Source organism: Bubalus bubalis, chromosome 6 (genome assembly GCF_019923935.1).
Source record: "Bubalus bubalis isolate 160015118507 breed Murrah chromosome 6, NDDB_SH_1, whole genome shotgun sequence".
NCBI lineage: Eukaryota > Metazoa > Chordata > Mammalia > Artiodactyla > Bovidae > Bubalus > Bubalus bubalis.
The window spans coordinates 57,088,406-57,160,494 of NC_059162.1; the positions used below are offsets into that span (position 1 = coordinate 57,088,406).

Here is a 72,089-nt window from a genome sequence, read left to right on the forward strand (position 1 = left end):
TCATATCCTTTGCCCATTCTGGTGCAATTGTTGAATTATTGATTTTTTCATTCTTTTTTTCCCCCTTTTTAATTGAATCTGAAAATACCTGCCTGCCTCTTAATTTGTCATAAACTTTCAGTGCCTTTAAATTGTTTTTTCACTATCTTAATTTTTTGTAATTAAAATTCAAATAATTGAAATCTTAGCATTGAGTATTTTAATATATGATTGTGATATATTTCATTTATTCAGCTTTTTAATTATTATTACTAATTTGTTGTTGTTAAGTTTCTAATGTCATATCTGACTCTTTGCGACTACATGGAATGCTGCACGCCAGGCTCCCTTATCCTTCACCATCTCCCAGTGCTTGCTCAAACTCATGTCCATTGAGTTGGTGATGCCATCCAACCATCACATCCTCTGTCATCCCCTTCTCCTCCCACCTTCAATCTTTCCCAGTGTCAGGGTCTTTTCGAATGAGTTGGCTCTTTGCATCAGGTGGCCAAAGTATTGGAGCTTCAGCTTTAGTGTCAGTCCTTCCAATGAATATTCAGGATTAATTTCTTTTAGGATGGACTGGTTTGATCTTCTTGCTGTCCAAGGATCTCTCAAGAGTCTTCTCCAACACCTCTGTTCAAAAGCATCAGTTCTTCAATGCTCAGCCTTCTTTATGGTCCAACTCTCACATCCATACATGACTACTGGAAAAACCATAGCTTTGACTAGATGGGTCTTTGTTGGCAAAGTGTAGTTATTGAATTTTATACATTGAATGCTCATGTTCCTATAGTTTTGGTTGTATCTTCCTATGAAAATAATTATTATTTTCAAATAATGACACTTTTGTTACTTTAAAATACACTTACTCATTATCTTGTCTTTTTGTGTTGGTTAGGGCCTCCAGTATAATATGGACTGGGAGTGATGCTAGCAGATATCTTGTTGCATTCCTGACTTTAATCTGAATGCTTCTAATGTTTTCTATAAATTATGATGCTTGGTATAGAATTGCCTAGATACTCGCTAAAGTTTCTTTTACATCCCAGTCTCCAAATTTTTGTTTTTAAAAATTATGAATAAGTATTAATAGTTGAATATATCAAATATGTTTTCTGCATTTATTGAGATACTTAGTATTTTTCTCCTTTAATTTGTTAATATGATGAATTGCATTGCTAAGTGTTTATTTTTTGTTATTATTAGTTTAAATTTATTATTATAGCTTTTTATTATGACTAGTTTGTTCGTTTCATTTGAAACAGATATAAAATTTAATTAATGATTCTTCTCAGTTGATGATACTTCATCATTTATCCATGAGTCCCCTACTGTATCATTTTATATATTTTTATTTTCATTATCTACAACTCGGTTCCATTTCTCCTGCCCCTCTTTTTACTTAATATATTTGTTATATGTCTTGGTATAATAAAGTATTATTTTGTGTGTGTATTTATGTATTAATTTATATAAATGATATTGGTTTATATAATAGGTAGCTATTGCTTTGTTTCAACTTTTTTTCACTCAACACTGTAAAAGATCTATTTTGTTGCTGTATATATATACATATTCTGTATTGTTTTTAAGTGTAATATAGTATATTGGTAATATATAGTATAATATTTCAGATTTCCCAGTAAACCATTTGCCTTTAGTTATCCATTCCCTCAGAGATAAGCACCTAAAGTAACTTTCTCAACTTTCTGCAACTATAAAATAGCACTGTGATAAATATCTTAGGTTGCTTTTTGGTTTGTATGCTGGTTTCTTTAATGGTTATACAGGGTATGTGATTGTTGGAACATGAGATAATTTATGTATTGAATTTATTAAATTCCATCGGATTTTTTTCCCATAATACTGCTTCAGTTATACTCCTGCTAGTAGAAAATAAGAAATCTTGTTTCTCTAGTTTCTTACCTACAATTGCTGTTGTCTGATTTTTATTAATTTGATGAATGTTAAGGTGTATATCAGTGTTTCAACTGGCATTTCTCTGATTCTGGTGTGTTTCTCAGATTTATATACTTATTTGCCACTGGGCTTCCTTTTAAATGATTTGCCTACTTATATACATTGCCTGTTTTTCTGTTGAGGTTTCCTGTTTTTTTCTTATCATTTGCAGCTTATAAATATCATATATTAATTCCTTATCATGTTTTAAACATTGAAAATGTCTTTTTTGATCTGTCAGCTGTCAGTTTTGCCCATGACATCTTTTGTGAGCAGAAGTTCTCCGTTTTTATGTATATAATCCCATTGAAAAAAACAGTTTGGTGCTTTTAGGTCTTGCTTAAAATGTCTTTTTAACCCTATAAATTATTCAGACATTGCCTTTTATTTTCTTCTATTAGCTTTTAAAATTTGCCTTTTACATTTGAGACTTTATTCCAGATTTGATTCCCCTGTGCATATTGCATGCTCCATATGTATGGCATAAATCAGGGAATTTTTTCTTTATTCTTCTGAATGTATTGAGCTATTTTTCCTAACACTATCTGGAATGTACTCAGTTTTTTCTCTATTGATTTATGGCACTACCTTTATCAGATCTCAATTTCCAGTTCTGAACTTTCTATTTTGTTACATTATGTATTTTTTTAATTTAAAAATATTTATTTGTTTTTGGCCACTTTGGATCTTCAGTACTGCATGCAGGCATTCTCTAGTTGCAGTGAGCAGGGGCTACTCTAGCTGCGGGGTGTGGGCTTCTCACTGTGGCGGCTTTCCTTGTTGAATACCATGGGCTCTATGGCACGTGGGCTTCAGTAATTGTGGCACATGGGCTCTGGAGCACAGGTTCAGTAGTTGTGGAACATGGGCTTAGTTGCCCCGCAGCATGTGGAATTTTTCCAGATAAGGGATCGAACCTGTGTCCCCTGTGTGGACAGGGGAATTCTTAACCCCTAGACCACCAGGAAAGTCCCTGTTTATTTGTTTCTGTGCAATTTCAATGCTACATTTATTACTATAACTTTGTGAATTGTTTTAATATCCAGGATGGAAATTCTTCCATTTTACTTTTTCAAAATTAGATTAGTTTTTCATGAACTTTTATTTCGTCTAATTTGGATGATGTGCTTGTTAAATCTAGAATTTTTATTGAAATCTGATTTAGTTATGTATTGCCATAAAATGAACTACTCCATAACTTAGTGGATAAAACAACAATAAATGGTTTTAAATAAATAAATCTCTTAGCTCTGTGAATCAGAAATGCAAAAGCAGCTTAGTTAAATGATTCTGGCTTGAGGTCTGTCATAAGATTGCCACCAAGATGTCAACAGGGGCCACAGTCATCTAAACATTTGGGTCTGGGGAATTCCTCTCCAAGTAGGTTCACTCATGTAGCTGTCAAGTTGATGCTTACAAGTTGGCAGCATCAGCTTCTTGTCACATCAGTCTTGTGATAGAGCTTCTTGAGTATGGTTACGACATGGAGGCTGATGTATGCTAGAGCAAGTAATCCAGGAGATAGCAAGGGAGACAGCAAACACAGGGCTGGATGAAGCACAAGCTGGAATCAAGATTGTCAGGAGAAATAACAACCTCAGATATGCAAATGATACCCCTCTAATATCAGAAAGTGAAGAGGAAATAAAGAGCCTCTTGATGAGGGTAAAAGAGGACAGTAAAAAAATCTGGCTTGAAACTCAACATCCAAAAAACTAAGACCATGGCATCTGGTCCCATCACTTCATGGCAAATAGAAGGGGGAAAAATTGGAAACAGTGACAGACTTTATTTTCTTGGGCTCCAAAATCACTGTGGATGGTGACTACAGTCATGAAATTAAAAGATGCATACTCCTTGGAAGGAAAGCTATGATAAACCTAGACAGCGTATTAAAGAGCAGAGACATCACTTTGCTGACAAAGGTCAGTCTAGTCAAAGCTATGGTTTTTCCAGTAGTCATGTACAGTTGTGAGTTGGACCATAAAGAAGGCTGCTGCTGCTGCTAAGTCACTTCAGTCATGTCTGACTCTGTGCGACCCCATAGACGGCAGCCCACCAGGCTCCCCTGTCCCTGGGATTCTCCAGGCAAGAACACTGGAGTGGGTTGCCATTTCCTTCTCCAATGCATGAAAGTGAAAAGTGAAAGTGAAGTCGCTCAGTCGTGTCCGACTCTTAGCGACCTCATGGACTGCAGCCTACCAGGCTCCTCCATCCATGGGATTTTCCAGACAAGAGTACTGGAGTGGGGTGCCATTGCCTTCTCCGAAAGAAGGCTGAGCACTGAAGAATTGATGCATTTGAGTTATGATGCTGGAGAAGATGCTTGAGAGTCCCTTGGACTGCAAGGAGATCAAACCAGTCAATCCTAAAGGTAATCAACTCTGAATATTTATTGGAAGGACTGATGCTGAAACTGAAGCTCCAGTACTTTGGCCCCTGATGCGAGGAGGTGACTCATTGGAAAAGACCTAGATGCTGGGAAAGATGGAAGGCAAAAGGAGAAGGAGGTGGCAAAGGATGATATGGTTAGACAGCATCACTGAATCAATGGACATGAATTTGAGCAAACTCTGGGAGATAGCAGAGGACAGAGGAGCCTGGCATGCCGCAGTCCATGGGGTCGAAAAGAGTTAGAGAGGATTTAGCAATTGAACAACAGCATGCAAAATAGACCCACCCTTCTCACAAGACTGTCCTAACCTCATCCCATTACAGAATCAGCTTGAAGTCCAGAATCTCATCTAAATTAGGTCCAGAGGTCATGAGGCTCCTTGGGTATATTTCTTAAGTACAGTCTTTTGAGTACAGTTTCTTTTGATTTGAAGATTTGTGGACTTAAGAGAGGGAGACAAGAATCATTGAGGATCAGTCTTAAAAGATGCTGCTGTTGCTGCTGCTAAGTTGCTTCAGTCGTGTCTGACTGTGTGCGACCCCATAGATGGCAGCCCACCAGGCTCCTCCATCCCTGGGATTCTCCAGGCAAGAACACTCAGTGGGTTGCCATTTCCTTCTCCAGTGCATGAAAGTGAAAAGAGAAAGTGAAGTCGCTTAGTCGTGTCAAACTCTTCGCGACCCCATGGACTACTCCATGCAGCCTACCAGGCTCCTCCGTCCATGGGATTCTCCAGGCAAGAGTACTGGAGTGGGTTGCCATTTCCTGCTTCAGCTTAAAGATGACTACCACAAAATTTCACTTAACATTTATTGTAAGATAGGTGTGTTGGAGACTAATTCCTTCTGTTTTTGTTTGAAAAAGTATTTATTCACTTTTATTTTTTTGTTTGGAATGAAAGAGACTTTAAATTCTATAATGTGTTACAATTTTCAAAAGTTTTACATATATGATTTTATATAATGTCTTAATAACCCCTTTTCAGCCCTCTACTCCTATATTGCCTCACCCCCTTCCCTCTCCCACTAATAACCACTAATTTGTTCTCTACATCTGTGAATTTGCTTCTTTTTTGTTTTATTCACTAGTTTGTTATATTTTTAAGATTCCACATATGAATATCATACAGTATTTGTTTTTGTTTGTCTGACTTATTTCATGTTAACATAATGCCCTCCAAGCCCATCCATGCTGCTGCAAATGGCAACATTTCATTCTTTTTTATGGCTTTGTAGTAGTCCATGGAATGTGTGTATGTATGCATCACATCTTTCTTCGTTCACCTGTTGATGAACACTTAGGTTGCTTTCATACTTTGGCAAATGTAAATAACACTGATGTGAATATTGGGGTGCATGTATCTTTTTAAATAAGTGCTTTTGTTTTTTTTGGATATATACCCAGGAGTAGAATTGCTGTGTCATACGATGGCTCTATTTTTAGTTTTTTGGGAAACCTCCATGTTTTTTTCCACAGTGTCTGCTCCAATTTACATTCCCACCAACAGTGTGTGAGTGTTCTCCTTTCTCCACATCCTTGTCAGCGTTTATTTGTGGGGTTTTTTTGACCATAGCCATGCTGATGAGTTTGGGGTGATGTCTTATTGTGGTTTTGATTTGCATTTTTGTGATGATTAGCAATGTTGAACATCTTTCCATGTGTTTATTGGCTATCTGCATTTTCTCCTTGGAAAAATGTTTATTCAGTTCTTCTGCCTATTTTTTAATTGAATTGTTTGTTTTTTTGTGTTGACTTGTGTGAGCTCTTTAAATCTGTTGAATATTGGACAGCTACTTGTACAAGAAGAAAATTAGAACATCTCTAACATACATATACAAAACAATATCCTTTGTTTTTGAAAAATAATTTTGCTGGACAAGGAATTCTGGGTTGGTGGTTTCTCTTTCAACACTTTTAAACGTATCACTCTACTCTCTTATTGCTTGCAGGGCTTCCGAAGAGAATTCTTATCCTATTACTTTATAGGTAAGATGTTGTTTATTTCCAGCTTGTTTCAAGATTTTTTTGTCTTTATTTCCTTCAGTTTGAATATGATATGCCTGTTGTTGTTCAGTCGCTCAGTCATGTCTGACTCTTTGTGACCCCATGGACTGCAGCATGCCAGGCTTCCCTGTCCTTCACCATCTCCTGGAGCTCAAACTCATGTCCATTCAGTTGGTGATGCCATCCAACTATCTCATTGTCTCTTGCCGCCTTCTTCTCCTGCCTTCAATCTTTCCCAGCATCAGGGTCTTTTCTGATGAATCTAATGAGGCATAATGATATGCCTAGGTGTATATTTTTTGAAATTTGTCACTCTTGATGTTGACTGAGTTTCCTTAATCTGTGGTTGATATTTGTCATTAATTTTGGATTGTCAAAATTAATTAGAATTGTCAGCCATTATTCATTTCTTTTCTTCTTTTCTCTTTCTCTTGCTCCTCCCATTGAATGTATGTTGCACTTTTTATATTTGCCACATAGTTGTTGGATAGTCTATTCCATTTTTCCTCTTTGCTTTTTTCAATTTGGGTACTTTCTATTGACATATCTTCAAGCTTACTGATTCTTTCATTGGCCATGTCCAGTCTACTGATGAGTCCATCAAAGGCATTCTTTATTTCTGTTATGGGGTTTTTGATTTTAGCATTTAATTTTGATTCTTTTTTAGGGTTTACATGTCTCTGCTTACATCTTTCTTGTGTGTTGTATACTTTTTGTATTAGAGCCCTAGGATATTAATCATAGTTACTTTAAATTCTTGATCTGATGATTCTAAAGTTTCTGCTATATTTAAATCTGGGTCTAATGTTTTGTTTTATTTTTGTTGATTTCAGACTGTGTTTTTTGCCTTTATCATGCCTTGTAATTTTTGGTTGAAAGTCACAGATTATGTGTTGGGTGAAAGGAACTGAGGTAAATAGGCCTTTCATCTGAGGTTTTGTGCTATCTGACTAGTAGGGTGTGCTTACTAAGGGTGTAGCTTTAGGTGTCAGAGACAAAAATTTCCTCTAGTGTCTAGTTTTGTCTTCTTGAATGTTTTCAGCTTCCCTAGTAATTCTTTCTTTATTGGGTTTGAGATTTCCAGTTCTTTTATCTCTAACCTTCTGTTATTATACTGCAGCCTTATTAATGTCTTGGTAAGGTGTAGGGAAGGGAAAATACCTTATAGTCTTATAATTAGGTTTCATTCTTGTAGTGTGCTTGTTCTCTGAGCTGTGACCTTCACACATGTTTTATAGATTTTTTTCCTTTGGTAAGACAGAAACAACTAAATGGCTCTGGAGTTTGGTACTTCTCTTCCTCCATGTGGAAGGCTAGTTGGGGTTGGATTTGGGTATTTTCTTCTCCCCGTATGGTGGTATATGGGAGATTGGTGTTGAATATTTCTTGTCCTGAAAGTTGGTTGAAGTGAAGTGAAGTGAAGTTGCTCAGTCCTGTCCGACTCTTTGTGACCCCATGGACTGTAGCCTGCCAGGCTCCTCTGTCCATGGGATTTTTCCAGGCAATAGTCCTGGAGTGGATTGCCATTTCCTTCTCCAGGGGATCTTCCCAACCCAGGGATCGAACCTGGGTCTCCCGCATTGTAGATAGATGTTTTACTGTCTGAGCCATCAGGAAAGTTGGTTAGGCTCCTGTAAAACCTAAGCTGGATAGTTAGGTAACATTGTTTTCCTTGAGGACAGCTTTTTGTTAAGGAAAACAGAAATGCTCTGGGAAATTTCAAAATGATTCCTTTTCCTTCTCTCTCTGCGAAAAGTCTGAAGGAATTTTTCTCCAATTCTCAGTTTGAGAACATGGTGGGGCTCCTGGAGCAAAAATTCAGCAAAGTGTAGAGGTTCCTCAAAGGCCCCTTAGGGTTTTTAACTCTTAAACTTAGCCACACTGAGCCTCTGCCAGATCATCATTTATAGTTTGTATTTCTACTGGTACTGGCTTCAGTGAAGAAAAGAAAGTGAAGTCACTGAGTTGTGTCCAACTCTTTGTGACCCCATGGACTGTAGTCTGCCAGACTCCTCCATCCATGGGATTTCTCAGGCAAGAATACTGGAGTGTGTTGCCATTTCCTTCTCCAGGTGATCTTCCTGACCCAGGGATCGAACCTGGATCTCCCACATTGCAGGCAGACTCTTTACTGTCTGAGCCACCAGCGAAGTGGCAAAGTTCAACTCCTGGGTTTCTGTTTTAACTGTGATTCTCTGTGTTTGTCTGTCTTTCCCGTTTTAAAAATTTATTTATTTTTAATTGGAAGATAATTGCTTTACAATATTGTACTGGTTTCTGCTGTGTATCAACATGAATCAGTCATAGGTATACATGTATCCCTTCACTCTTGAATCTCCCTCCCACTTCCCACCCCATCCCACTCCTCTGGATTCTCACAGAGCACCAGATTTGAGCTCCCTGTGTTATACAGCAGATTTCCACTGGCTATCTAATTTTACACATGGTAATGTATATGTTTCAATGCTACTGTCTCAGTTTGTTCCACCCTCTTCTTCCCCCAGTGCCTCCACAAGTCTGTTCTCTATGTCTGCATCTGTATTGCTACCCTGCAGATAGTTTCATCAGTACCGTCTTTCTGGATTCCATATATATGCAATACTTCACTCTGTATCATAGGCTCTAGGTTCATTCACCTTATTAGAACTGAGTCAAATGCATTCCTTTTTATAGCTAAGTAATATTTCATTGTGTATACGTGTCTTTTCAATTAATGGAATAGCAGATAGTGATTAATTCTTTGATGGACCTAAGAGCAATTGTTGATTTTAGTTATTCAGCTTTTTTCTTGGGAGGATGGTAGTCAACTGCTGCTCTTGATTTTTATAATTGATCTTGTTTCTGATAACTTAACAGAATTCTCTTATTAGTTTTAATTATTTGTTAATTCTATTGAATTTTCTGTGTCACCTGAAAGTAATTACAGTTTTGTATCTTTATTCCCAATTGCATCTTCTATTTTTTTTTTTTTTTTAGCTGCATCATAGGAATCTTGCTTTCCTCCGTGACTGTTAAAGGTCTGTAAATAATTTCTCAGTACAGTGGCCAAGTAGATAGAATAAATTATTATTTGACCATTTAGATCTTCACAATCAATGAAAATTTTTTTCTAATTTATAGACTCTCCAGTGATGTGTTTTCCTTGGAATTTAGAGTTCTCCCTCTTTTGTGTCTAATTTCTCATCCATACTTGAAGATTTAACGTGCATGTGCTCAGTTGCTCATTTGTGTCTGACTCTTTGCAGCCCCATGCCCTGTATCCTCTGTCCATGGAATTTTCCAGTCAAGAATACTAGATCAGCTGCCATTTCCTGCTGCAGGGGATCTTCCTGACCTGAGGACCACACCTGCGTCTATTGTGTCTCCTGCATTGGTAGGTGGATTCTTTACCACTGTGCCACCTGGGAAGCCTGGAGATTTAATGGCCCCTTTAAAATTTTTTTTAATGATCAGGTTGGACATTACCATTCATAGAATCAAGTTAATAAAGTTTTCAAAGGTTTCAGTTTTAATGAAGAATGGTGGCTGAATGTATATTTTCATATGTGAAACGGATCTCCAGTCCAGGTTCAATGCATGAGACAGGGTGCTCAGGGCTGGTACACTGGGATGAGCCTGAGGGATGGGATGGGGAGGGAGGTGGGAGGGGGTTTCAGGATGGGGAACAAATATACACCTATGGCTGATTCATGTCAATGTATGGCAAAAACTACTACAATATTGTAAAGTAATTAGCCTCAAATTAAAATAAATTAATAAAAAAAAAGAATGGTAGTTGAATTATGCTTTTATATGTGTGTTGAAATAATATAGTTTTCCTTTTAAATCTATCAATGTGATAAATTACATTGATTTTCTAATAGTAAACCATCTTTGGATTCTTAGGATAAATTCAGCTTGGTCATAATATGTTATTTTTTTTACATATTAATGTGGATTTGGTTTGTCAGAGTAATTTTTTCCTGACTTTTCCAGTGTATCAAATAGCTTCCTCCTTTCAGATATTCAAAGTTTTTGAAATATTCTTATCTATAAACAAAGGATTTTCCTTTAATAAAACTGTTACTCTCTTTGTCTCTTTCTCCCTCAGGAAAAATATCTTACTAGTGCTATAGTAATGCTTTAATTTACATCTTATTAAATAGTTTATAAATTCCATTGACAGGATACAGTTAATTTCCTGAAATGCTGTGGGGAAATTAACAAGATGGTACCAGTCAGGCTTTCATTAATTTGTTTCACAAATATTTATTAAATGTATATTATGTGTCAAATACTATTCTAGATTCTGAGGATACAGCAGTCAAAACAAATCCCTGCCTTGATAGAGCATCTTGGTGATATCCTTAGGATTTAATTATGGTCTCAGAATATGAATGGGTCTTTAGTGATGTTCCACAATATATACAAAAGTAAATTATTCTTGTCTAATGATCGTTTCATGCCTAGGATCAAAGCTTTGATAGATGACTTTTAATCAATGATAAAAAACAAATTTGACCTCCTTACTGCTTTGGATCATAGCTCATTGAAAAATTATCTTATAGTCTTTTTTTTTATTATAGTTTTTGTTAATATGAAGTATTCATTCATAATAAAAATGAAACCTAAATAATTCTATCATAAAATTATTTCTATTGTGGATTCATAAATATTTTTCAAATGGCTTAGAAAAACTTTGGTTTTGTTAATATACCAAGTGAATTTATAGCACACTTTGAAAGTGTTTCTTAAAAAGCCAATAAGTAAGGTGTTCCCTAGTGGCCTAGAAGTTAGGATTTGGCACTCTCACTGGTGTTGCCTGGGTTCAGTTCCTATTTGGGGAAGTGAGATCCTGCAAGATGTATGGCATGGCCAAAAAAAGAAAAAAAGCCAGCAAGTAAAAATATGCATTTTATTTTATGGTTAGTTAATAAATGGATTTTTCTAAGATAGGAAATGGTATATTCATTTTGCTTTAAAGTGAAACTAATTAGAACTAATAAACTCAAGTATTTAGGAAATTTACAACTTTCATATGTTCACATATATTTCAAAGAGCTTTATAATAGACAATGTATAGTAAATTAAATCCTAAATAAATGTTTGCCAACTATGTATAACATTGAATCTCAGTTCTGATGCAATCCCTAGTTTAAACTATAGATAAAAATCATAGCTAATGCAAAAATTGCCAAACTGATTGCAGAAATCTTGGTACCCAGAGCAGGGACACTGTCTTCTGGCATAGGAATAAACTTGATTGCTTGTGCGATGTTAGAAACCTCTGAGGTGAGATTGGCTTCATTGATGGCTTGGACTGCAATATAGAAGTTGGTGCCATTTTCTATTCTAAAAAGTTCTGGTTTAAATTCAAAATTTTCTTCTGAGCCGGCCTCCTTAGGTTTTAGACTGGACGTATTCACTAAAGTAGCATTGTCAAAATCTTTTTGGGGATCCAGGAAACTCTTACTTATTCTTATAATGTAGCTGTTGGCTGGAAAACAAATAGGTATTTCGTGTACATTAGAATCACTACATGCGTTATTGCTACCACATTGTTTTACATTTAAGGGTCCATCAGAAGTGCACACTGGGTTTTTTGTTTGGTTATTCCATCTTCTTTATTTTAAGAACAAATATGTGAACAGTTTTTTATCTAGTTATCTAATCACAAAGAATTTAATTTAAAATTGTATAGTACTAAAAATGGATCTCAATTTTTTAAGAAATAGAAATATGAAGAACTGAGTCTACTTTTGATTTAGAACAAGGAACACAATAATGTTTGAGTAAAGACCTTATGTCTATGCTATTTTCCATTAAGCTGAGAGAGGGAGTTATAAGATGGGTGAGTAAGAGAGCAGATAAGTAGAGTAGAAACCAAGGATATGGACAAAGAGCAAAGGGAGGCAAAGAGTCTGGAATGTGTACTAATTAAACATGTTTAAGAGCCAGACAGACTTTGACTAGTACCTTAGTTTTACTACTTTCTAGCTGTAAGAAAGAAAAATTTATTTAATATTTCTTAGTTTTCTTAACTATAAAAAGAAAATCAATCATTCATTTCATCTAACATATATGGAGTGCTAGTGATGAAAATTATATGTGAGAATGCATGAAAAGTGTTTAGCACAATGTCTGGGACTTAATAAATGTTTGAAATATTAGTTATTATTACTGTTACTTTATCAAGAAAGGAAAGAAAGATAATACAAATATTTCATTTCAAAATGCTTTTAGAAATCCATCAGAGCCATAGATAAAGAAATATATTTTAACATTATGAAATGCCGTGAACAATAAACCATCGAATGTCTTCTTTTGAAGTGAAGACTTTATTTCATGAAGTGCTGAAGATGTTTTAAGTATGTGGTGAATAACTTAAATTTAGGGTTTTCTTTTTAATTCAGGACCTGTGCCTTAACGTCTGAGTCTTTTAATAAATACATCTTATCCATCTGATCTATTCTGCTACTCTTCACATCCTCTCTGCATTTAATTTTGGTGGGTCTATCCAACTATCCATCCATCCCTTACTTTAATTCAAATATTTCATTGTGAAATTTTGCTTTCTTGACTTTGAGCATATTGTTTGGTTCCTTTTCTCCCTGACATGAGTCCCTGGAATGTGCCTCCCTCTCCCCATCTATGCAATTTGTACTTATTCTTCAAGGCCCAACAGGAGGTCCAGTTTCTCCTTGAAGTCTTGATCATGTGTTTCATCACTTGTTGACCCTCTTCCATGAACTCTTACTGCATGGGAAGGAGCTTTCCAATTTTATGAAGGTTCAGTTTATCTTTTCAATGTGAATTACTTCTGGGCCCCCAAAGACACATGAAAAATGCTCAACATCACCAATCATTAGGAATGCTAATCAAACCTACCTTGCACCTGTCAGAATATGTATTAGTAAAAAAACAACAAAAAACAAATGTTGGCCAAAATGTAGAGAAAAGGGAACCCTTTTGCACTGTTGGTGGGAATGTAAATTGCTGCACCACTATGGAAAACAGTATAGAAGTTACTAAAAACATTAAAAGTAGAATGATCATATGATCCAGCAATTCTGCTTCTGGGTATTTTTTTCAAGAAAACAAAAACACTAATTCAAAAATATATATGCACTTCTATGTTCATTGCACCATTATTTGCAATAGCCAAGATATGGAGCAACCTAAGTTTCCATTGATAGGTGAATGGATATATATATATATATATTACTGGAGTGGGAAGCCTATGCCTTCTCCAGGGGATCTTCCCAACCCAGGAATTGAACTGGGGTCTCCTGCATTGCAGCTGAATTCTCTACCAGCTGAGCTACTACAGAAACCCTATATACACATACTTATACACAACGGAATATTAATCAGCCATAAAAAGAATGAGAGCTTGTATTACATGACAACATGGATGGACCTAGAGGGTATTATGCTAAGTGAATTAAGTCAGATAGAAAAGACAAATACCATGTGATTTCATTTATATGTGGAATCTAAAAAACAAAACAAAAGAACAAATATAACAAAATAGAAGTAGACTCATCAATACAGAGGACAAACAAGTATTTGCCAAATGGGAGGGGAGTGGCCGGAGTGAGTGAAATCTGTAAGGGAGATTAAGAGGTACAAACTTCCAGTTACAAAATAAATGAGTCATGGTGATGTAATGTACAGGATGGAGAATGTAGTCAATAATACTATGGTAACTTTGTATGGTGACAGATGGTAACTAGATTTAAAGTGGTGATCATTTTGTACTGTATAGATACATCAAATCACTATATTATGTATTCAGAACTAAAATAGTGTTGTAGATCAATTGTACTTTAATAAAAATATTACTTTTTGGCCAAAAATGTTTATTCAGTTGATGCCCAAAATGACAAAATTAGAGGATCATGAAATATTAGAATTATATCTACTTGTTTTAGTAATTCTAGGTCATCTAGTCTGATTTGCATATATGACAGATATGGAAATTGGGTCCCAGTAAATTTAAGTTTTTCGTTCAAAATTATATAGGCTATTCATTTATTTTTTGAGATACTGCTACTACCTCCTTTTGTAATGCCTAAGGGTAAAATTTGATAGAACTACAGTATCTTCCTATTAGTTACAAGAAAAGAGGGAGATCAGATCTCACGTATTGTAGGCGTTTGAGGTTAAACACACTGAAGTGCTTTCTTTTTCAATGTGTGTATGAAATACTTTCTTCCTTCTTTTAGTTCCTGTAAGCAAATGGCAACCCACTCCAGTGTCCTTGCCTGGAGAATCCCAGGGACAGAGGAGCCCGGTGGGCTGCCGTCTCTGGGGTCGCACAGAGTCGGACACGACTGAAGCGACTTAGCAGTAGCAGCAGCAGTAGCAGCAAGCAGCATAAGGCATTTATTATGAATCCAGTCTTAATCTAAAGGCTTAATCTTAACTGAATTCAAGTTAGAACTAAACATATAGTCATATAATTTCATTTATGGCTTTTCAGTGAAAGTATATATATATATTTTCACCATAGTTTTAAGGGTCATATTGTATTTCAGAAGCTATCATGGTAAGAGTCTCAGTACTGAAGTACAAAGAGCTCTTTGTAGGTATTTTATGTTTCCTTTGGCTTCAGAATGATTTTTTTCATTGTGTAATAATAACAAAAAGAAATATAACTACAAAGGAAATGAAAGATTAGGAAGCATCATTTCTTTTGAGAGCATATAGTGAGGGGTGTATTATAATCCAAGTGAAGGAGCATTGAAAGTCACTTTTAAGCACTGGCAAGCTCTGAGTTAATTGTGTCTGTTGATATGCATATTACTTTCATTTTACCACCTTAAAGGGAAAATAACAAGATTGACTTTACCCCATGAGAATCTTCTAGTCTAGCACAATTCTGGAATATGATAGTCATTCAATATTTAATTCAGTTAAATTTAAAGCAAAGCTAAAAGTGATTTAGGCTTTTTGGAATGAGGGCAGTTTATTATGAGGAACTTTGAATGAATGAGATATTTTGGCCTTGAAATTTAATTCAAACTCCATAGCCAAATCTCTGCTCGTGATCCTCTCTCTGGGAGATCTTCACTTAAATTTGTTAACTTTCATTCTTCAAGACTAGGTCAGGGATAGTCTTCCCTGAAAAATTCTTTAATATACCTTGTGATCTTAACCTTCAACTATTAATAGAAGTGGCCATCCAATGGTGTATCTCATTATATTCTATAAAATTATCTTTTATTTTCAGGAACTATCTTCTCTACCTAACTGTTGAGAGTAGGGTTTATTTCTTAAGAACCTAATAGTGTTTGAAAATTCAATAAAAGGTCAATGAATGAATGAAATTGTGCAAGTACAGAAATACATAGAAAAAATTTTCTCTGTTAGGAAATCAGTCTTCTCAAAGAATTTCTAAGATAGTTCATGTTGTGAGAGGCAGTTTGGTACAACAGAGTCTGATGAGAGTGAGTTAGACTTCTAATTTATTAAATACAGAAATAATTTGGGCCAATCCATTATCTCTTGGGGCTTAAGTTCTCACATATGAAAACAGGTGACCAATAGTAGACAATCTATACATGTTATTTACAAACAGGACAGTAGAAAATTTTGAGCAAATGAAAGCCTGTGGGATTTCTTTTAGTATATAATATTTTAAAATATAATATCACACTTACCTTTTCCTTTATCTAGGACATTGCCAGGGGCTGTCCATGAGAGTTGAATGTGATCTTCTTTAAATTTTGCTTCAAGGTCTATAATTTTATTGGGTGGGAGCACAGAAGGGTGATTACCAGAAGGAGGAGCTCCTGATACAGTAAATGACCCTCCAGAGGTTAGTCTGCTAAAGTCTTCTATTTCAGCTTTTGCCAGGTCATCTTTGACTTCAGGTCTGGGTGGGTTCAGTATAATTTTACCTACCAAAAAAGCAATTTTGTAACTTTTCATATTGCCATATCTATTCTTGTAATCTCATTTGTGGCTGTAGAGGAGTTAATATTGAGTGATAGTAGCAGCTATTGAAAAAGTAATAACTTTTAGGGGAAAAAAAGCTTGTTTTATTGGTGTTATTTTAAAATTGATGAGGAGACATTATGAAATATTAGTACTATTGTTTAACCCATCTGTCTTTATTCTTGACTCTAAATTCTTTGAGGACAAGGATGGCCCCTTATTTATCTCTGTAGCTCTGAAAGTGAAAGTGAAGTTGTGCAGTCGTGTCTGACTCTTAGCGACCCCATGGACTGCAGCCTACCAGGCTCCTCTGTCCATGGGATTTTCCAGGCAGGAGTACTGGAGTGGGGTGCCATTGCCTTCTCCAAAACTATACTTTAGATGACTTCAATGTTCTATGACCTAGCTGGGCCAAAAATCAAGTTATATAAGTGAAATTAAGATCTGAAGGTTTTCGTTATGTACTCGATTATCATTGATTAGTTCGATATAATGCCTTTGCTTACTGATATCCAAGAGCATGGGCATTTTATAAAATGAATTACAACATTTAGATTACTTTTGAATTTGGAAAAGCCTAATGTTGATGAAAAGTATAGAGTTCACCTTTAAGGCACAGGAAGCTATAAACAAAAGACTCTACGCTAGAGAATCCTGGGAACAAGACTTCTGTTTGTCTTGAACTAACATTTTTGGCTTAAATATGAAGGCATTTGATAAATTTCACAATTTTTAAAACTCATCAGAATCTCTGTAGCTCTAGTATATAGCAAAAGCTTGCCACAGTAAATTTTTTTTTTCAGTGTAATTGAAATGAACTGAGGGAGATGTAAACGAAACTAGGTCCCTCATCATAAATATGGTTTTGAAACATAAAGTTGATTATATAACTCTATACTTAGGTTTTCCATGCTAAGTTGCTTCAGTCATGTCCAACTCTTTGCAACCTCATGGACTGTAGCCAGCCAGGCTTCTTTGTTCAGGGCGATTCTTCAGGCAAGAATACTGGAGTGGGTTGCCATTTCCTCCTCTGGGAGATCTTCCCAACCCAGGGATTGAACTCATGCCTCACATCTCCTGCATTGGCAGGTGGGTTCTTTACCACTAGTGCTGCCTCCATGGTACCTTTTAATTTGAATGCTTGTCACATATAATTTACCTAGATAAATGACATATTTCTATTTTAATGCCACTTACCATTTTCAATATAGCCTGGTATATACAGGGCTTTGTTCTGTGGTTGTCTTAAACTTAGCCTAGCCGTGTTGTTTCTTGCCTCGGCATGTACTTTTAAACTGTATCTACCATTTCCACGGTAATCTGTAAAATATCTTGAATAGATGCCATCATTCTTGACAGTATCAGCACCTTGATATTGAAGTATAATATTAGATATACCACAAAGTAAAAATGACAACATCAACTGTATATGAGCCCTAGTGATGGAAGCTATTTTGGGGGATAGTAGAGCACAATTTTTTAAATACATGAATCCAAGAATCAGGCCACTTGGGTTCAAAGTCTTGATTGGCCACTTGCCAACCTTTGACTTTGGAAAAGTCTAATTCATGGTAAACATTCAATTAATATTAGTTATTATTTTTTCATAAGAGAATCCTATCAAAATAAGGAAAATGTAACTAAACTGGAGAAAGCAAATGTAAAACACTGATACTAATGAAAACAGAGAAAAATTGTACTCTGTTATATGGGAAAAGTAAAATTATTCATAAAATTTAAAGAAGATAAATATGCTTATGTTCACGCCTAGACAAGATAACTAAGTGAAAGGTTAAAAAATTTTAAAAGCATTACAATTAAATTTAATTCACTTAAAGTACGTTTCTTTGGATATATAGGAACTCCTGACTTCTAAGACATGTGACTGTAGTAGGATTTTAAGTTCAGTGGAAGTTGATGCATATTCTTATTACCTGCACCATTGTCCCAGAGCTCCAATGTTACTTGATGTCCATCTTCAGTTTCTATAATGGCAGTTACATTGATTCCCAGTACAGGCAAAAACCCTTGACTGACTTGTGCATAAACAATCACTGGGCTAGGGTAATGTGCTGTATGTTGACTCATGTGAGCTGTTGCAGTTACTGGGGGTGTAGTAGGACTTCTTGCCCGAGTGGTCACTGTCACTGTTAGTATTTGAGGACTGGCATGATTATTTAGAAGGCTGTAAGTCCAAGTACCTGTCTGAAAAATTAAAAAAAAAAAACACATCTATTTTAGAGCTTTTGTAATATCTTCCCTCTCCTATATGAGATGTTGTCTTCATTTTTTCCTTAAAATTGGTTGATAAAGTATGGAGAAAATAAAAAATATTCTTACCTCTGCAATACCAGGTATTCGAAGACGAGCAGAATGAATATTTAGCTTATCTTCTTTGAAATCTGAGGTTTTATATTTCTTTCCTTTTGGATCCTGGAGAAGAATTTCTGGCTTTTTTATTGTCCACGTGACAACAAAGAAAGTGTCATTTCCAATTGTACTATCCACAGGCACTGTACCATTTACCCATTTCTTTTCTGTAATTGCCAAGGCTTTGCTTTCCAACTGTTAATGTAAATATAAACAACAAACACATGAGACTGATTTGTTATTACAGTTAATAAGATTTCAAAGTTTAGTCAGTTCAGAGAAATTCTAAATATACTTTTAAGATTTCAATTAAAATAACCGAGACTTATGTTGAATGTTTATATTGATTAAAAATAGAAGAATCAAAAGAAAAAGTGGCTGTAAGTATCACAAAAAGCAAATTCAGTAGGATGTTTTTCTTCTGGAACCTGAAATGTTTTCAGACAGATGAATTATTTATTAGAGAAAGAAGTTACTATTTAGGGTAATAAAAATTTGTTACAAGTGTGAAAAGGCAAAGAATTTTTTTAAGATACTGACCTGAATAGTCTGCAGAGTGATACTGCCACTTCTAGATGAAATTCTACTGAACGCATTAGTAAGGCCATTTATGTCTTTATTGGCATAAAACCGATGTCCTCCTAAAATGGAATTTTATTTCTTTTATAATACTAATTTTATTTTATTTGAAAAATTTTTACTGAAATATATTTGATTAACAAAATGTTAGTTTCAGGTATGTTGCAAAGTGACTCAGTTATACAAATACATTTATTCATTCTTTTTTTAGATTCTTTTTCCATATAGGACATTACAGAATATTGAGTAGAGTTCTCTATGCTATACAGTAGGTCTTTATTATCTATTTTATATACAGTGTTTATATGTCAATCCTAATTAGAAAGTGAAGAGGAACTAAAAAGCCTCTTGATGAAAGTGAAAGAGGAGAGTGAAAAAGTTGGCTTAAAGCTCAACATTCAGAAAATGAAGATCATGGCATCTGGCCCCATCACTTCATGGGAAATAGATGGGAAACAGTGGAAACAGTGTCAGACTTTATTTTTTGGGACTCCCAAATCACTGCAGATGGTGACTGCAGCCATGAAATTAAAAGGCGCTTACTCCTTGGAAGAAAAGTTATGACCAACCTAGATAGCATATTCAAAAGCAGAGACATTACTTTGCCAACAAAGGTCCGTCTAGTCAAGGCTATGGTTTTTCCTGTGGTCATGTATGGATGTGAGAGTTGGACTGTGAAGAAAGCTGAGCGCCGAAGAATTGATGCTTTTGAACTGTGGTGTTGGAGAAGACTCTTGAGAGTCCCTTGGACTGCAAGGAGATCCAACCAGTCCATTCTGAAGGAGAACAGCCCTGGGATTTCTTTGGAAGGAATGATGCTAAAGCTGAAACTCCAGTCCTTTGGCCACCTCATGTGAAGAGTTGACTCATGGGAAAAGACTCTGATGCTGTGAGGGATTGGGGGCAGGAGGAAAAGGGGACAACAGAGGATGAGATGGCTGGATGGCATCACCAACTCGAATGAGTCTGCGTGAACTCTGGGAGTTGGTGATGGACAGGGAGGCCTGGTGATTCATGGGGTTGAAAAGAGTCGGACACGACTGAGCAACTGAACTGAACCGAACTGAATCTCCCAATTTCTCTCTCCCCAGCTCCTTTTGCCCTTGGTAACTATAAATTTGTTTTCCACATCTGTGACTCTGTTTCTGTTTTGTAAATAAGTTAATTTTTACCATTTTTTTTAAAGATTCCACATATAAGTGATATCATAGATTTGTCTTTCTCTGTCTGACTTCACTCAGTTTGACAATCTCTAGGTCCATCCATGTTGCTGCAAATGGCAGTATTTAGTTCTCTTTTATGGCTGAGTCATATTCCATATGATTCTAATTTTAAGTGGGAAAATCGTATTTGGTATTATACTCTTATCAGTATACTATAAAATACATTTAAAATTTTCTTTTTAAACCTACAAAAGATGAATTTTCCAGACCTTTGGAACTTTTAGTGTATCAGTATCCTAGATGTAATCCTGCAATAACTAAACCTTGCTCAAAATATCTTAGAATAAAGAAAAAAACTGGCCAAATAATATTATTTTAAAATCAATCATTAGATTTAAGTGTTTGCCACATTAGTAAAGCTTATCTAAATCACCAAATAATGATATGAAAATTAAAGACAATTTTAAACTAGCTGCTTATTTTGTGGTTATATTAAGACATACCAAAACAATTAGTGAATGACAGTGTAGAATAAAGTAAAATTGATTAAAGAAAGTGAAAGTAAAGTGAAAGTGAAGTTGCTCAGTCGTGTCCCACTCTGCGACCCTGTGGACTGTAGCCCACCAGGCTCCTCCGTCCATGGGATTCTCCAGGCAAGAATACTGAAGTGGGTTGCTATTTCCTTCTCCAGGGGATCTTCCTGACCCAGGGATCGAACCCAGGTCTCCTGAATTTCAGGCAGACGCTTTAACCTCTTTGCCACCATGGAAGCCCTAAAATTGATTAAATGCAGATACTAAATGACACAAGAGTTAATGAAGAGAGAGATAACTTCGGTGTCAGGAGCTGGAAAAGAGTGTATTGCAGAGAACAAGATTTGGTATTCAGTTCTCTATGCTGTGCTGTGCTTAGTTGCTGGTTGTGTCCGACTCTCTAGTTGTGTCCAATTCTTTGAGACCCACGGACTGTAGCCTACCAGGCTGTCTGTCCTTGGGGATTCTCCAGGCAAGAATACTAGAGTGGGTTGCCAGCTCCTCCTCCCTGGATCTTCCCAGCCCAGGGATTGAATCTGGGTCTCCCTCATTGTAAGTGGATTCTTAACCATCTGAACCACCAGGGAAGCCCAAGAATAGTGGAGTAGGTAGCCTATCCCTTCTCCAAGGGATCTTCCTGACGCAGGAATCAAACCCAAGTCTCCTGCATTGCAGGTGGATTGTGGATTCTTTACCAGCTGAGCTACCAGGCAAGCCCAGTCTTACTATATTGCCTTGGGTAAATAATTTGTATTCTCTAGATTTTACATTTACTCCTCAATAAAATAGTGCTAGCTGAATCTCTACTGTAATATTGAGCAGGTAAGATACTGAATAAGAATTTTGGAACTGCAGTTGAGTAAGTCCAGTAACCATGAGAGCAAAGATTCATCTTGGTGGTAAAAAGTGATGAGAAATGAGTGAAGACAACACATATGGACTAATGTTAGAAGAAGCTAGTATAGGTAGAAACAGAGAGAAGTGAAATGGGGTGAGGAAAGATATTAATTTGAAGGATGAAGAGAAGGAAAGGACAGAGATGAATTTTTTAGGACAAGAAAAATTTGAGCAGTTTATAGTTTAAGGGGAAAGAGTCCCTGGAATGAAAGAAACTGAAAAGGTATTTTCTATTCAAACTCTATTCCAAAGGTTTACCTGTCATATCTGAGAGTGTCTCCAGTTCTTTGGCAGCAGAAGGTCCCAGGGCAATGGTGTGAATGATCACACCACTTTGTTTTACCTCCTCAATGCATAAGTGTATTTCATTATCTTCCCCATCAGTTAGTAGTATGATTTCAGAACCAGAAGTGCTCTGTTGACTCTGAATAATTGCCTAATGTTGAAAAATCAGACTATTGTTAATAATTAGAGAATATCTTATCTAAATACATATAAACTAAGAATAAACCTTTTCTTTAATTTTGGAAAAGTCTTTAGGCCTATACATCAGAGTAGGCCAAAGGAAACTTCCTATTGTCATTCTAGGTTGAGCTAGCTTGGAAATAAGTGTAATGTACAATGGTCTTGTAGGTTTCCAAAGGCAGAATGTTAACAGTGCTTTCACATATACTCAAGCTATCCAAGACAGAAAGAATATAACACTTAGAACACTAACACACAATAAATATTCAGTGAATGCTAACTATTATTATTATCTCAGGAGATACATGGGGTGGAGCCTGATGACCCAGGCAGTTTTGGTAATTTGCAGACTAGACAACATTTGTAAAGGCATGACTGAAGGCAGGTGTACAAAGTTAAATGATGTGACTTGTGTCTTTTTATGCATTTTAGTTGATAATTAAAGAATCTTAGGATTTCCTGGAAAAAACATTGACCTGTCACGAAGAAGGAAGTTCATGAATTTATCAAATACTGTAATTTTGGGAGGGTGGTATTTTCCTGATTTTTTACCAAGAGTAGTGGCTAACACAATTTACTCAGAGACATTGAGAGTAAATTCTAGCTCTTCCCTTTGATGAATTGAATAGGTAGTGTTTAGTCTCTCTATAGTATATGTATATATAAAATGTATGTATGCTGCTGCTGCTGCTGCTGCTAAGTCGCTTCAGTCGTGTCCGACTCTGTGTGACCCCAGAGACGGCAGCCCACCAGGCTCCCCCGTCCCTGGGATTCTCCAGGCAAGAACACTGGAGTGGGTTGCCATTTCCTTCTCCAATGCATGCAAGTGAAAAATGAAAGTGAAGTCGCTCAGTCATGTTCAACTCTTCGTGACCCCATGGACTGCAGCCCACCAGGCTCCTCCATCCATGGGATTCTCCAGGCAAGAGTACTGGAGTAGGGTGCCATTGCCTTCTCCGAAATATGAATATAATTAATATTTATAATAAAGTTCTGTAATGAGTTCAGTGTAATGATTACTTTTTTGAACTTTGGAGTAAGAAAGACCAGGTTTTGATCATGGTTTTGCCAATTACTGATTATATGACCTTGCGAAAGATATTTAATTACTCTGTACCTCAGTTTCTTTATGTGCAAAATAGGCATAATAATAGTGCCTGATTAAAAATTAATGGTAGCAATAAAGTAAGATTATGAATGAAAAGCATTTAACATAGGGACTAATGTAGTATATGCTCAATAAATTTCAGATATTATTGTTATGATTCTGTAAGTAAAAGCTTATATGATTTCATTATATAAGTAATTAAGAGGTTTTTATTTGTTTGAATGTAATTTGATATAATCTCTTCAGCAATAGTCTGTGGTCAAAATGTCATATGACACATATCAAAACATTAAGAAAAACTTATGAACCAATATGTGCAAACATTATAACACATTCCCAAGATATAGTGCAGTCATATTTTAGAATTGAATAAACATATATAAGAATTATAATTTTTAATAGCAATCCTTCCTTGAGTACTTGCTTATCATTTTTATTGAATTATAGTTGATTTACAATGTTATATTAGTTTCATATATACAACATAGTAATTTACTATTCTATGAATTATACTGTAAAGTCATTACAAAATAATGGCTATATTTCTCTGTGCTGTACAATATATCCTGCTGTGTATTTATTTTATATATAGTAATTTATATTTCTTAATACCATACTCTTATCTTGCACCTTCCCTTTTCTCTCCCCATTGGTTACCACTAGATTGTTCTCTATATCTGTGAGCCTGTTTTGCTATATACATGATGTTTGTATAATTTTTTTGGTCCTACATATAATTGATAATAGAGTTTTTGTCTTTCTCTGCTTGACTTATTTTATTAAGCATCATACCCTCTAGGTCCATCCACATTGTTACAAATGGCAGAATCTCATTATTTTTTTTTTATTGCTGAGTAATAGTCCACTGTATATGTGTATATATACATACATACACACTAAATCTTATTTATTCATTCATCTCTTGATAGACACTTGGTTTGCTGCTATATCTAGGCTATTGTAAATGATGCTGCTATGAACATTAGGGGAACACTTATTTATCTGACATATTTCTTGCAATTAAATAAGTACTGTTGCTTTTTTTCCTTCAAAGAAAAAGGAGTGCAAGAAGGCAAAGTAGTTGTCTGAAGAGGCTTTACAAAGAGCTGAGGAAAGAAGAGAAGTGAAAAGCAAAGGAGAAAGGAAAAATACACTCAACTGAATGCAGAGTTCCAGAGAATAGCAAGGAGAGCTAAGAAGGCCTTCTTAAATTAACAATGTAAAGAAATAGAGGAAAACAATAGACTGGAAAAGACTAGAGATCTTTTCAAGAAAATGGAGATATCAAGGGAACATTTCATGCAAGGATGGGTATAGTAAAGAACAGAGTGCTAAGGACCTAACCAAAGCATAAGAGATTAGGAAGAGGTGGCGAGAATACACAGAGGAACTATACAAAAAAGATATTAATGGCACTAATTACCTGATAGTATGGTAACTCACCTAGAGATGGACATCCTGGAGTGTGAAGTCAAGTGGGCTTAGGAAGCATTACTATGAACAAAGCTAGTGGAGGTGATAGAGGTACAACTGAACTATTTCAAATCCTAAAAGATGATGCTGTTAAAATGTTGCACTCAATACTTCAGCAAATTTGGAAAACTCAGCTGTAGCCACAGTACTGGAAAAGGTCAGTTTTCATTCCAATCCCAAAGAAAGGCAATGCCAAAGTATGTTTAAACTACTGAATAATTGTGCTCATTTCACATACTGGTAAAGTTATGCCAAAATCCTTCAAGTTGGCTTCAGTAGTATGTGAACCGAAAACTTTCAGATGTATAAACTGAATTTAGAAAAGGCAGAGGAATCAGAAGTCAAATTGCCAACATCCATGGATCATGAAAAAAAACAAAGGAATTAAAAAAAAATCTGCTTCATTGACTATGCTAAAGCCTTTGATTGACTGTGTGGATCACAACAACTGTGGAAAATTCTGAAAGAGATGGGAATACTAGACCACCTTACCTGCCTCCTGAGAAACCTGTATGCAGGTCAAGAAGCAACAGTTAGAACCATACATGGAACAACTGACTGGTTTCAAATTGGGAAAAGAGTGTGACAAGGCTGCTTATTTAACTTATATACAGAGTACATTATGCTAAATGCTGGGTTGAATTAATCACAAGCTAGAATCAAGATTGCTGGGAGAAATATCAACAACCTCTGATAAGCACATGATACCACTCAAATGGCAGAAAATGAAGAGGAACTAAAGACCCTCTTGATGTGAGTGGAAGAAGAGAGTGAAAAAACTGGCTCAAAACTCAGCATTCAAAAAACTAAGGTCGTGACATCTGGTCACATCACTTCATGGCAAATAGAAGGGAAAAAAGTGGAAACAGTGACAGATTTTATTTTCTTGGGTTCCAAAACCACTGCAGACAGCGACTGCAGCCTTGAAATTAAAAAAATGTTTGCTCCTTAGCAAAAGAGACACAGATGTAAAGAACAAACTTTTGGACTATGTGGGAGAAGACAAGGGTGGGATGATTTGAGAGAATAGCATTGAAACATGTATATTGCCATATGTAAAACAGATGACCAGTGCAAGTTTGATGCATGAAGCAGTGTACTCAAAGCCTCTGGGGCAACCCAGAGGGATGGGATGGGGAGGGAGGTGGGAGGAGTGTTCAGGATGGGGGGAACATGTGCACCTGTGGCTGATTCATGTCGATGTAGGCAGAAACCACCACAATATTGTAAAATAATTATCCTCCAATTTAAATAAATAAATTAATTAATAAAAAGATGCTTACTTCTTGAAAGGAAAGCTATGAAAAACCTAGACAACATATTTAAAAGCAAAGACATCACTTTGCTGACAAAAATCAGTCTAGTCAAAGTTATGGTTTTTCCAGTAGTCATGTACAGTTATGAGAGCTGGACCATAAAGAAGGCTGAATGCTGAAGAATTGATATTTCTGAATTGTGGTGCTGGAAAAGACTCCTGAGTGTCCCTTGGACTGCAAGGAGATCAAATTAGTCAATTCTAAAGGGAATCAACCCTGACTATTCATTGGAAGGACTGATGCTGAAGCTGAAGCTCCAGTACTTTGGCCATCTGGTGTGAAGAGCCAACTCATTGGAAAACACTTTGATGCTGGGAAAAATTGAAGGCAAAAGGAGAAGTGGGTGGCAGAGGATGAGATGGTTAGATAGCACCACTGACTCATGGACATGAATTTGAGCAAACTTTGGGAGATAATAGAGGACAGAGAAGCCTGGTGTGCTGCAGTCCATGTGGTCACAAAGAGTTGGATACAACTTAGTGACTGAACAAGAACAACAAGTATTACTTCTCATATTCCATTAATTGAGGAAACTGAGATTTTTTTGAGTTGAGTAACTCACCCAAAGTCATTTAGCTAGGGAATAATAGAATCACAGTCCCAGGTTTGTCTGGATCTGGAACTTGTGTATTTCTTAAACCTATATGCTTTACAGAAAATAAACATCATGAGGAAATCTAGGAGTTTGCGTTAACTAGTGGCCCAGATGAGAGTAATAATCTCTACTTTTTAGCTGAGGCAGTGAGAGGATCAGGGAAGGGAAACAGTTTTCTGTTTTTTTGACTGAAGGAATATAAATAGGCTTAAACAGAGGCTATCTTAGGTTGGAAGAGATTCAGATGAGTACTGGAGGCAGTTTAATATAATGCTCAAAAAGTTGCTCACAGCTTTTGATTTCACAATTTTTATTTCAATAAACTTCTACCTATGTGTTTTGAGTTTCATACTATACTTGAGCAACTACCTCTATTTTTGTGATTTTAAATGTCAATTTAATTGGATGAACTGGGGTTTTATTTATCCATAATATAAAAATATTAGTTATCTCCCTCTTCTAAAATCCCTTTAACAGCATTATTTTATCCTCATAGAAATTTGGACTATGGAGTGATTATGAGGACTTTTTCAATAAAATCATGATGATTATGTTTACACAGAATTTTTCTTCCCTTTAACCACTCCTCAGTGCAATGCAGTACCTCAGGAGTATGAACAATAGGCAATAGAATGTCTTTAAAAATTATTTAAATGAGAGTTCAAGATGGCAGAGTAGAAGGATGTGTGCTCATCTCCTCCTGTGAGAAAACCAAAATCTCAACTAGTTGTTGAACAGCCATCGACAGGAAGATGTTGGAACCCACCAAAAAAAAATACCCAACATCCCCCCTTGGCATAAGCCCTCTTGGAGATCACCATTAACCCTAGAGCCTGTAGACCCCAAGGCTGGGTTGCCTCAGGCCAAACAACTAACAGAGAGGGAGCACAACTCTACCCATCAGCAGATAATTGGGTTGAAATTTATTGAGCAAGGCCGTGCCCACCAGTGTAAGACCCAGTTTTTCCCACTGCCAGTCCCTCCCATCAGGAAGCTTACACAAGCCTCTTAGCCTCCTCCATCAGAATGCAAGACAGAAGAAGCAATAAGAACCACAATCCCACAGCTAGAACAAAAGTCACATTACAGAAAGTTAGTCAGGATGACAAAGCAAAAGGTTATATCCCAGATGAGGGGACAAGATAAAACCCCAGAAAAATACTAAATGTTGTGGAGATAGGCAACCTCCCAGAAAAATAATTCAGAATAATGATAGTGAAGATGATCCAGGATCTTGGGAACAATGGTGAAGATGCAAAAAATGTTTACCAAAGACCTATAAGAACTAAAGAACAAACAGAGATGAATAATCCACTAGAAGGAGTCAGTAGCAGAATAACTGAGGCAGAAGAACGGATAAATGACCTGGAGGACAGAATGGTGGAAATCACTCCCATAGAACAGAATATATAAAAAAGAATGAAAAAAAAAAGAAGATAGCCTAAGAGACCCCTGGGATAGCATTAAACACACCAACATTCACATTTTGAGGGTCCCAGAAGTAGAAGAGAGAGAGGAAGGACCTGAGAAAATATTTGAAGAGATAATAACTGAAACTTCCCTAACATGAGAATGGAAATAGTCAACCAAGTCCAGAAAGCACAGAGAGTCCCAGGCAGGATAAACCCAAGGAGGAACACACTGAAACACATAGTAATCAAATTGACAAAAATTAAAGACAAGGTAGAATATTTAAAACAACAAGGAAAAATGACCAATAACATACAAGAGAACTCCCATCAGGTTATCAGCTGATTTCTCAACAGTAACTTTACAAACCAGAAGGGAATGACATGATATATTTAAAGTGATGAAACGGAAGAATCTACATCCAAGAATATTCTACATAACAAGGCTGTCATTCAGATTTGATGGAGAAAACAAAAGCTTTCCAGATAAGCAAAAGTTGAGAATATTCAGTGCCACCAAACCAGGTTTACAACAAATGCTAAAGGAACTTGTAGGCAGGAAAGAAGACAAGGAAAAGACCTACAAAAAATAAACCCAAAACAATTAAGAAAATGGTAATAGGGCCATATGAAAGTGAAAGTGAAAGTCGCCCAGTCGTGTCCGACTCTTTGCAACCCCATGGACTATACAGTCCATGGAATTCTCTAGGCCAGAATACTGGAGTGGGTAGCCTTTCCCTTCTCCAGGGAATCTTCCCAACCCAGGGATCCAACCCAGGTCTCCTGCACCGCAGGCAGACTCTTTACCAGCTGAGCCACAAGGGAAGCCCGTACATATCCATAATTACCTTAAATGTAAATGGATTAAATGCATCAACTAAAAGATGTAGACTGGCTGGGCAGATAAAAACATGTGCATGTAGGTACTTCCACTTAGCACATCACTCTGCTTGACCCCCCCCAAACTGTATGTAATTACTTTATATTGTTAGATTAATCATGTCCCGATTATGGCCTGCAATTGTAATTATCTTTTATTTTTTGTCTGGCTATTGATTGTGAAAAGAGATAAACGTCTTTTACTATTGAAAAAAATTATTTAAATGAGAGACCTCTATGCTCACGACCCTTGTAAGATAGCTGGACAATATTAAAAGTAATAATAAATGCAAATGATACTTTTAAAAGCATTTTTATTTTACCTGAAATCCTGCTTTGAGCCCCTTACAAATTGCAGTTCCACCATTAGCTTCTTGAGGCAGATTTGCAGTGATATTTTTGTAAACATTATCATCAGTTATTTTTGTTAGATTATTTTGGATTTCAGCAACACTGTCAAATGTAACCATCCCAACCAAGGATCCCTTTTCAATAATTTGAATCAAGAATAATTCTGCTGCTTGATTCATTCGAAAGAGACGATCTTCCTGTAAGAAAAGAAAGTGAAAGTGAAAGTGAAGTCGCTCAGTTGTGTCCGACTCTTTGCGACCCCGTGGACTGTAGCCTACCAGGCTCTTCCTTCCATGGGATTCTCCAGGCAAGAGTACTGGAGTGGGTTGCCATTTCCTTCTCCAGGGTATCTTCCCGACCCAGGGATCAAACCTGGGTCTCCCGCATTGCAGGCAGGTGCTTTAACCTCTGAGCCACCAGGGAAGCCCCTATTTGTTTTAATATCCCTGACAAATTCTTATAATTTAAACTAAAGGGATTAAATAATTCCAGTGATCACTGAATCAATTATTGTGGCATGTCTGAACAATCCCCGAGTTTCCTCCAATCTTGACAGACTGGTGAAAAGAAAGCTTATGGCCAGAGAGCATGGTAATAATTTATTACTGTATTTTAGCATTTAACTTCATTATATTAAAAAGAAATATTAAAGAAAAACTTAAAAAGTCAGTCATGTCATACTTGGGAAAGCCCTGAAAATGTATACCGTCTTCTTTAACAATAAGGAAATAATTTAAAATGCACACAAAAGTGTTTGTTGCAGTGTAATTTTTGATAAGTTGAAAATCATCAAAATGTCCATTAATGAGGAGTTATTTGACTAAATTGTAGTTTGTGCATATTATACAATCATTAAAATATGTCTCATGGAATCATTTTTTCCCCTGGGGAGTGTTTAAGGTATAGTAAGTAAAAAATCATATTATGAAATATTATGCAAGATAATCACATTTTTGAGAAGGAAATACAAGTGCATAAACAGAAACAAAGAATTATGCTCAGTGGTGGAATCATGAGTGATTTTCATTTTTTCTTTTTGTTCAGTTATATTATTTCTTGTTTGTTAGAACTAAAAGTTAAAAGAATAAATGTCATCCATAATCCAATAACCTTAATATAAAAATTACTTTTATTTTAGTATATTATCTTCTAGTGCTTGTCCATACAAAATCATTGATTAAAATTTATTAGAATAATAAATTTTGGTTAGCTTAGTAAAACTAACCCTAAGATTAAATTATACATCTATTAGCTTAAATATCTTAATTTAAAAGAGCTAAAAAATACAAATCTTACTGAAGACATGCTTCCAGATTTATCAAGTACCAAACAAACTACTCGCTGTTTGGACTTGAGCAATGAAAATGTAGGTTGAGTTGGTGGATTCACTTCTGTCATGGGAGATGTATTCTGAAAGTCAGTAGAGTTCATGATTACATCCCATGTGCTTTTGCCATTGCACATTTTGTTTTGTAGGTTTGGAGCTTCCATATTGTGTGTTTTTTCTGTACAAAATTCAGTCACCTGGAAAAAAATCAATTGAAAGACAATTATACAGTAACTGATGCCTTACCTCCCTTTCCAAATATACAGCTGGCTGTGTTATACATCCTTAACAGATTTTATCTCCTGCTAATTAACAATTATTTCATAATCTAACATTCTCACATCTGTTTTGCATACTTTAGTGGAGAAAAAGCAAAGTAAAATCATATGCACTGGAAAATTATTTGGTAATTTTTTTAGTTATGGGTGTCTGACTCTTTGTGACCCCATGGACTATAGCCTGCCAGAATCCTCTGTCCATGGAATTCTCCAAGCAAGAATACTGGAGTGGGTAGCCATTCCCTTCTCCAGGGAATCTTTCTGACTCAGAGATCGAACCCAGGTCTTCTGCATTGCAGGCAGATTCTTCACCATCTGAGTTACCAGGGAAGCCCTTGGGGGATGATGGTGGCTGACATCATCTTAACTGCTTAAGTTAACTTCTTACTTTCCCTTCTAGACTCTTGGGGAATTCAAGCTTTAAAATAAGTTTAATGGAAAAACGGGTAGGATTTGTAGTAATTTCTAGCTGACCCCTAAGAGTAGGCTAAAGAAAATAGCCTTCTTTAATTGCCTAAGTATTTGCTATCTCTTTATAATTTATTGGAAAACTTGAAAACAAATATGTAACAATGTTACATTGTTACATTGTTACTCTGAATGTTATTGGCTCTGTGAACTCAGAAATAAATAAAATAATACTCCTGAAAAAGTAATGACAATGTGGGAAGAAAGAAAAGAAATGTGATGCCTCCTTAGGAAGCATCACTACGAACAAAGCTAGTGGAGGTGATAGAATTGCAGTTGAGCTGTTTCAAATCCTAAAAGATGATGCTGTGAAAAGTGCTGCATGCAATATGCCAGAAAATTTGGAAAACTCAACAGTGGCCACAGGACTGGAAAAAGTCAGTTTTCATTCCAATCCCAAAGAAAGGCAATGCCAAAGAATGCTCAAACTACCACACAATTGCACTCGTCTCCCACGCTAGTAAAGTAATGCTCAAAATTCTCCAAGCCAGGCTTCAGCAGTACGTGAACCATGAACTTCCAGATGTTCAAGCTGGTTTTAGAAAAGGCAGAGGAACCAGAGATCAAATTGCCAACATCTGCTGGATCATGGAAAAAGCAAGAGAGTTCCAGAAAAACATCTATTTCTGCTTTCTTGACTATGTCAAAGCCTTTGACTGTGTGGATCACAATAAACTGTGGAAAATTCTGAAAGAGATGGGAATACCAGGCCACCTGACCTGCCTCCTGAGAAATCTGTATGCAGATCAAGAAGCAACAGGTAGAACTGGACATGGAACAACAGACTGGTTCCAAATCGGGAAAGGAGTACGTCAAGGCTGTATATTGTCACCCTGCTTAATTATATGCATAGTACATCATGAGAAACGCTGGGCTGGATGAGACACAAGCTAGAATCAAGATTGCTAGGAGAAATATCAATAACCTCAGATACGCAGATGACACCGCCCTTATGGCAGAAAGTGAAGAAGAACTAAAGAGCCTCTTGATGAAAATGAAAGAGGAGAGTGAAAAAGCTGGCTTAAAACTCAACATTGAAAAAACTAAGATCATGGCATCTGTTCCCATCACTTCATGGCAAATAGATGGGAAAACAGTGGAAAGAATGGCTGACTTTTTTGGGGGGGCTCCCAAATCGCTACAGATGGTGATTGCAGCCATGAAATTAAAAGACACTAACTCCTTGGACCAACCTACCAGTCAATATCACAGTCAAATCTTGAAAATTAGCAATGGGTTGAGGAAAAAGCAATTATGTTGATGTCTTTGTCTTCTGTTCTTCCTTATTCTAATTACCAAGACTTAACTTTTGTGAACATTAATTTTCACGAATTCTTTTCAACTCTACTAAAGAGATGAATAATGATGGCACAGAATGAGTCTTTATGTACTTTATTATTATAAGTAATAAAGAAGGAAGACTATGCTTTGTTTAATTGACTAAGGAGTTATTTCCACTTAACCTATTAAAAAGTATCTCTACCCTTTAAAAAAAAAAAATAAAAGACACTAACTCCTTGGACCAACCTAGACAGCATATTAAAAAGCAGAGACATTACTTTGCTGACAAAGGTCTGTCTAGTCAAAGCTATGGTTTTTCCAGTAGTTATGTATATATGTGATAGTTGGACTATCAGAAAGCTGAGCACTGAAGAATTGATGCTTTTGAACTGTGGTGTTGGAGAAGGCTCTTGAGAGTCTCTTGGACTGCAAGGAGATCCAACCTATCCATCCTAAAGGAAATCAGTCCTGAATATTCATTGGAATGCTGAAGCAGAAACTTCAATACTTTGGCCACCTAATGTAAAGAACTGACTCATTTGAAAAGACCCTGTTGCTGGGAAAGATTGAAGGCAGGAGGAGAAGGGGATGACAGAGGATGAGATGGTTGGATGGCATCACAGACTCGATGGACATGAGTTTGAGTAAGCTCCGGGAGTTGGTGATGGACAGGGAAGCCTGATATGCTGCAGTGCATTGGGTCGCAAAGAGTCGGACGCGACTGAGCCACTGAACTGAACTGAACTGGTGAGTCATGTCCAGTAATTCTGCCAAATGATGTTCCATTACTATGCTGCTGCTGCTGCTAAGTCGCTTCAGTTGTGTCCGACTCTGCGCGACCCCAGAGACGGCAGCCCACCAGGCTCCCCCGTCCCTGGGATTCTCCAGGCAAGAACACTGGAGTGGGTTGCCATTTCCTTCTCCAATGCATGCAAGTGAAAAGTGAAAGTGAAGTCACTCAGTCGTGTCCGACTCTTAGCGACCCCATGGACTGCAGCCTTCCAGGCTCCTCCATCCATGGGATTTTCCAGGCAAGAGTACTGGAGTGGGGTGCCATTGCCTTCTCCGTCCATTACTATAGAACCTATTAAAATCCTCCAAGTTTTGAAAATTTAGCAAGTTGGAGAAACACTGGATAAACTAGTATAGCATTAGGAGAGAATTTGTCTTACAGTAAAGTCTCAGCTTTGTAAGTGTCATTTTGTTTTTTTTAAACGCCCTCCTTATATAAATCTCTGGCTATAAATTCAGGTTTAGAACTAAATTATTAAACCTGCATAACTTTTATTCAAGTTGTAAGAGTTTCTTTTCCTTCTCTTATGTTTCTGACCAATATTTCTTAGAAGGGGATATATTGGATGGAAGAAAAGTATAGTTTTCAGTCAAAGCAGTGATTTATAACCATCTTGATGTTATGAAATGCATATGAAACATGATTCCTTTTACTACTGTCACTGCCTTTATTTGTGACCTTCAGGTCTCTTGTCTGCCTGTTTTCATGTCCTTCCAATTGGTCTGCCTACCTCCACTATCTCACTCCCTTTTATTTTTCACAGACAGTAGAATTGTCCTGAAGGAATTAGCTGGTTACATTACAAGCCTGAGATTGATAAAATAAAAATCTGAACACCTTAGGTTTGTAGCTTCCAATTTTGTGTTTCAGTATCATTCCATGTTTCTTCCTTACCGTGTATATTTTGCTTATAGGACACTGAACTTTCTCCTGTTCTTTAGAGTATGCCAGAAACTTTTATAAGGTTCTCACTAATCCAAATGGAAAAAGAGAACAGGAAATTTGTGCAAATTATAGGAAGGTGCCCCTTTCTCAAGTTCTTTTTATTTCTATCCAGTAGTCATGTATGGATGTGAGAGTTGGACCATAAAGAAGGCTGCTGCTGCTGCCGCTGCTAAGTCGCTTCAGTCGTGTCTGACTCTGTGCGACTCCATAGACTGCAGCCCACCAGGCTCTGCCGTCCCTGGGATTCTCCAGGCAAGAACACTGGAGTGGGTTGCCATTTCCTTCTCCAATGCATGCAAGTGAAAAGTGAAAGTGAAGTCGTTCAGTCGTGTCCGACCCTCAGCGACCCCATGGACTGCAGCCTTCCAGGCTCCTCCGTCCATGGGATTTTCCAGGCAAGAATACTGGAGTGGGGTGCCATTATATACAGTATATTAAAAAGTAGAGCCATTACTTTGCCAAAAAAGGTCCATCTAGTCAAGGCTATGGTTTTTCCAGTAGTCATGTATGAATGTGAGAGTTGGACTATAAAGAAGGCTGAGTGCCAAAGAACTGATGCTTTTGAACTGTGGTGTTGGAGAACACTTGAGAGTCACTTGAACAGCAAGGAGATTAAAATGGTCAATCCTAAAGGAAACCAGCCCTGAATATTCATTGGAAGGACTGATGCTGATGCTGATGCTGAAGCTCCAGTACTTTGGCCACCTGTTACGAAGGACTGACTCACTGAAAAAGACCCTGATGCTGGGAAAGATTGAAGGCAGCAGGTGAAGGTGGCAACAGCAGATGAGATGGTTGGATGGCATCACTGAGTCAATGAACATGAGTTTGAGCAAAATCTGGGAGGTGGTGAAGGACAGGGAAGCCTGGCGTGCTGCAGTTCATGGGGTTGCAAAGAGTTGGGCACGTCTTAGTGACTGAACAACAACAATAACTTGAAAATTGTTCTAATAAATATTAAAATTTCAGTGACCATGCTGCAGATAATTTGGCAGTGCTCAACTTGTGCAGTCATGTGTGGCATCTGTGTATTTTTCCATCTTTGTTTTTGTAAACCTGTTTCTTTGCCTAGAATACACTTTCTCTTCCTGCTTTAGCAAGTTCATACTAATTTTTTTTCCAAATCCCAACTCAAAGCTCATTTCTTTTAGAATCCGTTTTCTGACCTCTAGTTGGAGACATTTTCTGTACTCCCACAATACTTGGTTTCTATTTCTTCCGACTTTGTATTCTTATTTATTTTTCTTATATCTACCAGCCTCACTAAATTGAGTTCCTCAAAAACAATTCTTTTTAATTATTTGTATATTTTTTCTGCTCCTAATACAGTGCTGGACATGAAATGGGAATAATGAAGTTTAAAGGAAGAAAATCATGGACTTGAATATTCATTATTTCAGAGTGTATTTCTCCTGGGTCTGAGCTTATGCCTTGGGTATAGTCATACAATGTATTTAGTCTATGTGATAATAATTAGAAGGTATGTATTTAGTCTATGTGATAATAATTATAAGGTTAGTGTTATGCACAAGATATTATAAATTAAAGTACAGTATTTATCTCTGAGCCATATCTTATATAAGTTGCCCTCCATATTTCAGCTACATGATTTTCCTTCTTCATTATTATTTATTTTATGATAGACCGCATCAGTTATTTCTTAATAGGCAGATGCTTTCGGAATTTATAATTTGGTACAGACAGTATATGTTCCAATTATCTTCTTGTGTCACATGATCTAATATCTATTTGGATGTTGAATTCTTTGGCTACCTTTGTGGATCTACTTGCAGCAGGTTAAAGTGAGGTTTCTAGACTCATGCTTCAGATATTCCCAGGAGGGAGCTTTATTAGGCTGGAAAACAATTTTTACTTAAAAATCTCACTGGATTCATTTAGGAGTTTTAGAAGAATTTATCAGGTCTATATTTTTACTCAAGTCTTTCATTATTAATTCCCTAGACTTCAAAGCAATTTTAAAGCTTATTGGAAATAATAGGCTTTTACAAACCTCTACCCATAAAGTCTATGTTACTAGTAATTTGGTATATGAAAATTTGCTTCTTTTAATTGTTAGTTTACTATCTACAGATAGTATTCTTTATTTTGATTTGATGTTTTTGAAAACTTTCATATGTTTCATATTTAAAAGTCTATTTTTAATGTTTGGAAACTTTCATTGAGTTAACTATAATATGCTTACATTAATTAAGCTGAATTTATCCAGGGAAAGAGATAATTTCCTATTATCCAAATATTTTATAATTTTAAAAAATTAAAAAATTTAAGTTTACTTTGTACTCACCTTGTGCTAAGCACTGTTGTCATACTTTATTTATATTAGCTCTTATAAAACTAACAACAGTAATACTGTAAAGTATTTTTAAATTCCCATTTAAAAAACTAGAGAATTAAATTTCAGATTAAGCAGTTGTTTGTTGTTCTGTAGAGACAGAGCCATTTATGTTTTCACAATATCATTTTGCCAAGCATAGTGTGCTTTAGTGTGAAGGTAATGGAAAGCAGAGACTGTCAGTACTTTCTGAAGCTACAGAATGATTTGCTTTGGAAACGTAGTATGAATAACACTTAGAGGAAATAATTAAGGTTGTAGTTCTAGACAATACAGAAGTCAAATGAGGGAAGGGATGCTATAAGAAATTCTGTGATACCAATGAGGAGGGTACAGTTTTACCTCTGAAGAAAAAAAGACAGGTTAGTAATAAAGTATGGGATAATTTCCAGATATATTCTGACAGGACTGGTGACACAAGACTGGATAAAATGACTGTTAGTTAACTGTCTTAGTAATTTTCCATACTTCTATTGGTATATATAATTTCACAGTAGAAAATTCAGCTTCCCTAATTAATTTTTTCCAAAGGCTTCCTTTGTAAGACTAGAAAAAGAAGGTACTTACAGAATGGAGACTTTGCATAAACATGATGGACTCCCTTGCAGTCTGGGATTTTTCTGGAAGGAATGTACATTTTGCCTCATACAGCCCTGTCTGTGAGTCACGTCTGCATGGCCTTGTTATACAGCTGCCTCCCTGGCATTTGACAATCACATTAGTACCAGTAATATGAGTTGAACATCTATGGTGAAAGAATTAGATTACATTTATATATGAAGACCAGAGAAATTATAAATAGATATTAACATCCTAAAATCATTCCCTCAGTGATAATTGCTATGGACCATGTACCAAATTCCATTTTGACAAAAGTAGGCACAGTGTCCTACCCCTATTCACCATCAGCTTCAACAAGAACAATAATGTTAATTCATATGTATTAATATTCACTGTTCATTAAAGTGATCAACGTATCTATTAGCTCCTTGTGACTTTGAGCTAAAGATGATAATTCCTCACAGGGATGTTGTGAACATTAATTGAGGTAAAAGATACAGAGGAGTTGCTTCCCATTGGGGAGGGGAGAGTCAACATTATGCTTAAAACCCTCTTTCCTACTCATGGTACACATATACATATATACTTGCACATGTGTGTGTGTGTGTGTGTGTGTGTATAAAGAGCCTCTTGATGAAATTGAAAGAGGAGAGTGAAAAAAGTTGGCTTAAAGCTCAACATTCAGAAAACTAAGATCATGGCATCTGGTCCCATCACTCCATGGCAAGTAGATGGGTAAACAATGGAAACAGTAAGAGACTTTATTTCTTTGGCGTCCAAAATCACTGCAGATGGTGACTGCAGCCACGAAATTAAAAGACACTTACTCCTTGGAAGAAAAGCTATGACCAACCTAGAGAACATATTCAAAAGCAGAGGTATTTCTTTACTGACAAAGGTCCATCTAATCAAAGCTATGGTTTTTCCAGTAGTCATGTATGGATGTGAGAGTTGGACTATAAAGAAAGCTGAGCTCTGAAGAGTTGATGCTTTTGAACTGTGGTGTTGGAGAAGACTCTTGAGAATCCCTTGGACTTGAAGGAGATCAAACCAGTTAATCCTAAAGGAAATCAATCCTGAATATTCATTGGAAGGACTGATGCTGAAGCTGAAACTCCTATACTTTGGCCACCTTATGCAAAGAACTGATTCATTTGAAAAGACCCTGATGCTGGGAAAGATTGAAGGCGGGAGGAGACGGGAACAACAGAGGATGAGATGGTTGGATGGCATCACCGACTTGATGGACATGAGTTTGAGTAAGCTCTGGGAGTTGGTGATTGACAGGGAATTCTGGCGTGATGCAGTCCATGGGGTTGCGAAGAGTTGGACACAACCGATCTGAACTGATATTGCTGTATATGTTGTGCTGTGCTTAGTCTTCAGTTGTGTCTGACTCTTTGCAACCCTGTGGCCTGTAGCCCACCAGGCTCTTCTGTCCATGAGTTTCTCCAGGCAAGACTACTGGAGTGGGTTGCCATGCCCTCCTCCAAGGGTTCTTCCCAACCCAGGGATTGAACTCGGTCTCCCGCATTGCAGGCAGATTCTTTACTATCTGAGCCACCAGGTAAGCCCAGGAATACTGGAGTGGGTAGCCTATCCCTTTTCCAGAGGGTCTTTCTGATCCAGGAATCGAACCGGAGTCTTATGCATTACAGGCAGATTCTTTACCAGCTGAGCTACCAGAGAAGCCCATATTGCTAAATAGATATATACATATATACATAGATGTATATATCATACATAAAAAACCATGTGTGGTTTTTGTGTTTACATTTTACATTTTATTGAGCTAGACTGAATTAAGAAATAAAAATAAACCTTGTATAGAAATGCTTGTGTGTTCAAACCTTTTGGTCTTTATAAGTAAGAGAATTGTCAAATCCCTGGCAGAGAATGAGGTGGAGTAGGGTATGGGTAAAAGATTCTAAAGAGTTCTTGTTTATCTGCAGGATTTATCCCATTCTGTGTTAATATTAAACTTCATTCCATTAATCCATTTAAATTAATTTATTTGTATTTCAAGGATTAAAAGAAATGATTAGTCATATTCTCCCAGAAGGTTAGCTCTAGAGTAAGCCTGAAAATTAAACTTACACTGCCTCCAACAAAGTGCCTGGCTCACAATGGGAACTCAGTGTTATTTTCAATACTTGTTTTTACTATATATCTTTGTGACTGATAAGGAACCTGATTTATTTTTCATTAACTTTTAAAAAGTAGTTGTTTGATAGATTCTTTGTTTAGTTTTTACTTTATGCCATGTACAAGGCTAGGAGATTAAAAAAATCAGTCCTCAAGGATCTTAAAGTCTAGTGGAGAAAATAAAATGATACAGAAAATTATTGCCCATTGTGAGAGAAGCACCCTCAAAGATTAAATGGCAACCCACTCCAGTATTCTTGCCTAGAAAATTCCATGGACAGAGGAGCCTGGTGGACTGCAGTCCATGGGGTCACAAAGAGACACGAATGAGTGCCTGAGCGCACACAGACACACACGCACACACACATACACACACACAGGTGAGAGCAGCCCGTGCATGTTGCTTTGGAAACAGTCTCAAGGATATCACAAATGGAGGGAGAGGAAAGACACTTGAGGGGAAGCATTTAAACTGAGACTGGAAGGACTAACAAGCATTATCTGAATACGGGAGGTGGTGCTGGGAGGGGTTGTTGCATGAGAAGAGGAGAGAGTGTTTCCTGGGTTGAAACCCTAGTCTGTGAAAGATTCTAGCAGCTTAGTAGACGTAAAGCGAACAATACAAAGGCATTTTTCTACCACACCTCTTTTCTCTAATATGTTTTTTTATTCCAAAGCAGTTTTCATTACACTAATTTCTGTTGTTCTTTAATACTCATTAACTATGCCATGTATTTGATAGTTTTAATTTAAATATCTCATCTATTCATAAATAAGTGCTAATTCTACCTATTCTTTAAAAAACCAAAATTTTCACTTATTTTTATGAAAAGTACTTCTTTTCTTTAAGCTCAAGATTAAATGAAAAGTAAAATATACTTAACATGAGACTCTAACAGTTTAAATGATTTCAGTGAAACAGATTCACCTTAAAAAGCTTTGAACCACATGGAATAAAAGATTGGGTAGGAACTTGAGCTCTAATTCTCAGATATCTTAAGGTTTAGATTACAACCTTTTTCTTTCTCTTTCCTCTGCTGCTGCTGCTGCTAAGTTGCTTCAGTCATGTCCGACTCTGTGCGACCCCATAGATGGCAGCCCACCAGGCCCCGCCGTCCCTAGGATTCTCCAGGCAAGAACACTGGAGTGGGTTGCCATTTCCTTCTCCAATGCATGAAAGTGAAAAGTGAAAGTGAAGTCGCTCAGTCGTGTCTGACTCTTAGCGACCCCATGGACTGCAGCTTACCAGGCTCCTCTGTCCATGGGTTTTTCCAGGCAAGAGTACTGGAGTGGGTTGCCATTGCCTTCTCCAACTCTTTCCTCTGACAACAACATATTTTTAATACAACCCCATGAATATTGAAATTATTCCCAAATTTTGATTGATTGTGCTTCCAAAATGTAATACTCAGAAATTGTTAGATACATAATGGGACAGGTTGAATATTGCAATTGACTGTGTGAGCACTTGACCACAGAGATAGTCTTTGTTTGCCTAGTATAGAAAATTAAAAATTCATAAGTGAAAACATTTGAAAACAGATTTATTCAATAGAATGATACCTTGTTGCTTCAATAGTGTTCCTTCTGGAGATATAGAATGGCTGGTCCCCGTTATACTCATCAAATATTCCCCATCGGAGATGGGCCCACTCATGGACAAATGCTCTGCCTATGAGAGAATATTGCCGCTTTAAAATTTATGTTTACAACAGAAGTATCCCTGCTTTTTGAAAATTCATTATACACCACTTCATTTTTATGAAAGACCCACCTTAGTACCTGTTTTCACTAACAGAAAGAAATTTGAAGAGGATTTTGCTTTCATGAAAAAAGGCAAAAAGCAAAGGTAGCACTAGGCATTTGTTTTGCAGCCAACTGTTTTACAGACAGCACACACCCAGAGCAGGAAAAGTGGCAGCACCAAGCTCCTTCCCTAGCAACTGTGCTTGGCATCAAGCCTCATAGATTTGAAATGTGTCTGTGAGCGTCTGTGATTCATCTCAACATATTTTGTGTATCTGTTAGCAAGATGTGTCCTAAGGTAATGCTTCTTGTACATCATTCTGACTTATGATAGGAACACTTCTTTTGAATAATGAGGGAAACTTGTATGTAAATACAGTTTCCTTATATTTTAAGTCTCCCTTCTCCACATCATCAATCTAACTGAGTCAAGGAAATCTAGAAATTGACAACTTTCATTAGACCAAAGAAGTTAAATCAGTTAATATCAGTAAATGGCTAACTTTATTATTAAACACACATACAAAAAGAAATGTAGTTAGGTTGAACATAACTAGTAACTTTCTGAACAAAAATATTAATTAATACTTATTTTTTCCTTTAAAAGATTAAAAAATACCATCAATCACAGTGTTATATTTGTTTCCAGTGGAAATAAAAACAGAAGTATGAAATAAATATCCTTACCTCGGGACCCATAGATAGGCAAATTATTAGTCAGCAAGAAGTTTGGAGTAAAATGTATATATTGTCCTTTTTCTCCACATCTTCCATATTGAAGTGTATAGGGATCATCTCCATGTTTTAGGTAAGGATTAGCAACTATGACTTCTGCCTAAAAGGCAGAATAAACAAACCAAAACAGATCTCATGAGCAATAGAAACAAGGAAATTTTCATCTAAATTTAGAACATTAATATTACTAAATTAAATACTAAAGTAGTCATTAATAATTACTCAAAATTATGAGCATTAATTTCTAAAAATCACATCAAGAAGAAACAATTTAGGAGCTAGATAAAATACCCTACCTGGTCATATGATTCTTGTTTTGGCATTAAGTACTCAGATTTTGACTTCCACGTCATTGGAATTAAAATGCTTACATTCCTGAAATAAACTCTTCGTTTGGTGGCATGAAACAGGTAAGTAGAAGCTTCAGTTACCATTTCCTGACAAAATTAAAAGTACCTTGTAGTAGCAGTTTCACAATGAAATGAATGTGAAAGTGTACAAACAAGCAAGAAGAAGCTGATCTAAGCCCATCTCCCCAAATATTTTGGAAAAGACTAACTGAAAAGTAGGTTACATTTTACCATATCTATCTAGTCTGTAAACTCTCATTTTTATATACCTAGAAATCAGTTCTTTAAGTTTTACCTGTCCAGGTCTGCATTCAACATGAGTTGGAGCAGGGAGTGAGGGTGCTAGGTGAGATATAAAGGTGATTAAGACTGGGAGTCTGTTAGCAAGTTGCTTCTTGAATTGGACAGAGGTGCTTAAAACTGGGTTGGGAGTTAAAAGTTTGGTTGATTTTATGCTGTTGTTAATTGAAAAAACCATTTACTAGATTTATTTTGAGTTATCTTCTCATATGGAATGTGTTCATAAAAAGCAAAGTTTTACTAGGCAATAATTTTCTAAGACTACGTAAGTCATTGGCTTCAAGTTCTAGTTTTGCTACTTAATGTATGACGTACAAATCACTTAACTCCTCTCAATTTATACAACAAGGATAATTAATAATCTGTATTGTGTGGGCTTTCCAGGTACTGCTGGTGATAACCTGTGTGCCAATGCAGGAGACATAAGGGACGTGGGTTTGATCCCTGGGTTGGGAAGATCCCCTGGAGCAGGTCCTGGCAACCCACTCCAGTGTTCTTGCCTGGAGAATACCGTGGACAGAAGAGCCTGGTGGGCTACAGTCTATGGGGTCACAAAAAGTCAGACACGAATGAAATGAGTGAGCATGCATGCATGCATTGTTGACCACCTTATAGGGATATTGAGATACAAATAAAATAGTATATATTAAGAGTACTATATATAGAATATTGTACTGATTAGGCCAAAGAAAATTAGGAAATAAGTCAACCTTAAAAATATAATATTTTCTTTGTGATCAGATACCTAAGAATTTCAAAATTTTCAGAGCTAAACAAATATGAAAACTGAAAAAATTGAAAAAAGGTATAAGATAATGAACCTCAAGGGCTTTAAATAAGGTTAGTTTTTTAAACATTATAAAAGTAACTTCATAAAGTTTCAAAATTATTCTCTAGTAGCTTGAAGATCTTTCTTTTAGCTTAATGAGTTAAAAATATTAGTAGTTTGGCCTTTTAATAATTCATTAAGGGAGTGACTAAAGCTATTAATATATGATACATAATACTTAAACTAAGCAGATATTAACCTTGACAGTTTAGATATATGCTAAATAAATGATGAATATTATCAAAGGAATTTTGGAAAATTATAACTCTATGTGAATGTGCATATCTGCCTAGGCAACATGAGTTGAAATACTTAACAAAATAAAAATAAGTGGATAATAAGCTTTTCTCTTACCTTTATGTTTTGAATGAGTTTTTCATCTTCTGGTACACTAGGGTTAATTGCAATGACAATGCCATCATATCCATTGTTAATCAAATTTACCATTGAACTTTTCATTCCAGGCAGGAGGTGCAAAGTTAGGAACAGAATGACAGTCAGATGAGGCACCATTTTTGCGCATGTTACAATAAACCTATTGGAAATGTAAGGAGAGTATTTATGTATCTGTATAATTCAGAGATTTGACTATAGCCTCAAATTTGCATAAAAGTATTACAAAAAATCTTGATGAACTTCCTTATTCTAAAGAATTCTTCAACTGTTAAGTAGTAACAGGGATTATACTGGACATTAATTGCACTTTCTAAGACAACTAAGGTGTTAAATACTCAATGAACTGAGGAATTCTTTTACATTATGTAGTTAGTCATCATCTTCATCATGGTGATCATTCATTGTCTTCATTGTCATCATCATCAAATAGTTTTAGATATTTTACAGTCCTGTGATCTGTGGTCTGTGAAAAGCTGAGGAACTGAAATGCAAAGCACCAGGAAATAACAGATGAATAAGTCATGTTTAAAAAACAAAGCAAAGATGAATAAAGGAACTAGAGGAGGAGTGGCAGTGAATTATCAAAATCCTAATTCACTGCCACTCCTACTTCTAATTCTTTTATTTATTTTTGTTTTGGTTTCTAAACAAGACTTTTTCATCTGTTATTTCCTGTTGCTTTGCGTTTCAGTTCCTCATGCTTTCATAGAGCACTTTTCTGCAAACAGAACCCAGGACTGTAAAATATCTCTTTTATGATGATGGGAGTCATATAACACAGTGGTTGCAGACAGCTATGTGTCAAGAAGGAAGTGGGTTTTCCCCCCTACTTTCTGTGATGACTACTTGGATATTTCAGTTTTCAAATAGCACTGAATGCTTTAAATCCTTGTATAACTTGGACAGTTAACATGCTTCAATTATATTTCTTTTTTGGATTGAACACAAATCTTCCAATATTCTGTTAGCTTGAAATAGTTGTATACATAGCATTGTGAGCTGGCTTTAGAGTCAGATGAATCTAAACCTGACCCTTGCCTTGGTCATTTAACAGTCATGTGATTCTTTTTAAAAATTGAGGTAAAGGAACTTCCCTGGTGGTCCAGTGGTTAAGATCCACCTTCAATGCAGGGACACAAGTTAGATCCCTTGTCAGGTAACTAAGATTCTACATGCCACAGAACAGCTAAGCCTGCATGCTGCAACTACTGAAGCTCGTGTGCTCTGGAGCCTGTGCCACAGCTGGAGAGTCTGTGCAGCAACAAAAGATCCTGCATGCCACAACTGAGACCTGATGCAGCCAATTAAATAAGCAGATTAAAAAATTGAGATTTAGTTGGTGTGAAGTATTTGGGCTTCCCTTGTGGTTCAGCTAGTAAAGAATCTGCCCACAATGCAGGAGACCTGGATTCGATCCCTGGGTTGGAAAGATCCCCTGGAGAAGGGAAAGGCTACCCACTCCAGTATTTGGGCCTGGAGAATTCCATGGACTGTATAGTCCATGGGGTCGCAAAGAGTCGGACACAACTAAGCGACTTTCACTTACTTGCTCACTTACTGGTGTAAAATATAAGTTTCAGGTGCACAACAAAATGATTCACAGTTTTAAAAGATTATATTATACTTATAAAATATTGGCTATATTCCCTGTGTTGTGCAATATACCCTTGTAGCTTATTTTATACATTTTGTAGTTTGTAACTCTTAGTCCCCTACCATTATCTTGCCTGACCCTGCTTCCTTCTTTCCACCAGTGACCGCTAGTTCTGTATATCTGTGAGTCTGTTTCTTTTTTGTTGTATTTGCTAGTTTGTTGTATTCTTTATGTTTTACTTATAAATGAAACCATACAGCATTTGTCTTTCTCTGTCTGGCTTATTTCACTTAGCATAATGCCCTGTTGGTCTGTCCATGCTGTCACAAATGGCAAGATTTCATTTTTTCTTTTATGGCTGAGTAATAGTCCATTATATGTATACCACATCTTTATCTATTCATCTGTTCATGGGCCCTTAAATTGCTCCTGTATCTTGGCTATTGTAAATAATGCAATAATGAACATAGGGAGGCATACATCTTTTCTATTTCATGATTTTCCTTTCTTTGAATAAACACCTAGGACTGGAATTGTTAGATCATGTAGTAGTTCTATTTTTTTAATTTTTTTTTAACTTTTGAGGAATCTCTGTACTGTTTCCCATAGTGGCCAATCAGTGTTCTTCCTGCTTTTTAAAGAGTACAGAAATGAGTAAAACACAGGCACTGCCTTTAAAGAACTTGCAAATTTGAGATTTGAACTCAGGTCATCCACTTTCAGAATCTATGTTTTTAAAGTGTATGTAACATACATAACTTCTCAAAGGATGAATCAGTGAGTATCAGCCTAGAAAATTACTTTGAAAGCAGTTTCTTTTTGTTTCTATTGCAGACTAGTACTTGAAGTATAAGAGTAAAAAGAATGGGGACTGCTATGATTATTTGCTATAAATCAATTGAACTTTTATCTTTTTTTCAATTTTAGGTTGAATAATGGAATTTTCAAAAGACTTTTGACATGAAAACTTAGAATTAAGTACAAGTCTTTCAGAATTTATTCACTTTTTGATTATTTTAAGGACAAAAAACCTTTCAATAAGCAATTCTTAAACTGTATTTGAAATTGAAATGGTCAACAGAGGTAAAAAATCATATTGTCATAAAAATTCCAAAAACTTAATCTCTAAGTTTCTTTTGATGATGTTTATTAAAACTTATTTCTTTATTCTTTTCCTGTTGCCTCTTCTCCTGAAAGATATTTGTCTGGATGCCTCAGAAGTGTTGAGATAATAGCAAATTATTTTTTATATATACTGCCTTTCAAAGAGTTACATAAAATGAATTAAAAGCAAATGCTAGATATGAACAAGGAAATGTTAAGAGTTCTCCTATGGGTGTGTTGCACCGATTCAGAGGTGTTATGAACCGCACCCACTCATGCTACTGTCCGATCATTCTTAGATGTCACAGTTAATTCCTGTAGAGATTATACTGGATTTTACCAACTGTTACATAAACTTTAAACTGATGAATACAGTGAATTGTTAGCTTAGTCTCCTTGTAGATGCTGCCTTAAAATTTTATTGGCCCTTCCTTTTTCTTTGCTTGTTTTATACCATCACTTCTGGAATGTTATTTTATTTGCTACCAACATTCATGCTCTGCATTCATGACTATTCTCTTCATTATTTTATTTTACAAATCTGTTCATTCATTCATTTATTCAACAAACTTAATGGACACTTCCCATGTATCAGGCACTCTGCTAGTGTATTAAGCTATAATCATTATCTTCTTCAAGGTGCCTCCAATCCACTTGGCATCCTGGACACTAGTAATTATCTTGATTGATTTTCTCTTGTTCTTCCTACATTGTTGAGCATTATTTCAATTTAGAGACTCTGATCATTATGCAATTTATTACTGTGATTTTTGAACTTAACACTATCTCAGCAAGTGTTAACTACTATACTACATTGCTGTGGAATACTTTGTAAGTTTCTTCAATGTCCACTTACCCTTTCCCTTGCCGATAGAATTTCAATTTTGTCCAGGTGTTTTCAACTTTCATGTCACTTGAATGAAGGCCATCCCTATCTCTAGCAAGGATAATTCTAGGTTGATCGGAGCCCATGGTCTTCAAAGTGTGGTTGCAGACCTCTAAAGGTCTCCAAGACTCTTTCAGAAGATCTAAAAGGCCAAAAACTATTTTGATAATTATACTAAGAAGTTACAGTATTTGTGTTTTTTAAATTTAAATTTGTTAACATTTGATGATGATGCAAAAGTTGCAGAGGATAATACTGCTAAGACCTTAGCACAAATAAGGAAAACCACTTGGACAAAAGGTATAAGCTGAACTAGTCACATTTGTCATAAGTGCCATGTTTTACTTGAAAGAATTATTGATAGACTATGGTTATTTAGACATAGATATTTGGCAAATATTTTCTCAAAAATGTCATGTAAGAGAAGACAACTAACTATTTGTTGACAATGATAAAATTTGAGCTTTTAAAAATTAGAATTTGGAAATATTTTAAACTTGATAAAGACTTTTCTCATAAGGTTGGTAGTAGGTGGTATCAATTGATGTGAGTTTTTGCTATTGTATAATGAAATATGTCAACATTTAGAAGATTTGCATAACTCAATGAATCAGTATTTCCAAATCATCAATGCATGATATTAAAAAATTACACAAGTGTAAATATCCATTAAAAATATAATATACATAAAGAGCTATTTAACAGAATATCAATTTACTTGATTTGTGATGTTTTCTAAATCAGTGGATGTTTGAAAACTATTTCTAAAATTTCAATAAAATCAGTATCACTTAATTTAAATACCGATTAACAAATATTTGATTTTATTAGTGTCTTTTCATTAAAATACTCAAGAAACCCTGTTAATAAACAGTAAACTGTTTCTTAGAAGCTATAATTGGCTTGCATTTTAATCATTCATCCCTTAATACCCAGGAAAGAATTTTTTGTTGATGTTATGTTTGCTAAACAAACTTATGGGTAATGTGAGAAATAGTTTAAAAAACTTGAAAGAAGAGGTAAACCAAGGGAGGGATACAGTATTAGATTAACTCTTCTTAGTTATCTATCTATTTGCTACATCTCTGAAATAACTCATTTTGGTAGTTTGATATATGTTCGCATACACACGTAGATATATACACTAAAACATTATGGCATAATGGTTTAGGAAGACAATTTATAGTAGAGCAAAATAAAGATTTTGAAAATTAAACATTTTGTAATTTATTATGATTAAACTTCTATTGGAGAAAGAAATTTAGTAAAGTAGCAACTTGGGAGTGTTTTTTGAAGTAGTCTGTAGTCACACACTAGTAAAGTAATGCTCAAAATTCTCCAAGCCAGGCTTCAGCAATATGTGAACCATGAACTTTCAGATGTTCAAGCTGGTTTTAGAAAAGGCAGAGGAACCGGAGATCAAATTGCCAACATCTGCTGGATCATGGAAAAAGCAAGAGAGTTCCAGAAAAACATCTATTTCTGCTTTATTGACTATGCCAAAGCCTTTGACTGTGTGGATCACAATAAACTGTGGAAAATTCTGAAAGAGATGGGAATACCAGACCACCTGACTTGCCTCTTGAGAAACCTGTATGCAGGTCAGGAAGCAACAGTTAGAACTGGACTTGGAGCAACAGACTGGTTCCAAATCGGGAAAGGAGTATGTCAAGACTGTATATTGTCACCCTGCTTATTTAACTTCTATGCAGAGTACATTATGAGAAACGCTGGGCTGGAAGAAGCACAAGCTGGAATCAAGATTGCCAGGAGAAATATCAATAACCTCAGATATGCAGATGACACCACCCTTATGGCAGAAAGTGAAGAGGAACTAAAAAGCCTCCTGATGAGAGTGAAAGAGGAGAGTGAAAAAGTTGGCTTAAAGCTCAACATTCAGAAAACGAAGATCATAGCATCCGGTCCCATCACTTCATGGGAAATAGATGGGGAAACAGTGGAAACAGTGTCAGACTTTATTTTGGGGGGCTCCAAAATCACTGCAGATGGTGACTGCAGCCATGAAATTAAAAGACTCTTACTCCTTGGAAGGAAAGTTATGACCAACCTGGAGAGCATACTCAAAAGCAGAGACCTTACTTTGCCAACAAAGGTCCGTCTAGTCAAGGCTATGGTTTTTCCTGTGGTCATGTATGGATGTGAGAGTTGGACTGTGAAGAAGGCTGAGTGCCAAAGAATTGATGCTTTTGAACTGTGGTGTTTGAGAAGACTCTTGAGAGTCCCCTGGACTGCAAGGAGATCCAACCAGTCCATTCTGAAGGAGATCAGCCCTGGGATTTCTTTGGAAGGAATGATGCTGAAGCTGAAACTCCAGTACTTTGGCCACCTCATGCGAAGAGCTGACTCATTGGAAAAGACTCTGATGCTGGGAGGGATTGGGGGCAGGAGGAGAAGGGGATGACAGAGGACGAGATGGCTGGATGGCATCACTGACTCGATGGACATGAGTCTGAGTGAACTCCGGGAGTTGGTGATGGACAGGGAGGCCTGGCATGCTGTTATTCATGGGGTCGCAAAGAGTCGGACACGACTGACCGACTGAACTGAACTGAACTGATAGGCAGCCAGGAGACCAGAGTTTGAGGGTTATATATGCTACTAATTTACTTTGTACAAACTATGTCAACTTGTATAACCTCTAGCTCCTCATTTATAACATAAATTTATATCTATCTTTAAGAATTCCCATGTAAATTAAATGGGATTGTAAGTACTATTTGTATATACAAAAGAAAGTGAAAGTGAAAATTGCTCGGTTGTGTCCGACTCTTTGTGACCCCATGGGCTATACAGTTCATGGAATTCTCCAGGCCCGAATATTGGAGTGGGTAGCCTTTCCCTTCTCCAGGGGATCTTCCCAACCTAGGGATTGAACCCCGGTCTCCTGCATTGCAGGCAGATTCTTTACCAGCTGAGCCAAAAGGGAAGCCTGTATATACAAAATACTATTCAAATAGAAAGTGTTATTATTTAGAATATTAAATAGGATGTTCAGTACCACAAGTTTATCCTGTACAATAAAGCTAATAAGTCAGGTGTGGACCTTGGTCTATGAAGAAAACTCACTACTGGGAAGTCATATGACTTATTTTTGAAATGTTACTGATACATTCATGCTGGAAGTAACACATTTTCTGTTATCTACTCCAGTAATGCACATGCTAAACAGATCTTTTACCTAACGTTAAGGTCCAAAGTCTCCAACCATAAAACAAAATGTTCTTTGTGTAATACTAATTGTTCTATATAGAGATAAAATCTGCAGGAGAAGTCTTTCTTGTGGTGGGCTTTAACTAGCTGAGCTAACTGGCTGGGCTCATGATCATGAGGTAGTTCTCTTGCCATTTTTTCTCCTCTGATAGTTTGGAAGTTATATGCTGTATTTCTATTTGTTTACTGTTTCCCCTAAAAATTTTAATATGCATATTTGTCTTAACAAAGTTCAAAGTTAATCAAATTATCTTTTATTTTCAGATTAAACAAGGACCTTAGTAAACTTGAATTCCAATCCTTCTTTCTCATTTATATTATCCTTCTCATATATCTTAATTCCACATATTTATTTATTTAGTTTAAATTTATTTATTTAGGCTGTCTTTATTGCTGTGCAGGGACTTTCTCTAACTCGGGGAGCGTGGACTACTCTCTAGTTGCCTTCCTCAGACTTCTCATTGTGGTGGCTTCTCTTGTTGTGGAGCACAAGATCTAGGGCATGTGAGCTTTGGTAGTTGCTGCTCATGGGCTCTAGAGCTCAGGCTCAGTGTCTGTGGCACACAGGCTTAGTTGTATTGCTTTGAGTATGAAAATTTAAATTATCTCTTCTAATCCATGAGTATGGAATATTTTTCCATTTATTTGTGTCTTCTTCAATGTCATCAATGTCTTACAGTTTTCAGTCTACTGTTGTTTTATAGTAAGTCTTGAACTCAGACAATGTGAGTCCCTGACTTTGTTCTTCCTTTTCAGAAAAAAATTTTTTTGTTATTCTAGTTTCTTTCAATTTCCAAGTTTTAGAATTTTCTTCTCACTTTCTACCAAAAAACCTAGTGAGATCTTGTTAAACTTATAGATAAGTTTTGAGAAAATTATCATCTTAACAATATTGAGTCTTCTGGTACATAAATATGATTTATTGCTCAATTTTATTTAGGTCATCTAACTTCTCTCAGTATATTTTGTAGTTTGCAGTGTACAAGTTTTTTTTTTTTTTTTTTTTTTTTTTACAATTATTGTCATATTATCTCTATAAAGTGCATGTGCTTAGTCACTCGGTCATGTCCAACACTTTGTGACCCTTGGACTATAGCCGGTGAGGTTCCTCTGTCCATTGGATTCTCCAGTCAAGAAAACTGGAGTGGGTTGCCATTTTCTTCCTCCAGGGTATTGTTATAAATGGCACTTAAAACTTTTTCAGATGTTGTGCTAGTGTATAGAAGTAAACAAGGAGAGACAAGAAGGCCTTCTTCAATGAACAATGCAGAGGAAACCAACAGAAAGGGAAACACGAGATCTCTTCAAGAAAATTAGAGTTATCAAAGGAATATTTCAGGCAAAGGTGTGCACAGTAAAGGACAGAAGTGGTAAAGACCTAATAGAAGCAGAAGAGATCAAGAAGAGATGGAAAGAATACACAAAAGAACTGTACAAAAGAGATCTTAATGACCCAGATTACCATGATGGTGTGATCACTCACTTAGAGCCAGACATTCTGGAGTGTGAAGTCAAGTGGGCCTTAGGAAGCACTGCTGCCAATAAAGCTAGTGGAGAGGATGGAATTCCAGCAGAGCTATTTAAAATCCTAAAAGATGATGCTATTAAAGTGCTGCATTCAATATGTCAGCAAATATGGAAAACCCAGCAGTGGCCACAGGACTGGAAAAGGTCAATCTTCATCCCAGTTCAGGAAGGGCAGTACTAAAAAATGTTCAAACTACCAGACAATTGCACTCATCTCCCATGCTAGTAAGATTATACTCAAAATTCTCCAAGCTAGGCTTCAGCAGTAAATGAACCAAGAGCTTCCAGATGTTCAAGTTGTTTTTAGAAAGTGCAGAGGAACCAGAGATCAAATCGCCAGCATTCACTGGATCATAGAGAAAGCAAAGGCATTCCAGAAAAACATCTACTTCTGGTTCATTGACTATGCTAAAGCCTTTCAGTGTGTGGATAACAACAAACTGTGGAAAACTCTTAAAAAGATGGGAACACCAGACCATCTTACCTGTCTCCTGAGAAACCTGTGTGTGGGTCAAACAGCATCAGTTAGAACCTTATGTGGAACAACTGACTCGTTCAAAATTGAGAAAGGTGTATGACAAGGCTATTTATAGTCACCCTGTTTATTTAACTTATATGCAGAGCACATCATGTGAAATGCCAGGCTGGATGAATTACAAGTTAGAATCAAGATCTGGGAGAAATATCAACAACCTCAGAATGCAGATGATACCACACTAATGGCAGAAAGCCAACGGGAACTGAAGAGCCTCTTGATGAGGCTGAAAGAAGAGAGTGAAAAAGCTGGCTTAAAACTCAGTATTAACAAAACTAAGATCATGACATCTGGTCCCATTCATTTCAGTTCAGTTCAGTTGCTCAGTCGTGTCCGACTCTTTGCGACCCCAAAATCGCAGCACGCCAGGTCTCCCTGCCCATCACCAACTCCTGGAGTTCACTCAGACTCATGTCCATCGAGTCAGTGATGCCATCCAGCCATCTCGTCCTCTGTCATCCCCTTCTCCTCCTGCCCCCAATCCCTCCCAGCATCAGAGTCTTTTCCAATGAGTCAGCTCTTCGCATGAGGTGGCCAAAGTACTGGAGTTTCAGCTTTAGCATCATTCCTTCCAAAGAAATCCCAGGGCTGATCTCCTTCAGAATGGACTGCTGATCTCCTTGCAGTCCAAGGCACTCTCAAGAGTCTTCACCAACACCACAGTTCAAAAGCATCAATTCTTTGGCACTCAGCCTTCTTCACAGTCCAACTCTCACATCCATACATGACCACAGGAAAAACCATAGCCTTGACTAGACGGACCTTTGTTGGCAAAGTAAGGTCTCTGCTTTTGAGTATGCTCTCCAGGTTGGTCATAACTTTCCTTCCAAGGAGTAAGAGTCTTTTAATTTCATGGCTGCAGTCACCATCTGCAGTGATTTTGGAGCCCCCCAAAATAAAGTCTGACACTGTTTCCACTGTTTCCCCATCTATTTCCCATGAAGTGATGGGACTAGATGCCATGATCTTCGTTTTCTGAATGTTGAGCTTTAAGCCAACTTTTTCACTCTCCTCTTTCACTCTCATCAGGAGGCTTTTTAGTTCCTCTTCACTTTCTGCCATAAGGGTGGTGTCATCTGCATATCTGAGGTTATTGATATTTCTCCTGGCAATCTTGATTCCAGCTTGTGCTTCTTCCAGCCCAGCATTTCTCATGATGTACTCTGCATAGAAGTTAAATAAACAGGGTGACAATATACAGCCTTGATGTACTCCTTTTCCTATTTGGAACGAGTCCATTGTTCCATATCCAGTTCTAACTGTTGCTTCCTGACCTGCATACAGATTTCTCAAGAGGCAGGTCAGGTGGTCTGGTGTTCTCGTCTCTTTCAGAATTTTCCACAGTTTATCGTGATCCACACAGTCAAAGGCTTTGGCATAGTCAATAAAGCAGAAATAGATGTTTTTCTGGAACTCTCTTGCTTTTTCCATGATCCAGCGGATGTTGGCAATTTGATCTCTGGTTCCTCTGCCTTTTCTAAAACCAGCTTGAACATCTGGAAGTTCACAGTTCACGTATTGCTAAAGCCTGGTTTGGAGAATTTTGAGCATTACTTTACTAGCATGTGAGATGAGTGCAATTGTGTGGTAGTTTGAGCATTCTTTGGCATTGCCTTTCTTTGGGATTGGAATGAAAACTGACCTTTTCCAGTCCTGTGGCCACTGCTGAGTTTTCCAAATTTGCTGGCATATTGAGTGCAGCACTTTCACAGCATCATCTTCCAGGATTTGAAATAGATCAACTGGAATTCCATCATCTCCACTAGCTTTGTTTGTAGTGATGCTTTCTAAGGCCCACTTGACTTCACGTTCCAGGATGTCTGGCTCTAGGTGAGTGATCACAGCATAGTGATTATCTTGTTCGTGAAGATCTTTTCTGTACAGTTCTTCTGTGTATTCTTGCCACCTCTTCTTAATATCTTCTGCTTCTGTTAGGTCCATACCATTTCTGTCCTTTATCGAGCCCCTCTTTGCATGAAATGTTGCCTTGGTATCTCTAATTTTCTTGAAGATATCTCTAGTCTTTCCCATTGTGTTGTTTTCTTCTATTTCTTTGAATTGGTCACTGAGGAAGGCTTTCTTATCTCTTCTTGCTGTTCTTTGGAACTCTGAATTCAGGTGCTTATATCTTTCCTTTTCTCCTTTGCTTTCACTTCTCTTCTTTTCACAGTTATTTGTAAGGCCTCCCCAGACAGCCATTTTGCTTTTTTGCATTTCTTTTCCATGGGGATGATCTTGATCCCTGTCTCCTGTAGTATCACAAACCTCGTCCATAGTTCATCAGGCACTCTATCTATCAGATCCAGCCCCTTAAATCTATTTCTCACTTCCACTGTATAATCATAAGGGATTTGATTTAGGTCATACCTGAATGGTCTAGTGGTTAAATCTGAATTTGGTAATAAGGAGTTCATGATCTGAGCCACAGTCAGCTCCTGGTCTTGTTTTTGTTGACTCTGTAGAGGTTCTCCATCCTAGCGCACTTAGCAGGGGCAGCTGCTACGGGTGCTCTTAGCACGGCCGAGAGGAGCTACCCCACGTCCTAGGTCAGGGGCAGAAGCTGGGAGGACCCCATGCCTGAGGGGTGGCGGCCAAGAGGAGTTACCCCGTGTCTGAGGCCAGGAGTGGCGGCCGGGAGGAGCTACCCCACGTCCAAGGAGCGGTGGCTGCATGGGCACAGGAGGGCCTAGAGGAGCTATTCCACGTTCAAGGTCAGGAGGGGCGGTGGTGAGGAGCTACCCCTCGTCCAAGGTAAGGAGCAGCGGCTGTGCTTTGCTGGAGCTTCCGTGAAGAGATATCCCACATCCAAGGTAAGAGAAACCCAAGTAAGACACTAGGTGTTATAACAGGGCATCAGAGGGCAGACACACTGAAACCATACTCACAGAAAACTAGTCAATCTAATCACACTAGGACCACAGCCTTGTCTAACTCAATGAAACTAAGCCATGCCTGTGGGGGCACCCAAGATGGGCGAGTCATGGTGGAGAGGTCTGACAGAATGTGGTCCACTGGAGAAGGGAATGGCAAACCACTTCAGTATTCTTGCCTTGAGAACCTCATGAACAGTATGAAAAGGCAACATGATAGGATACTGAAAGAGGAACTCCCCAGGTCCATAGGTGCCCAATATGCTACTGGAGATCAGTGGAGAAATAATTCCAGAAAGAATGAAGGGATGGAGCCAAAGCAAAAAGAATACCCAGTTGTGGATGTGACTGGTGATAGAAGCAAGGTCCAATACTGTAAAGAGCAGTTCCTACTGCATAGGAACCTGGAATGTCAGGTCCATGAATCAAGGCAAATTGGAAGTGGTCAAACAAGAGATGGCAAGAGTGAACGTCTACATTCTAGGACTCAGCGAACTAAAATGGACCGGAATGGGTGAATTTAACTCAGATGACCATTATATCTACTACTGCAGGCAGGAATCCCTCAGAAGAAATGGAGTCGCCATCATGGTCAACAAAAGAGTCCGAAATGCAGTACTTGGATGCAGTCTCAAAAGCAACAGAATGATCTCTGTTTGTTTCCAAGGCAAACCATTAAATATCACAGTAATCCAAGTCTATGCCCCAACCAGTAATGCTGGTCCCATTACTTCATGGCAAATAGAAGGGGAAAAGGTGAAAGTAGTGACAGATTTCTTCTTCTTAGGCTCTAAAATCACTACAGATGGTGATTGCAGCCATGGAATTAGAAGATGATTGCTTTTGGCAGAAAAACTATGACAAACCTAGACAGTGTATTAAAAAGCAAAGACATCATTTGCCAACAAACGGCCATATAGTCAAGGCTATGGTCTTTACAGTAGTCATGTATGAATATTAGAGTTGGACCATAAAGAAGGCAGAATGCTGAAGAATTGATGCTTTTGAACTGTGGTGCTGGAGAAGACTCTTGAGAGTCTCCTGGACAGCAAGAAGATCAAGCCAGTCAATCCTAAAAGAAAGCAGTCTTGAATACTCATGGGAAGGACTGATGCTGAAACTGAAGCTCCAATACTTTGACCACCGATACAAAGAGCCAACTTGTTGGAAAAGACCCTGATGCTGGGAAAGACTGAAGGCAAAAGGAGAAGGGAGTGGCAGAGGATGAGATGGCTAGATAGCATCACTGACTTAATGGACAGGAATTTGGGCAAACTCTGGGAGGGACAGGGAACCCTGGTGTGCCAGTCCATGGTATCTCAAAGAGTTGGATACAACTTGGCAACTGAAAACACACAGAAGTAATGGATTTTTAAAAATAAATTGCTATTGTATAAAGCAACCTTGATAAAATCACATATTAGTTTTATAGCTTTTGCAGAAGAGATTGGATTTTCTGCATAGATGATCATATCATTTGCAAACAAGGAGAGTTTTACTTATTTTCTAATCTTGATGACTTTTATTTGTTTTCTCATGTTATTACATTGCTAGAATCTCCAGAGGAATATTGATTACAAGAGGGAAGGTTGACTTGAATTGCCAAATCAACATTAGTATAAGTGTAAACCCATAGTGTTTCTATAAACCTTCTAGATGATTTTAATATTTAACTATGGACTTATATTCGGAGAAGGCAATGGCAACCCACTCCAATACTCTTGCCTGGAAAATCCCATGGACGGAGGAGCCTGGTAGGTTGCAGTCCATGGGGTCGCTAAGAGTCGGACACGACTGAGTGACTTCACTTTCACTTTTCACTTTCACGCATTGGAGAAGGAAATGGCAACCCACTCCAGTATTCTTGCCTGGAGAATCTCAGGGACAGGGTCGCACAGAGTCAGATACGACTGAAGCGACTTAGCAGCAGCATGGAGTTACATTGCTATGCTATGCTATGCTAAGTCACTTCAGTCGTGTCCAACTCCGTGTGACCCCATAACAGACACCAAAATTTCATTGTTGTTGAGATCTTCAACTCATCTGCTTTCACTGTCTCCTCATTTACTTGAATTCAGTTCCTTGAACATGCCAAGTTTATTACCATATTAGAAATAGGAATAAGGTTAGGTGTAGGGGACCCCAGGATGAGCAGGAATCAAGCTTTGTTTCTTGCTTTTGTTTCTCTTATCATGTTAGTATCCATCTTTCAGACTGACTTTCTCTACAAGCCAGGAATTTTGGCTGCTGACAGTTCAGACTCATATCTTTCCAACATCACCCCATGAGAAAAAAGAGCTTCTTGTTCCGTACCTCAGGTTAAACAAGCAAGACAAGGGGCTCTGGTTATATTGGTTCAGGCTATGTGCTCACCCTCTGAACCAATCTGCGTGGCCAGGGTGTCAGGTCTTTGTGACTGGCATATCCAGTGTTAGGTGTACACCATGGCAAGGGAGGAATGGCTCTAAGTGACATATTTAGGCTACATATTAGAGTAGTGAATGAGGTGAGGGGAGCCATGGTGTTCCATAAGGAAAACTGAGCAATAACAACATGGCCAAGTGTTAAATCACTGGGAGGTCAGGCATATCCTTGGTTGGTGTCTTATACAGTTCTCAAGAGGTTCTTTTGTAATGTTTTAATATTCTTGTTTTGAGGATAGGAACTAGAATAAGTGCAAAAGAAGGATACTGCTCAACACTCAGTCATGTCCATCCATGCCAGGTTTATCTTGTCAGCTTAATGCACCTTCCTTGGTTTAGTGTACTTACACTGCTGAACCTCTGCTCATGTTCTCTCCTTCAGCATCTTTAATAGGTTTTCCCTGCTTCTTGGAGGGCTAAGAACTTTGCTCCCACACAATGAATATTTGAAACGTTAGATTCCTGAGGATATGCACACAATAAGCACTCAATAAATATTTGTCATATTGAATTGAACCTGAAGAAATTAATTTACTGATGGCAAGTAGATAATGTAGGAAGGGAAAAGGCACTCCAAGGTAAGCCATAGTAGAACTTTGCACAGGCAGTAAGCTTGAACACAGTGATCTAAAAATCATTTCAAGTAAATAGCTGCTTTACACCTGCCTGAATCTGCAAGAGATTTTCTATGACAGTAACAAGGTGAAGAGTTTATTAGCACTTCCTCTTCACTGTGTCACATTCTGTTGTCAGCAATGCTGATGCTACCCTCTACTTGAACTATAGTAAACAACCATTTACCACTCACATTTTAGGAATGTGAATGTTGTGATAACAAAACAGTCACTGACAGATATTAATCACTTGCTGAGTCAAGAAGGATAAAAACTACAGAGAAACAATAGAACCCAAATGACAGTTGAGACTGAGGGATGATCAGGACCTCATTGACATACCTGTGATCATGCTGTAGACAGGCTTCCCTAAATAATTTCTCAAAGCAAATGAAAGCAAGCACATATAACCTTTGTATTCCCAGTGCCTAGCACTGAGTTGGTAGACTTAAAAGCTGGTTGTGAGTTTCCCTGGTGGCTCAGATGGTAAAGAAACTGTTGCAGTGTGGGAGACCTGGATTCTGTCCCTGGATTGGGAAGATCCCCTGGAGAAGGGAATAGCTACTCACTCCAGTATTCTTTCCTGGGGAATTTCATAGACAGAGGAGCCTGGTGGGCCACAGTCCATGGGATTGCAGAGTCAGACACGATTCAGAGACTAACATATTTTTGGTTATGAAGGCTTTCTTACCATCTAATTGTAATTAAATGACTAATTTGTCTTTCCTCCAGCACAAGATTATAAATTCTGTGAAGGCATGGATCACATTTGTCTTGTTTACCTTCATTGCTCAGGATCCACTGCACATAAGTAGATGCTTAGCAAATATGTTGATTTGAAAATGAAATGATAGGAAATCAGGAGCTAATGGAAGAATGACTGAGCTTATGCCATATGCCAGGCATTTTGATAGGTGCTTATACATTGCAATATGTACTTCATTTTTATTTCCCATGACTACTCTGTGAGATATAAATTAATATAATTTTATAGTTAAGAAAACTGGGAAGGACAGCTTATAGGGTTGATTAGCTATTATTTGTAGGTTCTATGCTAGGGAATTTACATATATTATCTGTATTTAGATCTTCAAAATACCCTGGAGTGTTTTTCTCCATACCTTACAAATTTACATGAAAAGAAAAAAACTGGCATGTGATTAGTAAAAATGATGCTAATGTCAGGTACATATCTTCTGATTACAAATTGAATACATATAATTAAATCTTCACTGAATGAATTATGGATCATTAGTTCTTATTAATTAATTTATTGATTCATGGATGTTTAAATAGTCCCTAAAACTCCTACAAAAAGCAGCTTTGCCAGTAGCACTTATAGTAAACAAAAATAACTTCAAGATCATTTTTTTTTTGAAAAATCAAAATTTGTATTTGAAAATCTCTTCTAAAATTGACCTCAGTTTCCACTTATAGCTTGTATCACATATAAGTTATCTCTGACATAATTTTTAAATAATAATCCAAGAAAATTCTTCATAAGAACTTTAAGTAATATACTCAAGTATTTTAAAAGGTTCATTTTTATATGTGTCTTGCTGAAACTCATTTTACTTCCTTTTTAAATGAAAAATACAAGAATAGTTGATTTTTAAAATCTTATTCCTTATTTTACTAAATTGAATCTTGCCTCTGTATTCAGTGTTTTTCTGTAAATAAAGCTAGGCTTTAAAAGACTAATTTTAATAGCATTGCAGGCAGACTCTTTACTCTTTGAGCCACCAGTCTCAAGAATCAATGTCAGATTCAGAGCAGAATTTTAAAATATTGATCAGTTCGATTCAGTTCAGTTCAGTCACTCAGTTATGTCCGACTCTTTGTGACCCCTTGGACTGCAGCATGCCAGGCCTCCCTGTCCATCACCAACTCCCAGAGTTTACTAAGACTCATGTCCATCTAGTCGGTGATGCCATCCAACCATCTCATTCTCTGTCATCCCCTTCTCCTCCTGCCTTCAATCTTTCCCAGCATCAGTGTCTTTTCAAATGAGTCAGTCTTTCGCATTCGGTGGCCAAAGTATTGGAGTTTCAGCTTCAGCATCAGTCCTTCCAATGAATATTCATGGATGATTTCCTTTAGGATAGACTGGTTGGATCTCCTTACAGCCCAAGGGACTCTCAAGAGTCTTCTCCAACACCACAGTTCAAAAGCATCAATTCTTCGGTGCTCAGCTTTCTTTATAGTCCAACTCTCACATCCATACATGACTACTGGAAAAACCATAGCTTTGACTAGACAGAACTTGTTGGCCAACTAATGTCTGTGCTTTTTAATATGCTGTCTAGGTAGGTCATAACTTCTCTTCCAAGGAGTAAGCGTCTTTTAATTTCATGGCTGCAGTCAGCATCTGCAATGATTTTGGAGCCCCCCCAAAATAAATTCTGTCACTGTTTCCACTGTTTCCCCATCTATTTGCCATTAAGTGATGGCATCAGATGCCATGATCTTAGTTTTCTGAATGTTCAGTTTGAAGCTAACTTTTTCACTCTCCTCTTTCACTTTCATCAAGAGGCTCTTTAGTTCTTCACTTTCTGCCGTAAGGGTGGTATCATCTGCATTTCTGAGGTTATTGATATTTCTCCCAGCAATCTTGATTCCAGCTTGTGCTTCTTCCAGCACAGCATTTCTCATGATGTACTCTGCATAGAAGTTAAATAAGCAGGGTGACAATATACAGCCTTGACGTACTCCTTTTCCTATTTGGAACCAGTCTGTTGTTCCATGTCCAATTCTACCTGTTGCTTCTTGATCTGCATACAGATTTCTCAAGAGGCAAGTCAGGTGGTCTGGTATTCCCATCTCTTTCAGAATTTTCCACAGTTTATTGTGATCCACACAGTCAAAGGCTTTGGCATAGTCAATAAAACAGAAATAGATGTTTTTCTGGAACTCTCTTGCTTTTTCCATGATCCAGCAGATGTTGGCAATTTGATCTCTGGTTCCTCTGCCTTTTCTAAAACCAGCTTGAACATCTGGAAGTTCATGGTTCACGTACTGTTAAAGTCTGGATTGGAGAATTTTGAGCATTCCTTTACTACTGTGTGAGATGAGTACAATTGTGCGGTAGTTTGAGCATTCTTCAGCATTGCCTTTCTTTGGGATCAGAATGAAAACTGACCTTTTCCAGTGCTCTGGCCACTGCTGAGTTTTCAAAATTTGCTGGCATATTGAGTGCAGCACTTTCACAGCATCATCTTTGAGGACTGTAATAGCCCAACTGGAAATCCATCACCTCCACTAGCTTTGTTCATAGTGATGCTTCCTAAGGTCAACTTGACTTCACATTCCAGGATGTCTGGTTCTAGGTGAGTGATCATACCATTGTGATTATCTGGGTCATGAAGGTCTTTTTGTGTATTTCTTCTGTGTGTTCTTGCCACCTTGTCTTAATATCTTCTGCTTCTGTTAGGTCCGTAACATTTCTGTCTTTTATTGTGCCCATGTTTGCATGAAATATTCCCTTGGTATCTCTAATTGTCTTGAAGAGATCTCTAGTCTTTCCCATTCTATTGTTTTCCTCTATTTCTTTGCACTGATCACTGAGGAAGGCTTTCATATTTCCTTGCTATTCTTTGGAACTTTTCACTCAGATGGGTATATCTTTCCTTTTCTCCTGTGCTTTTCACTTTTCTTTTTTCACAGCTATTTGTAAGGCATCCTGAGATAGCCATTTTGCTTTTTTACATTTCATATTTTGGGGATGGTCTTGATTCCTGTCTCCTGTGCAATGTCACAAACCTCTGTCTATAGTTCTTCAGGCACTCTAACTATCAGAGCTAGTCCCTTAAATCTATTTCTCACTGCCACTGTATAATTGTAAGGGATTTGATTTAGGTCATACCTGAATGCTCTAGTGGTTTTCCCTACTTTCTTCAATTTAAGTCTGAATTTGGCAATAAGGAGTTCATGATCTGAGCCATAGTCAGCTCCCAGTCTTGTTTTTGCTGACTGTATAGAGCTTCTCCATCTTTGGCTGCAAAGAATATAATCAATCTGATTTCAATATTGACCATCTGGTGATTTCCATGTGTAGAGTTATCTCTTGTGTTGTTGGAAGACGTATTTGTTATGACCAGTTTGATCTCTTGGCAAAACTCTATTAGCGTTTGCCCTGCTGCATTCTGTACTCTGTGGCCAAATTTGCCTGTTACTCCAGGTGTTTCTTGACTTCCTACTTTTGCATTCTATTCCCCTATAATGAAAAGGACATCTTTTTTGGGTATTAGTTCTAGAAGCTCTTGTAGGTCTTCATAGAATCATTCAACTTCAGCTTCTTCAGCATTACTGGTTGGGGAATAGACTTGGATTACTGTGATATTGAATGGTTTGCTTTGGAAATGAACAGAGATCATTCTGTCCTTTTTGAGACTGCATCCAAGTACTGCATTTCGGACTCTTTTGTTGACAGTTAGGGTATTCCGTTTCTTCTAAGAGATTCTTGCCCACAGTTAAAGCTGTAATGGTCATCTGAGTTAAATTCACCCATTCCAGTCCATTTTAGTTCATTGATTCCTAAAATGTTGACGTTCACTCTTGCCATCTCCTGTTTGACCACTTCCAATTGGCTTGATTCATGGACCTAACATTCCAGATTCCTATGCAGTATTGCTCTTTACAGCATTAGACTTTGCTTCTATCATCAGTCACATCCACAACTGAGTGTTGCCTTTGCTTTGGCTCTGTCTTCATTCTTTCTGGAGTTATTTCTCCACTGATCTCCAGTAGCATACTGGGCACCTACCGACCTGGGGACTTCATCTTTCAGTGTCCTATCTTTTTGTCTTTTCATACTGTTCATGGGGTTCTCAAGGCAAGAATACTGAAGTGGTTTGCCATTCCCTTCTCCAGTGAACCACATTTTGTCAGAATTCTCCACCATGACCCATCCGTCTTGGGTGGCCCTACGAGGCATGACTCATAGTTTCACTGAGTTAGACAAGGCTGTGGCCCATGTGATCAGATTGGTTAGTTTTCTGTGGTTGTGGTTTTCAGTTTGTGTGCCCTCTGATGGAGAAGGATAAGAGGCTTATGGAAGCTTCCTCATATGAGAGACTGACTGAGGGGGAAACTGGGTCTTGTTCTGATGGGCGGGGCCATGCTCAGTAAATCTTTAATCCAATTTTCTGTTGATAGGCGGAGCTGTGTTCCCTCTCTGCCATTTACCTGGGCCAAACTATGGTGGATGTAATGAAGATAATGGCAATGTCCTTCAAAGATCCCATGCATGTATTGGTACACTCAGTGCCTACCATCCTGCAGCAGGCCACCACCAACCCACACCTCCACTGGTGAGTCCTGGACACTCCTGGGCAAGTCTGGGTCAGTCTTTTGTGGGGTCACTGCCCCTTTATCCTGATGTGTACCTAGAGCTGACGGTCTAGGGGAAGTATGAGCTTGAGTCGTTCATGTAACTGCAGAATGTGGAAATGGGTGGGTGATTGAGGGAAGATGGAGATGCAGCTTGGGGATACAGAAAGGTTAGATGGAGCTCAGTACATACAATGGGGAGTGTGAGGTGTAAGGACTATGACTGGAGTGGCCAACTAGAGGTGGAACATGAAATACATTATTAATCATATCATGGGGCTTAAACTTCACACAGTAGAAAGGAAAGTCATTAGAAGGTTTTAAAGAGAGTGAAAGGATCAGGTTTGTACTTTAGAAAGACTCTGGCAGCAGGGCGAAGAATGATTGAAATAGGGCCACAATTGCTTGCACATATGTTGTGTGAATTAGAAAAACAACTGGTGAACTAGAAAAATGTATTCCCACTGGGCAGAGGAACGATCAGATATTGCCGCCCCTCCCCCACCTTAATCTTGGGAGCTGAGTTTGGACTGTATCTTACCCTTAGTCTCCATGCCCCTGACAAGACTGGGTGCTTTCAGGCAGGGCACAACCTGCACAGTAGTTCACAGTGGCTCTGTTTGCAAAAGGTTATGTAGGAGTCCAGGTGAGGGACGCTGGAGGCATGAACTAAGGACAAAGAAAGGTGGAGGACTTTTTGAGGTATTCAGAACTGACAAGGTTTGGTGACTGGTTGTAAGAGGGTAAAGAGTGGGAATGGAAAAGTTTCTGTATGTGTATGTGTGTTCAAATATTCAGTACTTCATCCTTCCCTCTCTCCTGTTTTATTCTCTCTTCCCAGGATGCGGTCCTGTTCTCCAAAGAGCTCATTGTATAGTTGAGGTGTGTTAGGGAGGCTTATGATGTCAGATGTAAGAGGGAAATGCATTTGGAAGCTAGATTCATTATAAGGAGTGGGGAGTTGTATGCAAAAGAGAATCCTCTCTTCTGCCTGAGAGTGGTAGAGACAGTCAGGGATGGCAGTAGAGGTGGGGTTTTAAAAGAGAAACATGTTCAGGGCAGAAGAGGGAGCCTGAAGGTGGTATAATTAGAAATGAGGACACCACTATTTGAAGATAAGACAAATATCTGACAACCAAGAAGAGACACCAGACACCAGATCTGCTGGAGTTTTCATCTTCATTTCCTGGCCTCCAGAACAGTGAGAAGTAAATTTATTTTGTTTAAGACACCCAGTCACAAAGAGGGGTAGGAAGGGAGGCCCAAAAGGTAAGGGATAATTATGAGTGATTCACATTGTTGCTTGGCAGAAACCAGCACAAAATTGTAAAGCATGTGCATGCATGCTAAGCTTCAGTCATGTCTGACTCTGTGCTACCCTATGGGCTGTAGCCCACCAGGCTCCTCTGTCCATGGGATTCTCCAGGCAAGAATACTGGCATGGGTTGCCATTCCCTCCTACAGGGGATCTTTCTGACCCAGGGATCAAACCTGTGTCTCTTACATCTCCTGCATTGGCAGACAGGTTCTTTACCACTAGTCCCACCTGGGAAGCCCTTGTAAAGCAATTATCCTCTAATTAAAAAGAAAAATAAATAGAAATGGAGAAGGACAAAAGGGGTATGGTATTTCTGATAAAGATACAGAGGTATAAAACAGCATGGACTTTTGGGAAGACTGAAAGTCTTTGATTAAAAGTGTGAGATCACTGGGATGGTACAGATAGAGAAGTGGAGGCAAGGGCCACATAGTGGAAGGCCTGGCACTCATTTATCAAATATTTTGTCCCTTTTGTCCTCTATGCCTAGAAAAATTTATGTGATGTCATAGTCTCTGCTTTTGTGGCATGAGACTTTATTTTTAAAACAATTTAAGAGCTATTTTCATTTTGTGTGTTACTTTGGGGCCAGTGTTGTAGACATATTGGGGAGGGTAGGATGAAGACAGAGGCGTGTTAGGGAGCATCTGTATCCAGGAGATAACTGTGGATGCTGAACTGAGGCTGCATTACTGAAAGTGAGGTGGGGAGAGACAAAGGTTAAGGGGGTGTTTATGATAAGACTTGTTGATTGATTGGATGCAAAAAGTGGGGGAATTGGAGGGTCAAGCAATTTCCTCCTGGTTTCTGATTTAGGTGACTGGGTGGTGAAATATTTTTCTTTCTCTGAGATCAGACATTTAGAAGGTGAAGAGAGATGGGAATAGCAGACCACCTGATCTGCCTCTTGAGAAATCTGTATGGAGGTCAGGAAGCAAAAGTTAGAACTGAACAGGGAGAAACAGACTGGTTCCAAATAGGGAAAGGAGTACGTCAAGGCTATATATTGTCACCCTGCTTATTTAACTAATATGCAGTATACAATGGAGAAAAGACAGTCTCTTTAACAAGTGGTGCTGGGAAAACTGGTCAACCGCTTGTAAAAGAATGAAACTAAAACACTTTCTAACACCATACACAAAAATAAACTCAAAATGGATTAAAGATCTAAATGTAAGACCGGAAACCATAAAACTCCTAGAGGAAAACATAGGCAAAACACTCTCCGACATAAATCACAGCAGGATCCTCTACGACCCACCTTCCAGAGTAATGGAAATAAAAGCAAAAATAAATGGGACCTAATTAAAATTAAAAGCTTTTGCACAACGAAGAAAACTATAAGCAAGGTGAAAAGACAGCCTTCAGAATGGGAGAAAATAATGGCAAATGAAGCAACTGACAAAGAATTAATCTCAAAAATATACACGCAACTCCTGCAGCTCAATTCCAGAAAAATAAACGACCCAATCAAAAAATGGACCAAAGAACTAAATAGACATTTCTCCAAAGAAGACATACAGATGGCTAACAAACACATGAAAAGATGCTCAATATAACTCATTACCAGAGAAATGCAAATCAAAACCACAATGAGGTACCATCTCATGCCGGTCAGAATGGATGCTATCCAAAAATCTACAAACAATAAATGCTGGAGAAGGTGTGGAGAAAAGGGAACCCTTTCCTACTGTTGGTGGGAATGCAAACCAGTACAGCCACTATGGAGAACAGTGTGGAGATTCCTTTAAAAAAATGGAAATAGAACTGCCATATGACCCAGCAATCCCACTGCTGGGGCATACACACCGAGGAAATCAGAACTGAAAGAGACAACGTGTATTCCAATGTTCACCGCAGCACTGTTTATAATACCCAGGACACGGAAGCAACCTAGATGTCCATCAGCAGATGAATGGATAAGAAAGCTGTGATACATATACACAATGGAATATTACTCAGCCATGAAAAAGAATGCATTTGAATCTGTTCTAATGAGGTGGATGAAACTGGAACCTATTATACAGAGTGAAGTAAGTAAGAAAGAAAAACACCAATACAGTATACTAACAAATATATATGGAATTTAGAAAGATGGTAACAATAACCCTATATGCGGGACAGTGAAAGAGGCATAGGTGTATAGAATGGTCTTTTGGACTTTGTGGGAGAAGGCAAGGGTGGGATGATCTGAGAGAATAGCATTAAAACATGTATATTACCATATGTGAAACAGATCGCCAGTCCAGGTTTGATGCATGATACAGGGTGCTCAGGACTGGTGCACTGGGATGACCCAGAGGGATGGGATAGGGAGGGAGGTGGGAGGGGGGTTCAGGATGGGAAACACACGTACACCCATGGCTGATTCATGTCAATGTACGGCAAAACCCACTACAATATTATAAAGTAACTAGCCTCCGATTAAAATAAATAAATTTTTAAAAGCTGAAAAAAATTAAAGTAATTGTTGCTTATTATTATATAGTTATTTCTATTTTATTATTAATTATTGTTTTATTATTTATTTATTGTTCATCTAAGACAGGGTTCTCACAATTCCACATAAGGACATTCTTTGCTCTCCCACAATTGTCACCATTGCCTACCTTCCATGTTTCAATTGGCTTTGAAGGCAACATGGAGAAGATTGAGCTACATTTCCCAGAAACCACAAGACTTTGGTTCAAGTTGGTCAAATAAATACATGTTAAAATTTGGAAGGCATAAGTAAAACAACAGCCATAACTGTCTGAAGGGAGAGGTGACTGGAGACAGTAAGAAAGAAAACAGATGGAAATGGGCTGGCACCCTTACTCTTCCCTACTCCATGCCCAACTCTTCTTCCTGAATGCTGGCTTTGCTTACCTATCATGATTCCCGACCCACAACAAGACACTTAGTGAAGAACTCATACAGGTGGTAGCTGTACAGTGGCCACAGGCTGCCACAGACTTTGACACCATGCCCTCACAGCCCCACTTTATTAATAGTTCCTGGCCTTGCTTAGCTTCTAACATTCAACATCAAAATCTAACTCCAGTGCTTCAGGAAACACTGTTAGTAACTTTTCTTAACTCTCCCACTCTTTCTTCAGTTCTTTACTTCCCCAATTAACTCTTATAATACTTCCCTACTGTATAATATTCATAGTAGTTCTGTTTTCTTGATGGAACTCTAATATCTTTATTGGTTGTTTTGGCTATTAATGTGTACCAAACTATCCCCAAACTTAGTGGTTTGAAACAACCAATTTATTATTTTCATGATTTTGTGGGTTGACTGGACTAACTTAGGTAGCTCTTCTGGTCTTACTTGAAGTCTGGTAATTATGAATGGAATCATCTAGAGGGTTGACTTGGAATCAGAAATAGTTAGGTTGTTTCTTTCTGCCTATAGTCTTGGAACCTCTCAATCAGCATAGCTGGATTTTATACATGGGCTCCCAAGAACACAAAAATGGAAGCTTTCATAATTCCTGCTACATCCTACTAATTAAAGCAAGTCATTGGACCAGCCTAGACCCAATTTGTGAAGGGACTACACAAAGGCATAAATAAGAGGTCTTATGAATCTTTGAAAACAGTTTCCAAACTCCAAAGCTAGTTTTGGAAACTAGCTACTATACTTTTTTGTTTGACCTCACTTTCATGTTAATTCAAGATGTGCTTTGTGCTTTTCTGAATCTAATTTTAGGCTTCTGTTATGGTGAGTGTTCATCAGACACTATGGTTTTGGTCCCACCATCTGCATGTGCTCTGTTAGGTGACTGAGCTGCAACTCCTGTCATCACTAGTAACATGAATTAGGAGCACAGAAAGGTAGTTCCCTTGTGACTGGTTTGGAAGGATTGTGAATATATACCACCCCTCAGTTTTATATCTTTGGACAGATTCCTGAAGGTAGATAAAGTATACTTTGTGGCACTACTGACTGCCCACCTCCAGGGGAAGTGGTCAGTTGTGTTTGTTTGTTTGTTTTCATTCAGAAACCCTGAAGTCATTTGAGACTCTGAGGTTGGTTCTAAGGCTGCCCAGTTTCACATAGGGCTGTCTCTTTTCCTGTACTTGGGAAAACCTATATTTATTTTCTGTAGTTAGGTTCCTTCCCAGAGACAATAGTCCTAAGGTTCCCTTTCCAAACTTCGTATTTTTTGTGATTAACTACATCAAGTATTAGATCATGAATGTTGCTGTATGGCTGTAATGGAAAGCCTGTACAGAGATTCCATATTACATGTGTTATTACTAGTTTAACCTGGATTGTACCTAGAGCTGGCTTAGTGGACATAAGTCCTTTGCACTTGTACAGAGCCCCAAGCTTAGAAGGCCCTGCCCTTTGTTTAGTGCTTTGTTGTTGCTATCTTGAATTTCATAATTGTTTTTCAACTGAGGCCCTCTCATTCTCATTTTACTCTGGGCCCTACAAGTTACATTGGTGATATTAACTACACCACTGGTTGCCAACAGAGAACTTCAGGCTTTGATCATCTTCTTTGTAATAGTTCAAGTATTCTACACTTACCCCTCTCCGACCTCCTCCACATTTACCTGTTTATTCAAAACTACTAGCACTGGTTGACTTGGTGCCAGCTCACTGGAGGAACAGAGTGCCAACAGATTTTCTGCCTCAACAGCTCAGGCAGGCCCCCAAATGCCTATATGCAGAGCTCATGTTCCACTGAGTGTCATGAGTGTAAATCAGAACATCTCACTGAGGACTTCCCACTTTCCTCTAATTTTAGATTTCTGCACTTCTCATTTGAACCACAGCACCCTTCTTGTCAATCCTGCCACTCAGACCAAAGGAATTATGCCAGGTCAAAGTCTGGTCTGTGTTTGAAGATTGTTAAGGATGACCCCCAAGCTCATCTTATTTGGCTTGCATTTTGGTTTGCTCCAAATCAATGAATTGTAACGCCATGGACTGTAGCCTACCAGGTTCCTCTGTTCGTGAGGTTTCCCAGGCAAGAATATTGGAGTGTGTTACCATTTCCTTCTTCAGGGGAGTCTTCTCAGCCCAGGAATTGAATCCTCATCTCTTGCATTGGCAGGCGATTCTTAACTGCTGAGCCATCTGGGAAGCCCAGATCAGTGATAAGGAGGCAAATGATGGATGGTCATCTTCGTATCTCTCCAGTCCTCAGGGAGCTGAATTTTGGTGGTAAAATTCCCTTTGCAACATGAGAAGAAAGAAACAACAAGCCTATAAACTTGGACTGATAAGTCTACCTACTCTCTTGAAGCCAAATTCTTTTAACATCATGGTAGACCATAGTTTTATGTTGTTTTGTTAGTTTTTTCTTCATTGTTAGGACCTTTGTAGGCATGGCCATTGCCTGCTACTTAAATCTGCTTTCTTCAAGCTACACTCTCTCTTTAATTGATTTAATCATTGCTATGGTTTTAATCCATCTATATGCTGACAACCATAAAATATGTATCTCTCAGTTCAGTTCAGTTCAGTCACTCAGTTGTGTCCAACTCTTGGTGACCCCATGAATCGCAGCACGCCAGGCCTCCCTGTCCATCACCAACTCCCGGAGTTCACCCAGACTCACGTCCATCGAGTCAGTGATGCCATCCAGCCATCTCATCCTCTGTCGTCCCCTTCTCCTCCTGCCCCCAATCCCTCCCAGCATCAGAGTCTTTTCCCATGAGTCAGCTCTTCGCATGAGGTGGCCAAAGTACTGGAGTTTCAGCTTTAGCATCATTCCTTCCAAAGAAATCCCAGGGCTGATCTCCTTCAGAATGGACTGGTTGGATCTCCTTGTATCTTTATTTAACAACAAATGTTTGGATTCCAGGCCTTTGGATTCAACTGCCAGTGTGATACTGTTATTTTACATTTATTCACAGTCTGCTGTTGCTGCTGCTAAGTCGCTTCAGTCGTGTCTGACTCTGTGCGACCCCATAGGCCTCAGCCTACCAGGCTCCCCTCAGCTCTATTCCTTTTATTAAAATCCTCTTTTCCCAAATCTTCCTCATCTCAGTAAATGACACTTCTGTTTGCCCATAGTTTCAGTTAGAAACTTGGGATTCATCTTCACATTCACTCCTCTTTATCTCCCCCATACAGTCCATGACCATATCTTCTCTAGTCCACTTAATTTTATTTTCAGTATATTCATTTTCCCCTATCGTTCTTCTTTAAGCCCAAATCATTTCAAACCCAGGACAATTGCTATAGCTTTCTCATAGGACATTTCCTCTCATGTATTATAGATTCCCTTTATCACAGAAACCAGAGAACTGTTTTGAAATGTAAATTAGAGTACACTTATAGATCATCAACAACTTCTACACTTGGAAACTCAGACTTTCTTCCATAAGCCTCAGGCCCTTCAGAATCCAGTGGAGAGTGTATCTTGAGCATCATTTTTGAGATTAATCAAATGTGGGTTTTGAAATCCAACTCTGTCTCAGGCTCTATGACTCTAAATGATGGAAAAAATATTTTATAAACATTTATTTTTCTTTCTTTATCTGAAAACAAGGGCATTGTATAGCAGCTTCACCAATTCTTTTCTATAATAAAAGAAAAGCATACAAGGATATATATATTTTTAAGGTAAAAGGAATAGATATTTGTTTATATTGGGATGAAATAGGAAAAAGTCATGATATGATAGGTGGTGACTGTATTGTATGCTAGAACATTCAATTTCCATAAGGTGCAATAAACATTACATTATTTTGTAGATATTTACAGGATACCATGTTACCAATACTTAATAGGACCAAGATCAAATTA

General features: G+C 37.6%; 1 protein-coding gene across 1 annotated transcript; it reads right to left on the reverse strand.

The window, feature by feature from the left end:
- Positions 1 to 11,469: 11,469 nt before the first annotated feature.
- LOC102401408 (calcium-activated chloride channel regulator 1) lies at positions 11,470 to 44,023 on the reverse strand. Its single transcript, XM_025288348.2, has 14 exons — positions 43,865 to 44,023; positions 42,328 to 42,468; positions 41,984 to 42,131; positions 41,114 to 41,222; positions 37,412 to 37,589; positions 30,696 to 30,923; positions 29,372 to 29,596; positions 22,062 to 22,239; positions 19,172 to 19,272; positions 18,602 to 18,826; positions 18,196 to 18,466; positions 17,459 to 17,629; positions 15,985 to 16,224; positions 11,470 to 11,816 (listed from the first exon to the last, which is right to left on the reverse strand). Exons 1-14 carry the CDS (start codon positions 44,021 to 44,023, stop codon positions 11,470 to 11,472), a joined length of 2,721 nt encoding a protein of 906 aa, XP_025144133.2.
- Between the last annotated feature and the right edge of the window lie 28,066 nt (positions 44,024 to 72,089).

Coding starts and splice junctions, on each gene's coding strand:
- LOC102401408 (XM_025288348.2), bottom strand. CDS start 44,023: ATGGTGCCTCATCTGACTGTCATTCTGTTCCTAACTTTGCACCTCCTG. Junction 18,827..19,171: donor TCACTCTGCAGACTATTCAG/GTCAGTATCTTA, acceptor TTACATTAACAG/TTGGAAAGCAAAGCCTTGGC. Junction 11,817..15,984: donor TGTCCTAGATAAAGGAAAAG/GTAAGTGTGATA, acceptor TTTGTTTTCCAG/CCAACAGCTACATTATAAGA.